The sequence below is a fragment of the Theobroma cacao genome, chromosome 2, assembly GCF_000208745.1.
Source record: "Theobroma cacao cultivar B97-61/B2 chromosome 2, Criollo_cocoa_genome_V2, whole genome shotgun sequence".
Taxonomy (NCBI): domain Eukaryota; kingdom Viridiplantae; phylum Streptophyta; class Magnoliopsida; order Malvales; family Malvaceae; genus Theobroma; species Theobroma cacao.
Genome location: NC_030851.1, coordinates 31,085,006 through 31,148,635, shown reverse-complemented (window position 1 = coordinate 31,148,635; position 63,630 = coordinate 31,085,006). Strand labels below are relative to the sequence as shown.

The 63,630-nt window shown below is 32.8% G+C and overlaps 5 protein-coding genes, 1 long non-coding RNA gene and 1 pseudogene across 6 annotated transcripts; 5 read left to right on the top strand and 2 right to left on the bottom strand.

The window, feature by feature from the left end:
- On the top strand, nucleotides 11,172-12,286 carry LOC18609396 (annotated as a pseudogene).
- LOC18609395 (U-box domain-containing protein 18) lies at nucleotides 15,052-17,975 on the top strand. The gene has a single exon (XM_007044484.2). The coding sequence runs from the start codon at nucleotides 15,524-15,526 to the stop codon at nucleotides 17,576-17,578; it is 2,055 nt and encodes a 684-aa protein (XP_007044546.2). The 5' UTR covers nucleotides 15,052-15,523; the 3' UTR covers nucleotides 17,579-17,975.
- LOC18609394 (probable receptor-like protein kinase At2g42960) lies at nucleotides 17,988-20,026 on the bottom strand. The gene is made up of 5 exons (XM_018115357.1): nucleotides 19,728-20,026; nucleotides 18,844-19,062; nucleotides 18,660-18,775; nucleotides 18,311-18,571; nucleotides 17,988-18,222 (listed from the first exon to the last, which is right to left on the bottom strand). The coding sequence occupies exons 1-5, from the start codon at nucleotides 19,999-20,001 to the stop codon at nucleotides 17,995-17,997; spliced, it is 1,098 nt and encodes a 365-aa protein (XP_017970846.1). The 5' UTR covers nucleotides 20,002-20,026; the 3' UTR covers nucleotides 17,988-17,994.
- On the bottom strand, nucleotides 20,037-21,803 carry LOC108660926. Its single transcript, XM_018115359.1, has one exon. The coding sequence runs from the start codon at nucleotides 21,043-21,045 to the stop codon at nucleotides 20,263-20,265; it is 783 nt and encodes a 260-aa protein (XP_017970848.1). The 5' UTR covers nucleotides 21,046-21,803; the 3' UTR covers nucleotides 20,037-20,262.
- LOC18609393 (equilibrative nucleotide transporter 1) lies at nucleotides 28,348-30,719 on the top strand. The gene is made up of 2 exons (XM_007044482.2): nucleotides 28,348-28,975; nucleotides 29,728-30,719. The coding sequence occupies exons 1-2, from the start codon at nucleotides 28,435-28,437 to the stop codon at nucleotides 30,456-30,458; spliced, it is 1,272 nt and encodes a 423-aa protein (XP_007044544.2). The 5' UTR covers nucleotides 28,348-28,434; the 3' UTR covers nucleotides 30,459-30,719.
- On the top strand, nucleotides 38,102-40,042 carry LOC108660927. Its single transcript, XR_001926642.1, has 3 exons — nucleotides 38,102-38,233; nucleotides 38,911-38,983; nucleotides 39,855-40,042. It is a non-coding gene; the product is annotated as an uncharacterized LOC108660927 (long non-coding RNA).
- Nucleotides 50,964-53,429, top strand: LOC18609390 (protein LSM12 homolog). Its single transcript, XM_007044479.2, has 4 exons — nucleotides 50,964-51,354; nucleotides 51,452-51,532; nucleotides 52,905-53,028; nucleotides 53,116-53,429. Exons 1-4 carry the CDS (start codon nucleotides 51,080-51,082, stop codon nucleotides 53,161-53,163), a joined length of 528 nt encoding a protein of 175 aa, XP_007044541.1. The 5' UTR covers nucleotides 50,964-51,079; the 3' UTR covers nucleotides 53,164-53,429.

Genomic DNA, 63,630 nt, shown 5'->3' with positions numbered 1-63,630 from the left:
AAGGGAGCTATGATCGATAGATAAGGGTAGAACTTTAATGATGAGACAGTGTTCGCTGCGTTAGACCTTGAACTATAAAATATGGATATGTATCCACCTTATGAATACTCTGATGTGATAAATTTGAAAGACTTTTCACAATGAGAGAACATTAAAGCTTAAGGAGCAAATAACTATACAGTCAAGTTAGACTCATGATTGACATGTCATATAAATATTAAGTATACTTGGAAATACTTGTTTGAAGCAATGATTATCCTACTGTTTTATGGAGCCGATGAGGTTCTGGTCTCAACAAAATTGTAGACGCAAAACATAAATTATGAAATGTACTTCCCCACAAGTTTCAATTTATTTTTAAGTAATTATCAAGGCAAAGTATTTGATAATGGTAGGCAAAGGTTGAATTGTGTTTCGAATATTTAGAAAATGAGGATGATACGGTTTGATTAAATGACACTATTATGTATAAGGGAATAGAAATACGCTACGGGAACTGTAAAGATCTACTTAAAAAAAAAAGAAATGATGATTCGAAAATTCAAGTACTCATGTACAAGTAAGGGTTTGGTGATGAGATATGACATAGGGTTGAATTACTCCAATTTGAACTTTGACTATAAAAATTTGATTTATATAATACGTGTTGTTTGGGGATAATGCCAACTAATGGTTAACTCTCATACGATAATGGAATATGTGCAATCGACTTCATGTAATCGAAAGTGTGAAAATTTACCTTGATTAGCATAGCTCATGCCTCAAAATGGATGATTATGGATTTAATCTTCCTAGGTAAAAAGGGCCAAAGGAAGTTGATATCAGAAATATCTTGATAATGATACTTTGATTTTAAAGTGTACTTGAGGGGAGATAAATGTTTATTTTCATCTTCAGATTGATAAACTAATGAGGCCATGAGATCTAGTGTTTGGAGAAAAATTTGAGGAATCACAAGTTGAATATGTTTGTAGGTGACGTATAACTAACCAGTTGGTTATGACCTAGGAATTTAAGGATTGATTAAGTCCATAAGGGTACATCCAAAAGTATGTTTATTTGTTTAAATGTATTGTGAAAATAGTTGAGATCTACTTAATAAATACTTGATCATAAAAATATAAGAGTTTCTTTTTGAGAATATGGTTACTAATGGTTACCAAATTTAAATTATCTGTGATGCTAAATATATATATGCATAAATAAAGAGTGTTTGATCTTATGTATTATGAAATGTTTGAATAGGAATTGTAGTGCACACCCCTTTAGTAGAAAAATTGATTTGGAAGCAATTATAATATGGAAAAAGTATTCTAAAGTGGGAATTATTGATTGTTGACAAGTGATAAAGGTAACGTAACAATAAGAAATCCCATTAGAGGCTGAGTTGCATGGATATAAGAGACTTTGAGAGATAGTTAAGGAAATGGTATCAAGGAAATGTAATCTATAACGCGGTTAAGCCGTACATGATAGACTAATATGATTAAGAAGATTGAAGCTACATAAATGTGAGGTAAACATAAATATGAGGATATGTACAGGAATGAATAAGAGCATCCCAATGGTTCAAGTATTGTGGATGAATGCTCGAATGGAAGAGATGACATGGGAAGTTGAACATCAGATAAGAAGATAATACCCCACATTTTCTTTGAGTTCAGTAAATAAAATTTTGAGATCAAAATTTTATTTTAAGAGGGGTAGTGCTGTAAAGCCCGACCTTATAAAATCCTTGTCATGACATACATGTGATAGATAGCATGTTTGCATGCTAAGAGAGTCCCGAAGAATTTACAAAAGTCGGTATTGTACGTAGAGGTACAACAAAGTTGATTTAAGCCTCGAACTAGATCAAATAGAGATTTTAGGGTGAAATTGAAAATTTTAGAGTCCTAGAATGACTTAGAATGGTGATTCGGGGTTCGAGGATCAATTTGGAGTCAAACCGAAAATTTCACTATCTAGGGCCAAAATGGTAATTTTGCCACTCGAGGACAAGATGGGAATTTTTTTTTTGAAAGATTTTGATCATATTTGACTTATTGGAGTATGATTTGAGGTTGAGAAGTGAAAGTTTGTATTCTCGGTATTTTTCAGAGCATAGGGGTAAAATGGTAATTTTACCACCTTATGAGCAAAACAGTAATTTTCCACCACCAGGACACTTGTCCAGCACATGGATTTTACCCAATATTATCATGGATAATTGAAGAAATTTATATGGTGGAGAGAGAAAGCTTAATAGTTAAGAAATAAAAAATGGACCAATGAAATGGTGACACATGGCATATTTATAACCATTAAATATTTGGCTTATAAATTAACACAAATCAGCTCATTTTCTCTTCATATGGCCAGCCAAACTAAGAGCAAAGGAAGAACAAAGAGAGAAAAGAAAAATAAGAACCCTAGGTGGGAAAATTCAAAGGAAAATTGGTGGATTTCAAGGAATCAAGCAATCAAAGGTAAAATTTCTTGATTTTGACTTGTGATCTACCTTTCCCATGCATTTCTCCTTATTTTCCATGGTTAGATTTCATGTTTTCATGGTGAATTCATGGCTGGTCAAAATGGGTATGGAGAGAGAAAGATGTTAGATTGATTTGATTTTAAGTTATGTTAGTATTTTTAGTTAGTTTAGCATATTTAGAAACAAAACAACAAGAAAAGAATTCATTTTCCCCATCAACCATCAATGGTCGAATTTCCTAGAGAGGATATTGTGGCTAAAATTGATGATATTTCATGATATTTTGGTGATATTTGATGTTTGGTGAGGCTAGAAATTAAATGGGAAATTTTGGTGTGAAAATTTAAATTTTTACCTAATGTATAGACATGTGTGATTATTAACCCGGGACTGATAAATTGAATCTCATTCTCAGTCATTGAGGTAATTTAGGTATAATTGGAGTGTAGAAAGTGAAAGAAATTGATTTGGAGTTAAATTGAAGGTTTTAGCCAATTACATCGAGAATAGTGCGAATTAGGTCGATTACCTTATTTAAACGGCTATTTGGACATTTTGCATCACATTTCGTGCATTCATATAGATTTATAAAACCTGAAATAGTTTATGATAAATTTACATAATTTATTAAAATTCGTGTCACGTATGATGTATAGGTGGTGAGCCCTCTAACAAGGGTAAAGAAATTGTGCTCGAAGATCGAGAATAGGAGTATATCGAACTCCTAGTACTATGAGTAACCTTACTATCATTTTAATTATCTAAAGTATGTTTTTAATCGGTTTTGGTGAAATTTTATGAAAATGAGTTTAAATGGTAAATCTTTGTATTTTACAAACAAAATGTGTTTACATGAAAAGATTTTATCAATTATCTTGAAACGAAATAACAATTTTGAAAATAGAGTAATTGGAGATCACTAGTATGTTGTAAATTTTATGATTGAAAATTGATGACTTATGTTATATTGTTATTGTGTTGGCATGACTAGTTGGGCTGTGTTTTATGAATTGTATGACTTGTTTAATTTTACCCTTGCAGGCTGGGTAGTAAAATATTAGCCCTATCATGCTGTTAAAATTTTATTGTATGGTGGGTTTAGCTTACTACAGTAGGTGGGTTTTTGTGGACTAGCCTATTAGAGAGGCACGGTAAACCCCATTATATTTTATCTCGGTTGGAGAGACGAGTAGGGTAACTCCCGAGGTATAACTTTTAGAGTTCACTTCATGCCAAACTACCACGTGAGGGGGAACTCGGCCAACGCCAAGGAACGACTATATTTTCAAAATAAAACATGACTTTCTAATAGCTTTGGCGGACTCAGTTGGGATAGCCCTCGACCAAGGTATTCCAAATAACTGAGTATAATAATAATTTTTGGCATGGGCCAAGCTTTTAAGAAATTCATAAGCCATACTGATTACTTGATTTAAATAAATTGATTTCATTTGGTTGAAATAAGTTGAAAAGTGATAAATTAAAGTTTGATGAAATGTTTTAATAGTCTCATTTTACTCGCCTTTAGATATTTTAAATGATATTTGTTTACTCACTAAGATTTTATAATCTCACCACCCTCATTTCCACCCATTTCAGGCTCAGAATAGATTATAGATAACTGATATCGACGAGGACTACAGTTGGACTTGCCACATTCAAAAACTGTAGGTTCATTTTTTTTTTATACTTTTAGGCATTCGTGGGCCCACGTGTCACTGTAAATTAAATTTTATACTTTGGTTATCTGTATTACAGCATGTATGAATTTATTTTGCTTTTACGCTGTAAAAATTATTTACACAGTGTTCTAAAAATATTATTTTATTAGAAAATTGAATATTTTATTCTATATTTTTATTTTATTCTAATAGTCATAATTTCATTTTAAATGAATGTTTTAGACATCCAAAATTATTTTTGATTATGAAATATGTGTTTTCCACTTATATACTACATTTTTAACTGATTTTGAGATTTTTGGAAAAAATGACCAAAATACCACTGTGAGACAGAAATTATTATTTTATTTGTTTTAAGTTGGAAACAGCTTAAAATCTTTTAGAACACGATATTCAGCAACGATTACTCACAGGGAAAATGAGAAGCTGATATTAAAGCCTTGCGGGGTTCCGGTTGACATTCTGGGTAATGAGTGTCGATCGGGACGTCGCGACGGTTGTCACGGGCTCGATGGGAGTACCGGGTCGTGACACAAACTATGAAAAGTACAATATTCTCATCATTTAAAATCTAATCATACCTTAATCAGCACTTGTCAAACCTTGTTCTATAAAATAATTACAACGTCATTTACATGCTCAATAGAATGTTTGCATATTTAGTAAGTTCAAGAAATCGTTAAAAGACGATATTGCCCCTAATGGTACCATTAAGTCGATTAAGCCTTGAACTACTTCAAATTGGAATTTTAAGGTGAAATTAAGAGTTTCACAGTCCAAGAATGATTTAAAATGGTGATTTGGAGTTCGATGGTCAATTTGGAGTCAAACCAAAATTTTCACTATCTAGGGATAAAATGGTCATTTGCCACATGGGGACAAAATGAGAATTTTTAGAAAAGATTTTTTGGCCCCATTTGACTTATTGGAGTATGATTTGAGGTTTAGAAGTAAAAAATTTTAATTTCGGTATAATTTGGAGTATAGGGGCGAAATGATAATTTTGCCACCCCAAGGCCAAATCGGTAAATTTTCACCCCCGACACTTGTCAAGACTAAGGGGTTTTATTTATCATGGAAATGGATAAACATGAGAAATGTGTGGTGGAGAATTAAAGAATTAAAAGTCAAATATTTAAAATTTGAACCAACAAGGAAAGGTCATGTGTCATGCTTTTATTATTTTGTTATTTCTTTATAAAAAGGTAAAAAATCAGCCCATTTCTCCATTAGTGATCAGCCAAACCAGAAGAGAAGAGAAACTAAGGAAGAACAAACCCTAGGTGGGAAAAATCAAAGAGAAAGTGTTGAAATTCAAGGATTTGATCATGTAAAGGTAAAATTTCTTTGATTTTGCTAGTGATTTATCTTACCCATGCATTTTTCCTTAATTTTCATGGTTAAATTACATGTTTTCATAATGAATTCATGACTGGTCAAAATGGGTAAGGAGAGAGAGAGATGTTGGATTGAATTGATTTTAAGATATGTTAGTGTTTTTAGTTAGTTTAGCATATTTAGAAGCAAAACAATAAGAAAAAAATTCATTTTTCCCATGAATCTTCATTGGCCGAATCTTCCTTGATGTGTGTGGGTGATGGATTGTTATTATTTCAAGAGAAATGGCTTAGAAAATGATGAATAATGATGAGAAAATTAAGTAGGAAAAATCACGGTATTAGTGCACAGTAATGGCTGAATTTTTTCATGAAGAAATGGGAAGGTTTTGATGCTGAAATTGGTGTTATTTGACTAATGTTTGGTGAATTGAGGTATTAGAAATGAAATGGAGCAATTTGGAGCCAAATCGGACACAATTGTCATTTAATCGGGTAATAGGTCAAATTAGGTCAGCACCGCATTTAAGCAGTAGTCAGATAAGTTGCATATCATATTATGCATATACACCGAGCCTGAATTGATTTTATAATGATCAAGCATTAATGTGGTGAATTATGTATTGTACATTGTGGCTAGGTGGTGAGTAAATTACACTGGTAAAAGTACAGAGATTGTGCTTGAAGACTGGGATTAGGAGTACATCGACTCCTAGAACTGTGAGTAAACTTATTATCATCTTAATTATCTAGAGTACTTTTATACAATTGTGTGATTTTATAGAAAATGGGTTTAAATGGTAAATTGCTACGTTTTAGGAGAAATTATGATTTTATAAAATGATTTTATAAATTTTCTAGAAAATTGAATACTGGTTTTGAAAATAGAGTAATTGGAGACTGCCTGCTTGTGTTATAAATTGTGTTTTAAATTATATGGCTTATAGCAATAGGTGAGCATGAATGGCAAAGTCGGTATTTGTATCAAAATTATATATACTATGTATTCAGCCTTGAGAGATTAGATTGCGATAAATTACTATGTCATGCAGATAAGGATTTTATAAATCATGTGGTAGATAAAATAATCTATAGTCACTATAGTGGTGGGGGTTTCCGTGGACTGCCTATGAGAGGGGTACGGTAACTCAGTTATATATTTACCTACGAGGGGAGATGTTGGATGAAGTATCTCCTAAGATAAAGATTTGAATGCACTTCAGGTGGACCACCGCGTGAGAGTGAGACTCAGCCAACGCCAAGGAATGGCTATGTGTCAGATGCGAAAACATGTTTATGGGTATGGGACATTTAACAGTCTTGGCGGTCTCAGTGGGATACCTTGACGAAGGTACCTGTGAGAATGATTTTGGCAGGAGTCAAGTTTTGTGAGATATATAAGCCATGTTGATTAATTGAGTAAACTGAATATTCATGTTATGAAACATATATTGGAAAAGAATATTTTAATTCGTCTCTATTTACTCGTCTTTAGATAGTTTAGATGGTGTCTGTTTACTCACTGGGATTTTATAATCTCACCACCCTCATTTCCTCACATTTCAGGCTCAGGAAATTCCATAGTTAGCTGACTTTGACAAGGACCTTCATTTGGACTTGAATCAGCAAAAGCTGTAGGTTTTCAGCTTCCGATGCATTTTTGTTAGTTGGGGGCCCATGTGTCACTGTAAAAGTAATTTTATACTTCAGTTATCTTATTTAAAGTATGTATGAACATATTTAGCTTTTACACCATATTTTTTACGGGTTTCAATTTTTTCAAAAAAAAATAACGAAAATATCCCGGTGAGCCAAAAAATAATATTTTATTATTTTGATTTGAAAACGGCTTATGATTTCTTGAAATACGAGATTTAATAACTGTCGCTCACCGGGGAGATGCGAAGCTGATGCTAAGCTTTGCGGGGTTTCGATCGGCATTCGGGGTAATGAGTGCCTATGGGGACGTCACGGCGGTTGTCATGGGCCCGATGAAAGTTTCGAGTCGTGATAGCACTTCCCTGAGTATATTTCCATTTTCTTTATCTTTCTTCTTCTTCTCTAAGACTAACTTGTTCTGATTGCCTTTCTTTTAAGCCTAATGATATAAAACTAACGTTAAAAATAAAACTACCCTATTTTGCTAAAAAGTTCCTTTTTCTATTCTCTCTTTATTAATAAACCCTAAAGTCATAATTGCAATTATAAAAAATAAAATGATATTTTATGTATTTATTTTTATAAAGACTATAACTTAGTAAATATAAATGTTTTTATAACATAATTCAATAAGTATAATATTTTTAAGGGGTATTAAAATAAATATAATTTTTTGAACAAACAAAATTGTTTAAACAGACATAACTGTATGAATAAACATAACTGTTCAAAAGACTTTGCTCTTTTCTTCTTTTTTTTCAATATAGGATTTTGGCTCATACTATTAAAATGTCTAATAATCTCCCATTATTTTGAAAATAATCTAAATTTTTTAAAATCTTGAAAATCAACTGTATAAACGAAGGTATCATTTGATTAAATCTTCACTTAGTGAAAATTGCATGGTAAACTATGCTTTGAACTAAATATTTCATTTGACACATAATGAATGCATAGTATCCGATGATACTTTTAGGATCATTGGTGATCTACATCCTCTTTTCATGAGTGCTATTAAAGCTAACTCTTGACCTCTTAGAAACAGCTACACTTTTACACTCAATATGTAAATCTAAAAAAAAAAATGCTCTCGTAACTAAAACACTCTAACTATACAAGTACTTAAGAGTATATTACTCATATTTTTCATATCAATACAAGTACCTAGTACTTAAGATGGGATATTATATTTCATATTCATAATGCTAACAACCACATTCAGATTATGTACTTTGTTTCTTCAAATTCAAGATTTGAAATTATACCAAGCATTGAGCCAATGATCCACCATAGATGGCTTTAATTTATGAACTTGAGCCCCATCCCTTTTAAGGTTTTATTTACAATACCTCTAGCAAGACTTTTTGTCAAAAAAATTGCCAAGTTTTCACATGACTTCACAAACATTATAGTAGTCACTTCATCTAAATTAATTGTTGGATCTCAACCCAACATGTCTAGACTTTCTGTTATACACTTGGTTATATTGTCACAGGCGTGGAACTTTAGCTAAGATCCATGTAGCACTTAACCCCCGTGTGTGAAGGCTAAGTAAACCTAACTATAAAAGTAATGCGAAAAAGTGAACTAAAGAAGAAGTTATGTGAGAAATAAAGTATATTATTCCCCATGGTCTAATAGACTTATGCTAACTATTGGTTTGTTTTTCCCTTATGCTTACAATGAAATTAAAAATGGTTATTTATAGTAATAATAACTTACTAAGCCTAAACCTACTTGTAATGCAAGTAAAATAAATAACATAAAAAAATAGCTTAATCCTAGACTTACTTGTAGTGCAAGTAAAGCAAAGAACAAGTAAGGAAACATAAATAAGAAAAATGCATATTCTTATTAGAATACGTTTAATCTAACCCTAAACTACTTTAGTTGCCATTCTCTAGCAACATTACACAAAAAATCCAACCCTAGTAAACAACCCGTATGTGCGTGGCCCACAATTGTATGGGCCTTATGTGCCAAGCCCGTTAATCCACACCGTTCCACACAGCCCATCAATTTGTTCCTCGTGCAGCCCAATCTTGATAGCGTCTTGTGCACATGGCAACCCCCATACACTGCTAGCTCGATGATTGCTTAGGTTGAACTTGTCACAGATTTGCAAGCCATGACAATACGCCCTTGCTAGAGTTGCTTTACTATCACAATGAATAGAAATTGAAAAAATTGGTGCAAGCCACAAAGACAGACCATATAGTAAGTTTTGTAGCCATTTGACTTCTTTGGTGACAACAATCATGCAATAAATTTGACCACCATGGTGGAATCCATTGTACATTTTTGTTTCTTAAAATCTCAAGAAATAAAATCCCCACGATGCATAAAGATCCATCCACTTGTAGAAATATGATCATCCATACTTGTAATCCAACAAGCATGCAAATATCGTTCTAATATTGATAGGTATCCATTATAACAAAGATCATAATTGATTGTTATCTTTAACTACCTAAATCTCTATTTACGACTTGTTAATACAAGTTATTTGGATTCCTTATGTACCTATTAATTTTCTAACAACAAATGCTATATACGATCTTGTACACGTTATTGCATACGTTAAACAACCAATTATTTTTACATATTACAAGTAATTTACCATCCCACCACCATTAGGCATAAATTTTATTTGAAGATCTATAGATATAGATATTGAATATAATAAATAAGATCAAACTTGTTAAGTTCTTTTTTATATGAAATTGTGACAAAGTTAGATCATTTTTTATCTTGAAATATTTTAATTCTTAAAATAACATCCACTGCACTCATATTATTCTTTGCAAAATTATTTGATAAAAGTTTCTTTGTCTCTTCAATTTGTGCCAAATATTAGCATGTTATCTACATATAAGAAAATTATAACTCTTTTACCACTTTGAAATTTGCTATATATGCACTTATCAAACTCATTTATTTTATAGCAATTGGCTAAAATCGTTTTGTCAATTTTTTTTATGTTATTGTTTTGGTGCTTGTATAAGTCTATATAATGGTTTTACAAGTTTAGAAACCTTATGCTTCTGCCTCGAAACAATGAACCAACTGTTGCACGTACCTCTTTTAATACATTGTTTAAAAACGTTATCTTTCCATTTTACATGGTGAATTACCAATTATAAATTGATGCAAGTGAAATTAAAAATCTAATTGTAGCAATTCTAAATACTAAAACATGAATATTAAAACAGTCAATTTTTTGCTTTTATTTAATCTTTCGTTACCACCTACTTTAAACTTGTCAATGGTTCGATCACCTTTTTTTTTTAATAAAATAAACTATGCCTAGCAAACCACTATAAATAAAATATCAAATATTTAACATTTTTATTGCATAGCAAACCATCTACAAATTATTCTTAGTAAATAAAATTGTGTCAAAATATTATCAACTAAAAACTAACAAAAGTCTTGAAAAAATAGATAACTTGATGGTGTTTCTTTGTTTGAAAGGTGATGAAAGAATATTGGAAGGGCTAGGGGTGTGCAAACGGTTATTTCGGTTAGTTCGATTTTAGATAGATTAGTTCAGTTTTAGATATCTAATAACCGAACTAACCAAATTCATATTTAAAAGTAATCGAAACCGAACCGAACTATACAAATGACTGAGCTAACCAAAATCGAACTAATTCAATTAGTTCTGTTCGGTTTTCAAAAACCGAACTTGACAAATTTTTTATTTTTTCGTTTGTATATATTTATTTATGTTGTATTTTTTTTAATAAATCAATACTACAAAAATATTAAAAATGATAATAAAAAATTTTAATAAATAAGATGGATACTCATATAATTAAAGAGGAAATAAATAGGAGAAGAGATTAGGTTTAGGATTTATTTTTCATGCAAAATCCTCATAATACCCTTACTTAAATTCAATTAGTTCAATTAGTTCGATTAGAAATTTTCCTAACTGAAACCGAATCGAATTAATTTTAATAACCGAATTATCCTAACTGAACTATCCAAAGAACTAAACTAATTTAACCAAAAAAATCGAACTCATTTCGATTCGATTCAGTTGTTCGGTTTAGTTTACATTTACTCACCCCTAAAAAGGGCCAGGCCAAAACCACAAAGAATATTAAAAAAATAGATAACTTGTTGGTGTTTTTGGTGATGGCTCGGCGTTGGTCGTCACTGAAAAGGGATGATGATCACGAAGGCCATTATGTTTCTAATGTCAACGAAAATCTCACTCCAAAATATAAAATTCTTAGTAAGATGAGTAAAGGCACATTTGGCCGAGTTTTGGAATGTTGGGATCGTCAATATGTTGCGATTAAAGTTGATATACTTCAACATCTTGCTAAGATGATAAAGGAACTTCACGTTATGTGCAGATTCGAAATTGGTTTGATTACCGTAATCACATTTGTATTGTGTTTGAGAAGCTTGGGCCAAGTTAATTTGGTTTTCTAAAGAGAAATAAAGACTGTTCATTTCCTGTGGATCTTGTTCAGGACTTTGGACATCAACTTTTGAAATCTATAGCATTTATGCATGATTTACGCTTAATCCACACTGACTTGAAGGTAGAAAATATTCTTCTTGTATCTTCTGAATATGAAAAGCTTCTTGGCGAGTTCTTCAGATGAAACGCATTTCAGGTTCTTGTCAAAGTCAAGTGCCATTAAGCTGATTGGCTTGGTAGTACTACACTTGATAATCAAAATCATAGCTACATTGTTTCTACAAGGTATTATAGAGCCCTGATGTTATTCTAGGTCTGGGCTGGAGTTTTCCATGTGATCTATGGAGTGTGGGTTGTATACTTATTGAACTCTGCATGAGTGAAGCATTATTTCAAACCCATGAGAATTTGAAGCATTTGGCGATGATGGAAAGGGTATTAAGACCTGGGTGCTGAAAAATAATTTCAGAGAGGCTCCAGACTAAATTGGAGCTTGATCGTCTGAAGAATATGGCATCACAACATGTAGAGAGCTCAAGATATTCACTCGCAGACCTATTGGAAGGTTTAATGAACATAATCCATTTAAATGTCTCACAGCACATCAAGCTCTAAATCATTTTTTTAAGAATCCAACTTAAGTGGAAAGAGTAGATCAATGATTTCATAGTGCTTGGATATCCAAGATAAAAATGGCAAAGGCCTCAAATTTTGAGATTGCTGTGTATGTATGCTGATGTTCGTTTTGGTGAAATATACAATTTGCATCTTTTGCTGTGAAGTACTTGTATCGATAACTCCTTTTTATTGAATAACCATTTAGTTATTTAGTTAGAACACACATTTGTGGAAGTAAAGATCTTTTTAGTCTGTTTGGCTGATAATTTTATTTTTTATTTTTTGTTTTTTTTTCAAAATTATTATAATATAAAGTAAAAGGTAAAAAGTAATATCATAATTAATTTTAAATAAATAAATAATTAAACGTAATATCAATAATAACATAATTAGTCTATATAGAAGTATAATGCATCACTTTGTTATCTAAAACTTACCTATTTTGTATATGATTTTTCAAACATTATATTTCTTTTTGTATCTAAACGTGCCTTTTACTTTTTTTTTTTGGTTTATGATTTTGAAGACAAAAGTCAAATAGTAAAAATGTAAAAAGTTAAATGTTTCATACTTAACGTTGGTTTAAGGCGAGTAATCAAATTTTATTCATAAAAGACTTATGCAAAATTGCATACATATTTTTAATTGACTTTTAAATAATAATTATATGTAAATATAAATTTTTGATATAAGAAAGTTTGATGTATTAATAATCAAAATTTTATAATATTAATCTATAATTTTTTTTACATCATTAAAATTAAATACCTTTATATTTTAATGAAAGTCATTAAATGCAGTCGGAATTCTTATTTACAAATTGGATTAATCTTATTAATTAATATTTATAATACAAATTATTAATTGAAAATTTAGAAATTTAATGAATAAAAATGCTTGTTTTCGTCAATAACAAGTTTTTACCGATATCTATGTTTGTATATATACTAATATTTGTTGTCACGTGAATAACAAATGAATACTTATTTTTTATGTACTAATAAATTACGTATAAATGAAAATATTATAAATTACAAAATTGTTTTTTATTTATTTTAAAAAATAATTATATATAAATAAAATTGTTTTTAAGTTATATTTTTTGAAATATAAACCATTGAATTGTGCAATATTAGTTTATAAATTATTCAATCTATTAGGATTAAACAATATTTTTTTAATAAAAATTATTCAATGCAATTAAAATACTTATTTGCATATTGGATAGAGTTTACAAATTGAATAACCTTTATTAATATTTATAACTAAAAAATATTTAAAATGACAATTTAGTAGTAAATAACAAATATCTTTATTTTCGTCAATCAAAAGTTTTAGCAACATCTTACTTTTATATATATTACACATTATATATAAATATATAGCAAAATAGATAAAATATAACTGAGAAAAAAAAGGATAAATAGATTATAGATATAGATATAGATGAGGTGAAAAAACAACAGAAAGGTATATAACCACTCAAACTTAAAATTTTAATCGAAATCTCACTCTAAAATTACTACTTAAAGTTTTAATATAAGTGAAAAATAAAATACTTTTTTACAAGTGACAATTATCATGTGAAAGTGACATATTATTGTCACATACAAACACAGATGTAATTATCCAAATCTTAGTGCTCGTGTTTGTCCCAATTCCCAAGTCCTAAGTGCCGAATTCTAACCCAATGGGCTGCAATTCTTTGTAATTTTCTGGGTGTTGAGTCCTTCTTAGACACAAATCTTTTTGAAACAAAACCAATTTCTATTAAAACCCACTCAAGCTTAATTGTTGAGCTTAGCGAACAAGCTCAAACTTGATCATCAGACTCCTTCAACAAACAACAATTATATATATATATATATATAAAAGCATAATATCTAAAAAAACCTTTAAAGTCTTTAAAATAATTAAAATAAATTTTTATTCTTTTATTATCTTCAATTAAGATTTTATATTTTTATTTAAAACTAAATAAACTCTTATTCTTTTATTTTGAGTTAAATAAATTTTTATAATTAATAGCTGAATTGATCAAAATATCATTTATCATTTTATATTATATGACGATAACGTAATATGTGGACATATCATAATTAATGATGACATAACATGCTAACATATTATAATCAATGATAGCATGACATGTTAAATGTAACGTAATAATATAATCATGTAACATTTTTCATATTCTACGTTAGTGACATGTCAACTTCGTATAAGTATAAAATGATAAATAACATTTTAACTAAAGTTAATTAATTAACTATTATTAAAAAGAATTTATTTGACTCAAAATAAAAATATGAAGATTTAATTGAATATAATTAAAAAATAAAAATGTATTTAAATTTTTTTAAATTAATAAATAAATATATATTTAATCAATAAAATTTCCTAACTTGAAAATATTTAATTAATAAACAAGAATTTATTCGGTATAAAATCAATATATAATTTTATATATTATGAATGAATCAAAACTTAATTACTATATCATTGAGACTAAGGTTTATTAACAAATTTAATTATATGATGTATGATTATACTAGAGTATGTGTGTATCTTATCTTAAATCAAATACTATAAACTTTAAATAAACAAAAGCTTTTTAGGTTGGGAATGCTCCTACAGGCTTCAGTCATTTGCAATATAATTATAATCTAAGTTGATCCTTTGGTCAATTGGACAAGCCAATCCAAATAGGCATAGCTCTATATGTCAAAGCCAATCTAAATTCATAATGGAAACCAATAGAAGTCGGCCCTCGAATCCAACTTCTAACTATATCTACACGAATGGGTCGCCATTTCGCAATAAATGAACATTTGTAAATATCTATATACTTACTAAAACTGAATTATTAGCTTGATAATAATATCAATTATTATCAATAAATTAAAATTCTAACTTTTTTTAAAAGGAATCTCCCAGCCCATGTCGACTGCCGCTCTCCGCGTACCTTCGGCCACGAGCCTTTCCATAATTCACGGCCACGTGTCGGATCGCTATTAGCTCACCCACTGCTCGAAACTATCTATGAAGCAGCCTTTCCCCCATCTCCAACACCCCCACGTGCCCATCCGTCAAGGTCTGGCAGCCAAAACCCTTCCCATCTACTGATCTTCTTACACGTGTTCAAGTCAAATCGCCTTTCTCCTCCTCTTTTATATATACCTGGCGCCTACCTGCCTAAAAACAGAAACTCAAATCGAAAAAGTATATCCATTCACTAAAGTCAAAACCAAGCTTTTTGTTTCCATCTCCTTCGCTTTTTAGATTTCTTTTTTCTTTTTGGTTTAATTTCTATTACATGATCCAAAAATTAAACGGGTCGTGTCGCCGGATTCTCGCGTACCCGGCGGTACATCCTTGCCAATCCATTTCTCCACTTACTCTTCTAAACTCTCTAATCGACCTTGGTCGAGACATTTGTAGTTACAAATCCAAGTTTTTACCCACCAACAAGAGAAATGCGCGCGAAACGTTTCGTCAAATCACGAACCTTCTTCTTATCCTCGAGGAGATCCGAAATTCCACGTCGGATCCACCTGACCCGGTCATCCTTAGGTTGCCGGAGCTCCATCTGACTTTCCAGAAGTTCCGATACCTACTGGAAGACTGCACTTGCGACCGGTCTCGAGTATGGATGCTGGTTAACTCGGATCGGGTAGCGAATCACTTCCGGATCCTGATCCGGGCCATGGCAACGGGTCTGGATGTTTTCCCTCTTCCAACCGTTGACTTGTCAAACGAAGCCAAGGAGTTGGTTGAGTTAATAATAAGGCACGCTAGGAAGGGAACTTTCGAATCTGATCCGGAAGATAAGAAAGCCGTGAAAGATCTCATGCGGATCCTGAACCGCTTCGAGGAAGGAAGCTCGCCCGACCCGATTGAAATCAAACGGATCTTGGATCATCTCGGGATTAAAAAATGGAGCGATTGTAATAAGGAGGTGAAATTCTTGAATTCAGAAATTGAAATCGAAGTTTCCAATAGAGAAAATAAAAAAGAATTAGAGCTTTTGAGTAGCTTAATGGGATTCGTGAGCTATTGCAGATGTGTAATGTTCGACTCCATTGACTTTCACAGTCAACATCTTGATGGCCAATTTAACAGCAGCGAAGCTCTTAAAGGGATCAACGGTGATGATCTCAAGTGTCCGATCTCGTTGGAGATGATGTCAGATCCAGTGACTTTGTTAACGGGACACACCTATGATCGTTGTTCGATTTTAAAATGGTTCAGTTCAGGGAACGCCACGTGTCCCAAGACGGGCGAGAAGCTTACCAGCACGGAACTGGTTCCGAATCTTGTCTTGAAAGGGGTGATCCAACGGTATTGTGCTGAAAACGGCGTCGTGGTTGCCGAATCCAGCCGGAAGAATCGGGATATTTCTAGGTCGATCATGGCGGGGAGTTGGGCGGGAGAAGGAGCTGTGAAGATGTTGGGGGGTTTTCTGGTTAACAAACTTGTAAACGGAAGTGTTGAAGAGAAGAACAAGGCGGCTTTTGAGATTCGGGTTCTTACGAAAACAAGCATTTTTAACAGGTCTTGTTTGGTTGAAGCCGGCGCGGTCCCACATTTATTGAAGCTGTTGTTGTCTAACAATTCGAACACCGAAGAAAACTCCATTGCTGCGCTCTTGAATCTTTCCAAGCATTCGAAAAGCAAGGGTGTTATAGTGGAGAAAGAAGGGTTGGATTTGATCGTTCATGTTTTAAGAAAAGGACATAAGGTTGAAGCTCAACAACATGCTGCTGCTACCTTGTTTTATCTTGCTTCGGTTGAGGAGAATAGGATTTTGATTGGTGAAATCCCTGAGGCTATTCCAGGTTTAGTGGAGTTGATTAAGAAGGGAAATGATCGTTGCAAAAGGAATGCATTGGTTGCGGTTTTTGGGCTTCTGGTGCACTCCGGGAATCACTGGAGGGTTCTTGCAGCTGGGGTTGTTCCTTTGTTGCTGAATCTTTTGAAAGATTCGGAAAGGCAGGATCTTGTAACGGATTCTCTAGCAGTTTTGGCTACTCTAGCAGAGAAAGTTGATGGGACGGTTGCAATTTTACGCCGCGGGGCCTTGCAATTGTTAGTGGGGACTTTAAATACCTCCACTTCAAGGACAGGGAAGGAGTATTGCGTTTCCTTACTGTTGGCCCTATGTGTAAATGGCGGTCTAGATGTGGTTGCTCGTTTGGTCAAGAATCCTTCTCTTCTGGGATCCTTGTATTCCCAACTTAGTGAAGGTACATCTCGAGCTAGCAAAAAGGCCAGTGCACTCATCAGGATCCTGCATGAGTTTTATGAAAGGAGCTCCTCAACTTCGTTGACTCCACGTCATCCACGAGAACGATTCGTTCACGTAAGGTAATTGGTAACCCAAATTTTTAAGGGTTTTCATTTATTGATTCTTTTTTTGGTCCATTTCTGCAATCTTTTCCTTGTAAATACACGCAATGTGTATATTGCTTGCTTTCTTTATTAGCTCGGTTTTTTTCAAGAGCTTAACCACTCAGCTTCTGCCTTTTTTATGAAGCTGCGTGAAAAAAATAAAATAAAAGTATTGTTGCATTGTAACTTTATTTGCAGATTGTTGATAATAATGTCATCGAAGTATAATACAAAGTGATGTAAAACTCATTCTTTATGAGTATCATGTGTAAACAGCTTCTGCTGTGTTGTGCAATTGTCTTCATGTTAGTAATAAGATTGTGATACAGTTTGTCTAAAACAATTTCTATAAACATGAAAGATTTTGGTCCATTGTATATTCCCCTTTTAAGAACTTTAATATATGATTATTCCACGGGATGCAACTGGCTTTGCTTGTATTCTGATATTAAGTGCTTTTTGTAGTATTAATACCACTTGCTCCATGGTTGGCCTTTCCTGCTTTATCCCTGTGCATGACAAAGCTAGCTTGAGTATGAGGTCAAAAGCTTCTAATGGGTATTCCCCGTTAAGTTTAGGGTCTGCAAATTTGGTAATGTCACCCCCTCTAGTGAGATTTTTTGCCTGAGAAGTAATAGGAAAATGCATTAGGGGTCTTAGTAATCAAAAGGATGGAAATGTATTAAATTTCGGAGTGGATATTGTCGGTTACCATTTTACTTAGAGGCAATGGTCTGTCCAGGTTCAGATTAAGCACCCTCTGCCCTGACAAAAGTTGTAGAAGTACAATACCAAAACTGTAAACATCACCAGAGGCATTCACTCGGTTGTTTTGACGGTACTCAGGGTCAACATAACCAATTGTTCCTCTCACTTCTGAGCTCACATGGGATTGACCTAGGTCCATAACTTTTGACAATCCGAAATCTGCAAGTTTTGCTTGAAATTTATCATTGATAAGGATATTTGTTGGCTGCCAAAACAACATCATATACCAAAATTAGAAAAGACTAACTATAGAAAGAGACAAGGAATAGTGGATTCCTCGATCTTGAATCTACCTTGATATCACGATGAACAATGCAGCCTTCTGGATAAGTGTGGAGAAACCAGAGGCCCCTTGCACTGTCCATTGCAACCTTGAGTCTCTGAATCCATGACAGAACTTTATCCTTTCCTGCTCAATATCTTTGTGTGAGTGCTTGTTCATGCAACAAAAACAGTATATACTGTAAGTCCACATACCATATAGCCACTCTGAGAGGTTCCCATTGTGGCACAGTTCATAGACTAGGAAGCATTCATCTTCACTCTCACAATAGCCAAGCAAAGCTACAAGGTTTGGATGCCTGATATGAGATAGGCTTCTAACTTCCCTGACAAAAGTTTCTATTTGTCCATCATTGATTATGTGCTTAACCGCAACATGCAGACCATTTGAGAGAAGACCCTTATACACCTTTCCTGGTCATAACAGAATAATAGTCAGGATATGAGATCTCCATCTGAAGGAAGGAAAAAAAAATTGCTTAATTCAAGCGTTCCTGTGCTTATTTGCTGTGTCAAACATTAGGATTGCATGAATTTGTCCTAGAACCTCATACATCAACCATAAACCAGTATTCTATAGGTCCAAGAAACAATGATTTCTCAATGTTAATCAGCATCTACTCTGTTTTACAGACAGTGTCTATGACTCAAGTATTACCTCTCTTAGGATTTCCTACAGCATAAGTAAAAGACTTGATTAACACGATGGCAATACAGATCTTCATCAATCCTTCTGCATCTTGCAGATGGCATTTCAGCCAGGAAATATTTTGCAGCACTCACCTTTATGTTTATCACAATATTGCAATTAAATATTTATGAAAACATGCATGCGCAAGCCGTGGTGTGTATACAATAAATAAACATAGTTCCATGCATTGTTGCTTATCCTTCGAAAACATTGTCTAGCCTTTTAAGTGGTGGCTGCATCTGCTGCAACCCATTTCTTATCTCCTTGTATTGTTAGTTTGTTAGGACCTAAATATTTTCTAGCACATTCCCAATTCATTTTTTTCATTAAGCCATCAATCTTGAATTAGAAATAGATCCTAGACTCTGAATTGTAGGTAGGTTCTAACCAGCTATGCCTTGGCCAATGAAGTTTGAAGGATTGAAGTAGTTTGTTGCTGAATAAAGTTCTTTCACCGAAATCTTCTGCGATCCAGACTGCTCAGAGAATGAATCATCTGATTCTGTCAAAAGAAGAAGACAATGATGAGAAATTTCTATTAGTAATCTGTTTTTAGCCTGTTGAACTAATTTTGCAAGAAAACTACCATCTTTCCGAGCAGGGAGCCTTTCTTCTTTCCTTTTTCTGAAGAAGATCCACGTAGCAATGGCTACTATTACCATAGCTCCCACTAACCCACCAATTAGAATCCACAAACCTATTATGATGAATTAAATTATAAATGTGTCAATGAATAATAAAATTGTACATATTTAAGACATCAAGAATTGGAACTCAGATGGAGTGGTGATGATTGTTGTTGAAGAGACTACCTGCCTTGTCGATACCTAGGCCATCTCTGCCTCCATGTTCGTCTGCAAGGTAGAAAGAAGAAGTTATCCAGTCACAACAAGAACTGAATCATGAAGCAGTCATATGCATGGTTATAATGTGTCCATGTTATTGCAAATTACATTGAAGAATTGAAAAAAAGAAAGAAAAGATATGGGATTGAGAAGTATCTGGCAGTTAAATTGTGCACTACCTAGGGAAAAAGCCCGCTCTCTGAGGCATTGAAATACTGCATAGACCCAGTTCTCATCAATTCTGTTGCTTATCATGGACACCAGTACTGCAAATCTACACACATCAGCAGACTCCTGTTTGTAGTCTGATGATCCACCAATCTCTTCCCATCTTCTCAAACATGTGCCGCAGGATTGATCCAGTCTGCCATCTGTGCCTAAGATCTTACAGTCTTCTTGTAAATTTTTTAATCTAGCTCCTAGCTTATCAACAACATCCGTGACAGTATAATCAGAACAGCCACTGGCACCACTTGTTAGCTTCTGAATACCACAGCCAAATATACCTTTCTCAAATCTTTCCATTACTGTTAAGCAGTTGTTTTGTTCTGTGGAATTTAAGTAAATGGCTTTCGTAAGGTTTGCCTGCCGCCCCAGTGCATAAAGGTACTCTTCGAAGGCTCCTCCACAACAACTGTCGTTGATGAAACCACCCCAGTTGCCCAATTCACAATTTGATTCTTTTGTGGAGGAAGAGTTTTTAATGTCAAGAATGCAATTACTTACTGAAGTCTGAGAAAACACAAAATCTAGGGTGGCAAACAAAAGAAAGAGATACACAATGGAGGAAAATGATTCATGTTTCAGCCTCATAGATAAATCTACAGCAGCCTTACCCATGTGAACCTGAGCCACAGTCATTGAAGGACGGACTAAAGGTGAGATATACCATTAAAGGAACAGAGGGTACGGACGATTGATCTTATATAAACATGCTTTAACCAGGGAGACCTACTCTGTTGTGTCTGCCTTTTGCTTCGAAGGAATGTTCTCTGCAGGTGAACTTGGAATCTGGTGGTATACTACCAATCCACGAAAACCAAGAGAGAATATGGGAGTTGTAGTAATGAATTAGACAAGACAGACAATGTTATAGAATTTGCAGCAAAGAGCATTGATATAAAGCTATACTGTAGTTGAAAATTTATATGAGAGGCACGTAGAGACAGTATGGGAATTACTGGGACTCCGGATGTACACAAGGCAAATGGCTATGAGGTGCATAGCAGCTTATGTCTTTTAGTGATGGGAAAGGTTCTGGATACAAATGGAATTGTTTAATGCCATTTCCCATATGAATTTATACGCTGATTTTGAAAAGGGTAGACATACATTGTCCAAATAACTATAGTTTAACTTAACAGCGTATGATGATAAAAAGAAAGGGTAATGGCCGGCTTAAATTATCAAAGGAACAAGGCTTTCATTGTCATTTTGTGATTGAATCAGTCTCCAAACGGTCGAGAAAAATGGTGACAAACAGAAAAGATGGATAAGGACGTCGGCACTGCTGCGCGGGCGTACTGGTTAACCTTGGTACCCTAAGGAACTTCCAAGCAGTTACTGTAGACACCATATTTTTATTTATTACTTTATTTTTAATTTTGATTTTGTTATTTATTTATTTTGAATCTAATTATTATTGCCTCAGTTTTATCTTTATTTTGCTATTATTTTCAATTTTATTTATTTTTGATTATGGATCAATATCAAGTCAAAATTTGAAATTGGGTTTGCTTGCTCTTCAACAACTTTGGGCTTTACTGGGTCTACAGTGAAGATCTATTGAGGTCCAAATATTAGACTAAGTGCCTAAACCCCGTTAGCAAAACAAACCCCACTAGGCTAAGTTGATCTGAAACAGATCAAACAAGCTAAATAGAATTAAAATGATCAAATTACCTGAAAAGTCCTTGTACTAAGTTATTTTCTTCAATTTAATATTTTTACTCAAAATCGTAATATTTTAATCCCTTAATTTTGAAAATTACTTCAAGTTAGTCGTTCTAATGCTTTTTGTCCAAATTAACCGTTACAGTGCTAACTTCATCACTGACGTGTGTGCTGATGTGGTATATAAAGGGGTTTTAGGTGCTGACGTGGACTGGCAATGCCACATCACCCTATGGATATGGATTGCCACATGGCACTTCAAGAAGCTGCTACTTGGCACGCCAAGAGGCTACCACGTGGCATGCTTAGATGTTGACATATGGCAATTTATTTTTCAGAAAAAGCACTTGTTAAGATTTGAACCAGTGCTTCTAACAAATAAACCAATGCTTTTACTATCACACCTACACTCTTATATTTGATAATATCTTGCTTGAATTTCTTTTCTTTTTTTTTCTTTCTTACTTTTTTTCTTTTTTTTTTATTAAAAGTAACGTCGTTTTGGAACCTTTTTCTTTTTCTCATTTTTTTCTTTTTTTCTATAAAACTACGTTATTTGAGAAGAAGGTTCCAAAGAGTTTTAATGGTTATGGTTTTTGAAAGTATAAGAAGGCTCCAAAACGTCGTAGTTTTATGAAAAGAAAAACAAAAATAAGAAAAAAAAAAGAACGAAGAAAGAAGAGAAGAAATTCAAGTAAGATATTATTAAAAATAAGAGTTTAGGTGTTAGGGTAAAGCCATTACTTTATTTGCTAGAGGTCCGTTCAAATCTTAACAGGTACTTCTTTTGAAGAATAATTACCACACGGCAACCTCTTGGCATGACACATGATAGTCTCTTGACGTGCCACGTGGCAATCCATATCCATAAGGTGACGTGGCATTGCCACGTCATTGACCCACCTTGAAGTGTGATGTGGCACTACCATGTTAGCACCCAAAACCCCCTTTATATCTGACGTCAGCATCTGACGCCACGTCAGCGCCACGTCAGCGATGATGTCAACACCATAACGGTCAATTTGGACGGAAAACGTTAAAGAGACTAAATTGAAATAATTTCCAAAATTAGAGACTAAAATGTTACGATTTTCAATAAAAGGATTAAATTGAAGAAAATACCCTCGTACAGGGACTTCTCAGGTATTTTGACCAATTAAAATAAAAAAAATCAAGATTAAAGCTAATTAAAATGAAAAACATTCTAGAAATACAAAGAACAAATAACAAATAAAAACGAAAAACGAGAAATAAAGAAAAGGGAAAGCCATGCCTAGTACAGCAAGGGTGCATTTTGCACCCTTACCATACCAATGCCTTGCCATACTCGTGAACCCAGATATGCATAGCTTGCAAACTTTTCTATTCTACCAACCGACACAATGCCACAACCATAAAAAAAAAAAATACCAAAAACTAAAAAACAAATAGGAGGCAGCCCTTGGTGAGTGAAATCGGTTTTAAGGCTTTTGGGAAAATCGTTTTTTCAAGAAGATAGGTCATTAGGGTTTCAGTTAGTGAGAATGGGGAGTGCGGCTTTGGTGAAGAGGGAGAAGGGAGTTGTTGACGACAGTGGTTAATGTTCTAAGGGACACTAACAAAGGAAAGAGGTAGGCTTAAGTTTTGGGTTTGAAAGAGAAAGGAGGAAGTTGAGTTTAGAGAGAAGGGAGAGAAGCCGATTAGCTAGAAAGAGAAAATAGAAAGCATAAATAAAGAAGAAGTGAGAAATCAAGGTTTAAATAGTTAGGTCTTTAATCTAAACGACGCCGTTTGCGCTAGGAATTGAAATGCTCAAACGACCCCTTTTTTTTGTAGTAGGGGAAGGTTTCATTTTTCATGGTAGTTGACAGTAAGGGTGTGCAAATGCAAATTGAATCGAACAACTGAGCTGAACCGAAGTGAGTTTAATTTTTTCAGTTCGGTTAGTTTGAATTTTTGGATAGTTCGGTTATTAAAATTAATTCGATTCGATTTTGATTAGGTATTTTCCTAACATAACTTAAGTTATTTGCTCAAAACTATTTATTGTTGTTTCTATCTATCTTTTTAATTATTTGTTGTTGTTCATATGAGTATCCATCTTATTTATTATAATTTTTTAGTATTATTTTTAATATTTTTGTAGTATTGATTTATTAAAAAATAGAACATAAATAAATATATATAAACAAAAAAATTTTCTTAAGTTCGGTTTTCGAAAACTGAACTGAATTAACCGAATTAATTCAGTTTCAGTTAGTTTGGTTATTTGTAAAGTTCGGTTCAATTTCAGTTATTTTTAAATATGAGTTCGGTTAATTCGATTACTAGATATCCAAAACCGAATAACCGAAATAACCGTTTTTACACCCTTACCTAACGGCGTTTCTTGGGTTTGGGAAACTTGTGGAATGGGTTGATCTGAGCCCACACTTGAAGAGAAGCCTTGAAGTCCTTGGGCTACTCTGAGCCCAAGCTAGGTATGATCTTTCCATTGTTATGTGGACTGTTGATTTAGGCTTTATTTGTTGCAATTTTTGGACTGTTACTTTGGATATTAGTTAATGAGTTTCCTTTATGGATCTTGACATAGTTAGAGCCCAAATATTAGCTTTGGAAAATTAAAAAAAAATGAAAGAAAGCATTTTTATGAAATATAGAATATAAATATTAAAATAGTTAGTCATGAAATATATTTCAACAAAATAAAAATTAAAAAGATAAGATAGTTAGTTAGGTAAAAATAGAATTAGGAAAGTATAAAATATTTAGTTGTGAAAAAATACATATTTAAGTAAAACAAGAATTATAAAAAAAATAAAAGACAAATATGCTTAGATAGAATAAAAGGTATAAAAATTATAGAAAAATAAAAAATATCTATTTTTATGCAGTATGTTTAGGTGGAATATAAAAAATAGAAGAACTAAAAACAGCAAGTTATATAAAATAAATATAGTTAAAAGTGATGATAAAATATTTAGCTCTATAAAGCTTATATAAGTACATAAAGAGAAAACAGATGTGATGGAAAAATTAATAATAAATACTAAAACATGTTGTTTAGACTATATCGATGATGAAATATTCATTCAGAATGTGTGAAGTTGCAATCCCGAATAAAGTTTTCTAAGTAAGGAATTTTGATTAAAACCCCACCAGTATGATGGGAGGGTTTTAATTTTGAGTCCCGATATTTATAATCTTAAGTAAATGAAAAACGCATTAAACTAATTTCTAATTAAACAAAAAAAAAACATAGAAACAAAAAGAAATAATGAAGTAATAATACTACTACTACTACGACTACAACAACAACAACAACAACTACTACTACTACTACTACTACTACTACTACTAATAATAATAATAATAATAATAATAATAATAATTAGAAGAGGGAATAGATGAATTATATATAGTTTTAAAATATATGGGATTATGAAAAATAATGGTACTCATGATAGTAAAAATAAATTTTTCAAAGATAGTAAACTCATAATAATAATGGATATAACTAAAATATAAAAGGTAAATATTTAGTTATAAAAAATAGATTTATGAGAGAAGATGGAAAAATAGTTAGTCAAAAAGAAAATAGGTTAGGTTAATAAAAAGATTTAGGAAAGAGTTGAGTTATAAAAAATATATGCATAAATAATAATAATTTTAAAATAAAATATTTTGTTAAAGAAATAGCATTTAGGTAAAAGGAAAATATACATAACCAAATAGATAAATACTTAAATATATAATAAAATAAAATTAGACAAAAACAAAATATTTATTCATGATATATATATATATATATATATATATATAAAGATAAATAATTTTTAAAGAAATAACAAAAGAGTTGTGGGAAAGTTCAAAAATGAATATTGAAATTTATAGGCACATCACGCATCATCATTGCATTGTTAAATGTCATGGCATGTAAACGTGTGTATACGAGTCAAGGCCCCGATGATGGGATATTTCGAGGAAGCTTGCGAAGACGAATTCTTTCAAAAAATTTCCTAGGTGAAGGATACATTCAAATCCCACCAATATGATGGGAGGGCGCGAAAAATGTCCTAAATAAAAAACTTTTTCTCCTTAAGGATTGCATTCATGAACAATTATTTTTTTACTTACAAATAACTACCTCGATGATGGGATTCACTCATTAAACTTGCGAAGACGAGTTTCCCAAGTATTTCTCTAGGTGTGAGAATATCTCCAGATCCCATCAGTATGATGGGCGAATTTGAGAAATGTCTTCAACAAAAGGTTTTCATTTGACATTATCCAGACTTTATGCCATGCAGTTCATAATTGCATCATATGCACGTTACGCTCGTAAAATTGAATAAAATATTTTAATTTGTTAATAAAATATAAAAATAAAATAAGTAAGCAATAATTAAGGAAACATAAGAATAAAATCAATGGTTTAGGTTATAATAGGATAACATATGATTAAATGGTACCGTTCGTGGAACAGGCATCATGAGGGTGTTAATCTTTCCCCGTGCATAACCGTATTCCCGAACCCAACTCTAAAAATTCATAGTTCAGGTTATTGTTCTTTAAATGGACCTAAAATCAATTTAAGACTTTGTCGAATAGAACAAATTAATAAGTGATCAATCGCACCTAGATAAAAAAGATTAGTAACAACTCTTAATTTTTCTACATCTAACGAACGGGTTTTCAGATTCACATGTTACGACAGTTACAGACAAGAAAGAAGAATAACTTGATGGTAAGAGAAGTTAGCTAGCAGAGACACATGAGTTCAAAGCTTGATGCAACTACAGTCTTTGATATGGCCATGTGCAATAATAAAAAAGAAAAAAAATTAATGTAAACATCAAAGCCTTATGTTCAAGAACACAAAGGCCCCTTAAGGAAGGTTTCAACTTGGAACTCTCAACCACAACAATGTTGATCCCGAGGCCTCTAACTTGCTAGATGTTGTTGACTGATGCCAAATTGCCAATCTGGAAGGGAGATGAACATAGATTTCTTTTATTTATTATTTTTTTTTTTGTCTTTGGTTTGCTAAAAACAAAAGTCACTAATGAAGACATTGTTATCCGACTGTGTAAATATTCATTTTAAAAATATTTTTATATTTGGTATGGATTTTTTTTTGTAATGTTATCCTTAAGATTGTTAAGTATAATTTTTTTTTGCGTTAAATATTCAAATTGGGGATAAATCTTTGATCACTTTGTCAATTAAGGACCAAACGTTTTAATTGTAACAATTAAGAACCAAATGTTTTCGATTCTTTACAATTAAGGGTTAAGTGGACAGGTGGATGGAACGTGTATCATACGCGACAAAAAATCACATTGAAAATGCAGTTGTTATAAATCATATTGAAAATTTAGTTGTTACATGTCATGTTAAAAAATGTAGTAGTTACACGTTATATTGAAAGTTTAGTAGTTACACACTATGTTGAAGATTTAGTAGTTACACGCTTTGTTGAAAATTTAGTTGTTACATATTATGTTAAAAAATATAGTTGTTACACGTCATGTTAAAAAATATAGTTGTTACACGTCATGTTGAAGATTTAGTTGTTACACGCCATGTTAAAAATTTAATTATTACACGTCATATTGAAAATTTTAATTGTTATACACCATATTAAAAAAGTTGTTACACGTCACGTTATATTTTAAAAATTTTAATTGTTATATACTATATTAAAAAAGTTGTTACACGTCACGTTATATTTTGAATCGTTTGGACTTAACAAAAATTTTTTTTCGATAAAACTATGCTTCTGTATCTTATTCTTCCAAATCAACATTCATGTCATGCACGTGTCCTACATGCGGCCTTGGAAGTAAGTCCACACCCTATAGAGCTGGCAGTTTTCACCTATTGATTAAGCTTCAACTCAAGTGGGTGATCAAATTCCAATGTTGAGACCAAGCCCTAAGGCCCTAATCCATCTTTGAATTACCAAATTTCTGGTTTTACAGAGGGGCTCCACCTCACTTGTGCCACACCCCATAGGATATAAACTATTCCCCTCCACGAGGGTAATGTTGCTTTCGCAACATTCATCAGCATTAAGCAAAGCACGTTGATGACAAGGATCACATAAATCACATTTGCTCATGTGTAGTGGCCTACACTGCTACACATGATATGTGGGGGCCAGTTTCCTTTTTTCCAAGTATTTTGCAATAAAAAAATAATTTAGAAACAGTGCACATGTTGTAAAAATGTAGTAATTTATTAACGAGTCTAGTAGATCAACTATTGCAACAAAACGACATCGCATATCCCATCCCAAGAAAATCTCAAACAACTACACCAACCAAAAGACCAAACCAACCTCTCTCCCGAAAAAGAAACAAAGAAATATCGCAAATGGTTTTCTCCGGCGTTCCCGCAACCGACGGAGGACTCGAACCCGACTCCGAATCCGCGCCCCTCGTCCGCTCCCCTCTGAAACCCGCAAAGCCAGAAGACAAATTCCACTTGGCCTATATCATCTACTTCACATTAGGCGTCGGATTCCTCCTCCCATGGAACGCCTTCATCACCGCCGTTGACTATTTTTCCTACCTTTATCCGGAAGCCTCTGTCGACCGTGTCTTCGCCGTCGTTTACATGTTGATCGGCCTCGGCTGCCTCTTGATCATTGTGTTTTATGCTCACAAGAGTGAAGCTTACGTGCGAATCAACGTCGGGTTGGGCCTGTTCGTGGTTTCCCTGCTCGTTGTGCCCGTTATGGATGCTGTTTATATAAGGGGTCGGGTCGGGTTGTATGACGGATTTTACGTTACGGTTGTGGTTGTCGGTTTGGCGGGTGTAGCGGATGCGCTTGTTCAAGGTGGGCTCATTGGGGCGGCTGGTGAATTGCCTGAACGCTACATGCAGGCTATTGTTGCAGGAACCGCCGGTTCTGGTAATTAATTCTTTTTTTGTTGGAGTAATTGTAGATGTGGGCGTTCATTAATTTTATTGTAGAAATGAAAGCTTGCAAGTTGAGAGTTGCGTGGTTACCGTTAATCACTGCAAGGCCTTGGCCTTAGAGTTGATGCATAGTTAAAAAGTAAGTTTAAGGGACGGAGCAATTGCTCTTGTAGAGATAAAAAAAGCGAGATAGTATAAGTAATCTTTTCTTTTAAGCTGAGTTTACATTAAACTGATTCTGCTGTCATTTACTCAATTTTCAAGGACATTGTGCACTTACAGGCTCAGAAATTGAGCTGCTTAGCTTAACTATAGAAACTCAACAATTGATTTGAGTTAACCATAGGCTATAGCTTTACAGTATTTATAGTTGTTTTGAAGAAACGTTTGCTGTAAAAGGCTTGAAAGACTAAGCATCTTTCACGTTTCAAGGGCATCGGTGGGCCAATTCTTTTAACCCTGTGAATCCTGAATCTTGAGCTACTTGGAACACTTTTCTCTCTTCCCTACAGTCTATAGCTATGCTTTCCGTAAGGTATATTGAAAGTAAACTCTTATCCACTAGTGATTACTAATAATACCCATGTGCTCTATAGTTTCATTCGAATATTCATGGTTTCAAAATTCTTTGCTGATTTTTATAAAGTCCGATTATGTGCAGAATTGTGCGCTTTTTCTTGCCTAACCCGAGTTGAAAATTATAGCACCAGGTGCAATTTTAATTTCCAAAATTGTTGGCTACAGGTGTACTTGTTTCAGTGCTACGGATCCTGACCAAAGCTGTTTTTCCGCAAGATGCTGATGGCCTGAGAAAAAGTGCCAATCTTTACTTTTCTACTAGTATTGTGGTTATGGTCATATGCATTGTCTTGTACAATGTGGCACACAGACTTCCGATTATGAAGTACTACAAGGAGTTGAAAATGGAGGCTGTTAAGGAGGAGAAAGAGGAGAAAGGTCCCCTGACCGGCCCTGTTTGGAGAGCAGCCTTGTGGAATATAGTAGGGACAGTCAAGTGGTATGGATTCGGGATTATCCTCATATACGTTGTGACTTTGTCTATATTTCCAGGATATATCACAGAGGACGTGCACTCATTGATTCTCAGGGACTGGTATCCAGTCCTCCTTATTACGGGCTACAATGTGTTTGACCTTGTTGGGAAATCATTGACTGCAGTTTATCTCCTTGAAAATACAAAGGTTGCAATTGCTGCATGTGTTGTGAGGTTACTTTTCTTTCCCCTCTTCATAGGTTGCTTGCATGGTCCTCAATTCTTCCGGACTGAGATTCCTGTCTCAATACTGACTTGCCTTCTGGGGCTTACTAATGGCTACTTGACAAGTGTGTTAATGATCTTGGCTCCCAAATCTGTTCAGATACAGCATGCAGAGACTGCTGGCATTGTTATTGTATTGTTTCTAGTTATTGGTCTGGCATCAGGATCAGTCATAGCTTGGTTCTGGGTGATCTGATATTCAAGCATTGTCATTCTTATATTAAGCCAGATCCCAAAAACAGGTGATTGGCATGGATTGTCTTAGTGATGTTTTTCACCTCTGTAAAGCTGTGTAAACGTCACTTTTAGTAGCATTGTTTCTTCAGATTGTACGGTGAATCCTGTAGGGCTGTACCTATAGTGTGCAAATCGTCTATATCCTGTATCTTATCAGAAATTGTAACAAATGAAATAATTGGTTGTTATCCAGTTTCAATTCTATGATGAGTAGAGCAAATATTGTTCTGGAAATGTAGAGTCTATGCAAATTATAATGCCCTGGGCCGTATAAATAATGCAGTTTAATTCTGTGATTCTTTCTTTAAAGGTGATTTTTATGTTGAACAACAAATACAAAAGACAAAGTGGTGGGTATAACCTGGAATAAACTATTGCAGGTGTTGAACGCGTGTAATAAGACCCATATATTACTTTTTTTTTTTTTTTTGCTTTTGAAAAAAGAGGAAAACAATGATGATAGAAAGGAATAAACTTACGGACAATTTGAAGCATTGGTCAGTGACTCCGGCCATTTAAAGTATGGATTTGTCTCTCTATGGATGGCGTCCAGTTTGGTATGGGAAATCAAACTTCAGCTTCAAGTCCTTAAGCATGAGGAAAGCGCTGGTACTAAAAAAACCACAAGTTATTCTGCTGATGTTATCAGATCATCTCCAGATCCAGCAAACTCCAACGTTTATAGTAAAAAACACATACTTACATGTGAACATTACTATTGTAATGATACATGCCAGGCGACAGGCGCCTCCTGCTACAAATGTACCACCAACCAATTCAACAGTCTTTTCATATATAAAAGAAATAGTTAAAAACTAATAAAGCTCAGTGGATTTACCGGCATATCCACGACCGACGGGAGGACCGGAACCCAGGTCCCAACTCCAAAACTGCCCTTCTCCGACACTGTTCGACAAAACCCACTTTCTTTACATTAATATTGGGACGTTTGATGTCTCATGACGTGATAGCTGGAAATATGATTATAAAACATTTGATTATTGTAAAAATAATATTATAATATAAAAAATATTATATTTTAGATAAGATTATAATTTTTACTTTATAATCTGATAATATTAATTTTTAGAATTATTCTTATGTATAAATATACAAGTTTAATATATTTGAATTTCTTTTACAAAAATTTTTATATGATATCATCCTTTCAATAAATCTAGCTATTCCTCCTCTTTAATAAGTTTTTTCAGGCACTTTAATCTGTTGACTACATATATACTCTTTAATTCGTAATTTGACACTTAAATTCATATGAAGAAAAATTAAATTAATCTCATATATTTTATTTTTATTTCTTGTTATAATAACATTTTTATGTGTAAGTTTGTATTTTTTTATAATTTAAATGCTTATAATTTTATATTTGACCTAAAATATAATTTCTACCTGTTTATTTTATCATTTTTTTTAAATCTACATGTTGGTAATGAACTATGAAATTGCAACTGTTATTACATTACATAAATTACATTATGACTTTCATTTCTAATTTTTACTCAACTTAAATTTAAAATTTAAAATTGATAGTAATAATAATACCTTGAACACCTTATTAATATAAATGATAATATTGTAGGATGCATGGATAATTGATTCGAGAGTTTTGTTCAAGACATTTTAAACTACTTTTTGCAAATCTTATGAGGTGGATTAGCATCAACCTAAACTTTAGCCACCAATTATCAAGTTAAAACAAAATATCCAGAGATATTCTAGATAGCTGGTTGGGGAACAGAAGAGTTAAATGGTTAGTTTCTTATCCAATTGGCATAGCTGGTGGTTTATTGTTATGTTGGGATGATAGTTTTATTACAAAATAACAGACTTTTTTTTACGGAATTTTTTTAAGAAATAATCAAGTTTTCGTTGTAAATGCTTTTTTCTGATGGATTTTTGACGAAATTTTTTGTTGAAAATTTCGTCTCCGAAAGTATTGTTGGAAATACTTTTCGTCAGAACTTCATTGAAAAATTTCAAACGGAATTTCAGTTAGAAATATACATAAATTTGTTGAAATAGAGCTAAATTTTGATATAGTATATAATTTTATTATTAACTTTAGAGTAAACATCAATCAATTTTTTACGTACACTAATAGTTTTAGACTTATTGTCTATGAAATGATCATGATCCCCTTAAACGTCTATAGGTGTTGTTGAATACTTTCACAAAGCTAACATCTCGATTCATCTCATTTGCCTGCATTCATTTACAACTATACTCAATCATAATGCATATATTTTACATAACATGTAAAGCATATTAGAATATGGGAAGTAGTTGTATGTAAAGCATAACAAATAAATATTAATTCATACCATCCTTTTTGCATGAATAAGGAATGGAACTAAACCACTAGTGTGCTTTGTAATGCATCCTTCTTTTAGAGTTAAACAATTCCTCCTTACTTGTTCCGATTGTTTTTCTATTCTTCTGTACCCCATGCTGCATTGACAAGGGCATCCTAAACTTCATTTGTGATCCATTGCCTTGACATGCCTTTGCAGTCCATGATATTTTTTGTGTTGATTTCTTTCTTTGCTTGTGTCCTCTCTTTTAAAAGCATGTCTCTTAGTCGATCAGAACCAAAGCATGACTAAGTCTAGGTAATTTTAGCACTGTTACATTATTTTTCTTAATATTTTTTATCCTTTTACCAACCATTTTAAAGCACCTTTATAAGTTTGTCAAACACTATGCAGAATGATGGAAAAGCACCAACCATATCACTTTAATAACTTGTTATAACAGAAAATAGCTGATAACTCTATTATATAAAATTATCTTATCATATTTTGAATGATAAAATGGCTAAGTCTTTGAGTTTAGGCAAAATTATAAGTAGTTTTCTTTATTTTTCTTTAATTATTTAACTCATAATTGAGCTAGTTTACTTCAAGTTATTTTAGTTCATTTGTATGGTAAAAATACCTATTTTTAGTGATGACTGATTTAGTTCCTATATTTTTAAGGTCCTCAAAAGAGAAAGGGTCAAGTGGCAAGGAATTGTACAAGTTGGTTAGGTGCAGACTTTACCAAATATGCTGTGGTATTTCAGACATAACTCAAGTTACAGAAATCCAATCAATGTGATTCTTGGACCATTGCAAAGCTAAGAGAAAGGGTTACAACTTTTATGTCTATTACTTCGCCTATTTCTGATCAGAACATGGTCCAAATCATGTTAGAATTAGCCTGATCGCAGCAGTTCTGCACTAGGCAACTTGAAGGAACAAAGCATCGAAACAGCAAGCACAGCGCTGCAGCGCCAGGCTCCCAGCGCTGTCCCAGTCAACCAGCAAGCTCCCAAGGCAGAAGCTTAGGTGCTGCAGCGCCAACACGCAAGCTGACTAAATTTTTTAATCTTAGCAAGTCGTTTTCTTAATCCAACAATAAAATTTTTAGCTTCAAAGAAGAGATGGATTGATCCTTCCAATTCCCCTGAAGCAAAAGCAAGCAAAAGCTGGGTGTGACAATGTCACAGTCCTGCTTAATATTATTCTCCCTTTTGAACTCAATTTAAACCACCACAAAAAGAGTTTTCAACTCTTATACATAATCACAATTAATTAATTAATTTAATACTATGATGATTTGCTAAAGGGTAATCATTTTTAACTTGATTATTTCAAACTGAACTATTATGAGTTGATTGTGAAATTTGGATCACATCTATGAACAATTTAAAACTAGAAGTTAAGCATATATAGTTGTTAGTTGAAGGCATATAATAAGAAAATTTGTTATGGTTTAATATCAAATTTTAGTATATGTTGTCATTTTTGACAAGTTTGCAAGAAAATTATGCAATTTCAAGTGAATAAAGCAAGTAGCGTCATGCAGTTTGGGAAAAGAAAATTAAGGCAATTGACAATTTTTTGTGAATAAAGAATCATTGTCAGTCATTCCTATATATATATAAGTTTTATCCTCTATTAAGTTGAAAGTTTCTGGATGCTTTAATCAATGCCAGGATAAATAAGGCTTTGACTAATTGACAAGTTTTACACAAAAATTATATATATAAAATTTGAAATCGAGAATGAGTATGAAATATTGTAAAAAATTTACAAACTAAAGATTCAATTTTCATACTATAGTAATAACATTATGACAAAAATTTGACATATCTTGAACTATATTTTGATATAAGACAGATATAGATCAAAGAAAAAGTAAATCTCGAAGATTATTGGACTACTTGACCTAACAAAAAGGAAGAAAAGTAAGTAACGCTTTAAATATTCCAAATATGCTTTCTAATATGCTATCTAATATTCCAACAAAGATAATGATTCATTAATCAACTAGGAGAGAAATTCTTTCCTGGGAATCAATACAAAATAAGGGAAGACCCCCGAACAATAAAAAAAAATAAAAGAGAGAAAATAAAATAAAGACCCCGAAACAAAGTTATAGAAAACATAACACAGTGAAAGAAAGCACTATAAAAAGAAAGCCAAAACAGGGCCTTTTAAAGATGAAAGAGATCAATCAACCAATGGCAGCTCAACATCAACAGAGCATCAACGCAGTAGAGAAAAAAAAACCAAGACAGTAGCAGTAAAGCCGAGAAGTAGCAGAAACAAGAAGCAAAACAACCAAAGTCCTCCAAATCAACATCTTAAAAACAAAGAACCAAAGTAGAAAACATAACAAAAAAGCCAATGAAAAAGTGAAAGCAGTTGGAACAACAGAAACTCAATAGGAACACGGCAACAAGGAGATAAGACAGGACATGGAAAGGCTCAAGCAAATAGAACCAGAAAAAGACTTTAAGCTTTGGACCTTAAGATCAAAATTGCAGATGGAGAGTTTGGATAGAAGCTTCAATCAGCACAGTAGTAATGCAAAGCAAGCTTCAGCCTGCGAAGGAGCTTCAGCCGTCATTCAGCATGGAAAGGGTGGTAAGGGTCAAAGGCTTCCAATGGGTTTCAAATGAGAGGGGGATCTGTCTAAAAATTAAGGATTTGGGATTTGGGGATCTCCCTGGCTTTAGCAATATATTTTGTAATGTTTAATTTTGCTCAAGTGAATCAGTTATCTAGCTAAGTATAGTCTTAGAGTATAAGCAAACTCTTAAAAATGTTGAATGGGTGGTAGAGTTGATAAAGGCATACTTAATTTTTCATCACACACAACAAAATTAAGGTGATAATTAAAAAAATTAATCATTAACTGTAGTTATATAACTTGAAGTTTATTATAAGTTAAGTAATGCTTATGTATAAATTAAATATATGTATATTATAAGTTTAACCCTAAACATTACTATATATAACTATAATAATTATAACATATTAATACCTAGGATATTTGCTATCATATTAATATTAATATTAACAGTTATATCATTTAAAATATATATAACCTGTAATTTCGTATTAATATAGGTTTATAAATATATATAGTTAAATTTAAATTGCTATGATTATGATTTGTATATATAGATATAACAAACTAATTAATATATTTTAAGTATATTATTAATTAATTAGTTTACTATCATTCTTTTTAATATTTATATTAACTAATATGAGTATATCAAGTATTATTATTTTTGTATAGCTTACATATATAGTTATATATTTATAAATACCCATGATTTCAATTATTAAAATTATAATATGAAACTAATCGCAAATGATGACATATTCAAAGTAGTATTAGAATTACCCAATATGAATATATGATCAGTGTAAAGCATAATGTTATAATGTTATGTATAATTACAAAATTTGTATAATTAATAACTAATTGTAAACAATATATACGTTATAAAAACTAAGGTAATAACTTTATTGTAAAATTATTAAGTGTAATCATATAAACAAAATTTATTATAAGTTATATTAATGCTTACTTATGTATTAGATATATGTATATTACACTTAACTAATACATAAATAATTATACAGTAATATATATTTACATAATATTATTTATTACAAAATATTATTATTATATATATAGGTCTAATAATTATAACATATTAATATGTATATATATAAAATGTTAATATATTATATTACTATGATTCTAATTTATATACATATAATAAACTAATATATTTTAAATATATTATATATTAATAAGGTTACTATATATAATAGTATTCTTAATTTATATTAACTATAGTATTAGACCCTAAAGTATTATTAGTTTTTGTTTAATTATATATTAGATTTTATAATCTCTTTTTATAAAATTAAAATGTTTATTATGTTATTTTTATAAATATTTTGTAAATAACATTACTGAATTTGGAACTATTATATAATATTTATGATTCTATTATAAGTTTTCAAAATATATAAAAAATAATAACTAAAGGAAAACATATTTAAATATTTAAAGCCACCAAACTCACTATGTATAAATTTAATTTTCTTAATATAAATGATTAATAAATTTTAAAATAATTATTAATATATTTAGAATTAAAAATAAAAAAAATAGTAATACCGACAGAATTGTCCAACAGAATATTCCATTGGAAAGTTCGGCTCCTAAAACTTTCCGTAAAAAATTCCGTTGGAAAATTTGGCGGGATTAATTTTTATAGCCAAAACTATTTCCAATGGAAATTTAATTTTCGTTGAAAATTCATCGAAAATTTCATTGGAACATTTGGCGAGATTAATTTTTTTGCACCAAAACTAGTTTCAATGGTTTTGGAACGAAAATTATCCCGTTGAAAAATTTCGTCGAAAATCCATTTGTACAAGTAAAATAAACATCCATCGAAAATCTGTCAGAAATTCGATGAAATTTTTCAATGAAAAAAGTTATTTTTTTTGTAGTGTTTCTTCACTATTGAAAGTCAGTATATTGATAAAAGATATATTTTGATTGTTGGGAAGATTAACGGTAGTGACTTGAAATTGGGGCTCAGCAACATTTATGCCTCAAATAATGATGAAGATAGGTTGGCACTTTGGGGGGATTTGGTTATCAAACTTGTCAAGCCCAACTCTATGATATACTTGCCATGTCATTCATGTACTTGATAGCATGTCTACACACTTGGATCCTCGAAAAATTATTAAAAGTCGGTATCGTACCTAGTGGTATAATTAAGTTGATTAAAACCTCGAACTAGTCCAAATAGAGATTTTAGGATGTATTTGAGAGTTATTGAACCTTAGAATGTCTTAATATGGTGATTTGGGGTTTGAGGATTGATTTGGAGTCTAATCGGGAATTTTTATAACGTAAGGGCAAAATGGTCATTTTGCCACCCGAGGGAAAAATTGGAATGTTGGAAGAGATTTTTGACCAAGTTGGACTAGTTGGAACATAATTTGAATTTGAGAAGTGAAAAATTTCAATTTCTGAGTATAAGGGCAAAACGGTAATTTCACGTGTTTACGAGGACGTAATTGGAATTTTTAAAAATTTACACCACCATGACACTTGTCAAGCCCATGAATTTCACCTATTATCATTTTATACTTTGGATAATTATGAGATTATATGTGGTGGAAAGGAAAAGCCTTATTAGTTAAGTTTTAAATGTGAACCAATTATATGTTGCCATGTGTCAAGTTTTTATTATTTTATAATTTCCTTTATAAACTCAACATAAACTCTCCCATTCACTCTCTCATTGCTGTTCAAGCCAAAGAACAAAGGGGGAAAGAATAGAAAAACCCTAAGGAGGAAAAATTCAAGTGAAATTCATTGGATTTTCGAAAAACGAAGCGATCAGAGGTAAGATTTCGCGATTTAGCTTAAGATCTACCTTACCCATGTTTTCTTTTTCATTTTCTATGGTTGAAACTCAAGTTTTCATGATAGAAGCATGCTGGCCGAATCAAGGGGGGAAGGTTTTGAGGATGGGTTTTGCTAGATCTCATGTTATCTAGGTATTTTTAGTGTTTTGTGATATTCGGTATGAAAAACTAGTAAGAAAATAACATGTTCTTCATCAAACCCTAATTGGCCAAATTCTATAAGGAATATTTTGAAGATGAATTTTGTTATATTTCATGTTATCTAGCTCGTATTTGATGATTCGTGATGTCGAATATCGAAAACGGTTATCGAAAAGTATAGTTCTTTTAGTAAACGCCTTGAACGATAATGAGAAAATTATAGTAAATGGACTTAGAATTGATTTCTAATGAGGTATACAGACTTATTGGAGTACCGAAAGTGCAATGAATCTATTTGGAGTTGAATTGGATGTTTTGGCTAATTAAACAGTGTATAGTGAGAGTTAGGTCGAATACCATTTCAGTCCAACAACAATTGAATCCACGTAGAACACCATTTTTAAGTGATTATTCGACTTCTCATTCAATTTCATACATTCATAAAGAGCTTGAAATAGTTTTATAACAGTTTGGCACAAATATATTGAATTACTTGTTATGTATTATGTATAGGTGGTGAGCCCTCTAGTAAGGGTAAGGATATCGTACCCGAGGACCAAGAGTAGGAGTACTCCCGTTATTATGAGTAAACAGACAATCATCTTAACTGTCTAAAGTAGTTTATACTTATTTTTATGATTTTAAAGAATAATAAATTTAAATTGTAAACTATTATGTTTTATAACTGAAGTGTTGGTTAAATGAAATGAGATTCATAATTTGGTTTGAAATTGAATCCTGGTTTTGGAAATTGAGTAAGTGGAGACTATATACTTGTGTTATATATATGTTTTGACATATGGCTTGAATTGATGTCTTATGACAATGTGATGACATGAATGACTGGATTTGTGTTTGTGTGGAATATATGAATTATTTTGTTTTACCTTGACAGGCTGGGTAATATCATATTAGCCATGTCATGCTACTGAAATTTTATTGATTTGGTGGGGTAAGTGATTAGCTTACTGCAGTGGGCGGGTTTCTGTGGACTAGCCTAATAGAGGGGCACGGTAAACCCCATTATATTTTACCTTAATATGAAAGACGCGGAAGGTATCTCCTAAGGTAGTTTAGAGTTCACTTCACGCCGAACCACCACGTGAGGATGAAACTCAGCCAACGCCAAGGAACGACTATGTTTTTAAACGTAAAAACATGTTTTTTGTGTATATGTTAATTTAACAGCCTTAGCGGACTCGGTTGGATGCCTTGCGCAAGGTGTTACAGAGTACGAGTTTTGGCACGAGCCAAGTTTTAAGAGAGTCATAAGCCTTGTTGATTATTTTTGATGAAATGTAATTGTTTTATATGGTTGAAATTAGTTTTAATGTTATGAATCATATTATGAAGAGATGTTTTAATTGTCTCCATTTACTCAACTTTAGATGTTATAGATGAACTTTGCTTACTCACTGGGTTTATAAAAACTCACCCCATTCTTTCACCCATTTCAGGCTCAGGGCAGTTTGTAGATCGCCAATTTTGTCGAGAGTTTGCTTTTGGATTCGTATCCTTAGAAATCGTGGGTTTACAGTCGTGTTTATTTTTGTTATTTTGGGGCTCACATGTCATTGTAAAATATTTGTGTTTACCTTGGCACTGTGTGCTATTATGTATATAAATTTATTTTGTTATTACGCTACAGTAATTGGTTACGTAGAATTTTATATAAAAATGAAATATTTTATCCAATATTTTTATTTAGTTCTATTAGTTATAAATTCACTTTAAAAAGATGATTTAGATACCTAATTTATTTTTAGATACGAAATGTATATTTTTTCATTCATATACTATATTTTTAGCAGGTTTTGAATTTTTCAGGTAAAAATGACCAAAATACCCTCGTGCTGTAAAAATTACTTTTTGATTGTCTTTCATTTGAAAATTGTCTATATTCCTTTAAAACATGATATTTAGTAATTGTTGCTCACAGGGGAGGCGAAAAACTGATGCTAGAGCCTTGCGAGGTTTCAATTGACATTTCGAGTAAGGTTTGTCTATCGGGACATCGTGACGGTTGTCACGGGCTTGAAGAAAGTATCGGGTCATGACAAAATTGAATGAATTTGATGTGCCTTGGCTGGTCAGAGGTGATTTTAACGTGGTAAAGTGTCCAGAGGAGAAAATTGGTACCACTCTCAATGATGCTGCTATAAATCAGTTTGTCAATTTTATAGAAGATGTGAGTTTGATTGATCTTCTTATAAGTGGGGGAAAATTCATGTGGAGCAATAATAGAGAGGAAGCTTCATTTAGTTGCTTTGATAGATTTCTCATGGCTCTAAAGATTTTGGAAATTTGTCCAAGCTTTTAACAAGAATGTCTCCGTAGGTCAATATCTGACTATAACCTGGTTCTTCTAGTTGTGGATGATAAAAAATAGGGACCTAAGCTGTTTCGATTTTTCAACCATTGACTTGATGAAATGAGCTTCCATAATATGTTCTCTAAGCTTGGGAGAATACACAACATCTATGTCTCAAGGGGGTAGGAATCTGGCACAGACTTAAAGGAATTAAAAGTAAAATTAAAGAATGGTAGGCATTAACTTATAGGGTCGGTGATAGGAAGATTCGAACCATTGAACAAATAATTCATGACCTTGAAATTGAACTACAGCTGGATATGTCCAATCAGAATTTGAGAGACCAAATCATAAAGTTGAAAGGGGAATTATGGAAGCTCTTTATGGTAGAAGAAAGAAACTGGCACCAGAAGGCTAAAGTGAGATGGTTCCTAGAAGGAGATCATTGTACTAAGTATTTCCACGTGGTACCGTCAATGAGAAGGAGAGTTAATTGCATCAAAAAGATAATTGTTAATAGGTATGTGGTGGAGGATCCTTATGAACTATGTGAAAGGATTGCTGATCATTTTGTGAATTTGTATAGCAGAAATATTAATGTGAATTTGAAAAAGTTCAATTGTTTCTTCAGCAAGCTTAGTGATAGCATGGTTGACTTTCTTGAGAGACCTTTTTCTGAGTTTGAAATATGAGAGACGATCATGAGTTGTGATAGCAATAAAGCCCTGAAACATAATGGATTTAGTTTTAAATTCTTCAAAAAGTAGTGGATTGTTTTTAAGGATGTTATCATGCGATATATTGGGGAATTTCATCGTTTGGCTGTTAACGATGGGTATATTTAGACCTGTCAATATGGGCCTACCCCATCGGGCAAGCCCATTTTTTATGAAAAATGAGGTGAGTTGGGTCATAAATATTTATGCCCATATTAAAACTGAGCCTAAATGGGCTAGCCCCGTTTGATTAGAGGGCTAACCCGGGTTGGTGCGGGCCAACCCAATGGGCCAAAAGAAAAAAAAAATTAAACTTAAATGGTGGGCTAGTGGCTAACTGTGTAAGGACTAGCTAAGGCCCTAAACCCAAGGACCGGCTAAGTGCTAAGTGCTAAGTGCTAACCCAACCTCTAACCCATTCAGGCTTCAAAACTTCTGCCGTTCTTTCTTTCAGCCTACAGCAGCAGTCTAGTATATAGCATAGACTTGAGAAGTTGAGATTAAGAGTTGATAGTCGAGTTTTGCTTTCCCAAATCTCCATCCCCATTCGGACATCCCCATCAGCCATCGCCCATCGGCATCTCACCTTCAGCCGGTCACCACTCTATCTCCAGCACTCCTTATCTCACCTTCAAAGTCTTTGGCACTAGCTACCTGCCTACGGTTCTCACTCCCCAATCTTCATCCGACCGTCCCCATTGCCATCATCCATCGGCATCGCACTTTCAGTCGGTCACCACTCTAGCACTCCCCATCGGCCATCTCACCTTCAAAGTCTCTGGCACTACCTACCTACCTACAGTTCTCAACTTCTTACTCCCTAATTCGACAATTCCTATCTGAACATCCCCATCTACCATCGGATTTCCACCATCAGCTAGTCACCACTTCGGCACTCCTCATCAGCCATCCCACCTTCAAAGTCTCCGACACTAGCTACCCTGCCTACCTTTGCTCTGAGTCTTCTCTAGCAGCCCAATAAGCCTCCGATCTGCTTTTCTTTCTTTTTATCGATTGTTTAATTTTATTGCTATTTTATCTTTATTTTGCTGTGTGTAACGTAAGTGTGTTAGTGAAAAATGAAATCTAAAAGTATCAGTATCAATGTATCACCTTTTGTATTTTGAGATTTTGAATTGATGTTTCATAACATATTTAATTGTTTGACTTGGCACTGGCAAGATGAATAACTAAAAAGCAGAAGGGAAGGCTGGGTTTGAATGTTTGATATTATATGACCTGTCAACAGAAATTGATGTTATTATAGAGAAGGGTATTGGTGGCTGGCTTGTCGATAATTCTATAGCATCAGAAGAAATTATTTTGTTCTTCTCTTTAAGGGATGAAATCTATTGTAGCTAGGATAAACTTATAGATTAGAAGCTATCAAATGTTGGAATGAACTTGTACTTAAAAAAAAACCAAAAATGAAATTATGGATTCAATTAATTGTATTTGTAATAGATTTATATAATCAATAAATATTGTTGTTTGTTTGTGTAAATTTGTAATAATTTTTATTCATGTTTATGTTATTTGAAGGTAACGGTGATGGATCAGTCAATTGAAAATTGTATAAATTTGGATGATGACGTGAACATTTTGAATAAGGATGGAATTCCCTCCTAATCTCATATATCTGAATCTAAACAATTGAGTAAGAAGTCTAAAAAAGAAACTTTAAATGTTTGGAATTATTTTATTAAAATAGGCAAAAAGCAAGATGGAGTAGAAAAGGCAACTTGAAACGGTTGTAAAACGGAGTATAAGGTTGGCCCTAAACCTGGTGGCTCTAATTATGGCACTTCACATTTGCGTCGTCACATTGATACTTGTAAATTCATTTCATATTTTAATCCACATTAAATACTTATGGATTATGAAGGGAAAGTAAATGAGAGAAAATTCGATCCTAGGATTTCATGTGACATGCTTATTGAAGCCATAATTAAGCATGACTTGCCTTATGCTTTTATTGAATATGATAATATTAGAGCTTGGGCTAAGTATGTAAATCCAGATGTGGTGATGCCTTCTAGAAACACTGTTGTATCTAATGTCCAAAGAATTCATTTGAAAGAGAAAGACAAACTTAAACAAGCCATGGCCAAGGTACCTAATAGAATTTGTTTAACTTCTAATGTATGAACAACATCTACTTTTGAGGGCTACATTTGTTTGACTGCTCACTTTGTCAAATGAAATTTGGAAGTTATGTAGCAAGTTACTCAAATCGTATACCTCTTCCACATACTGGAGTTGAATTAGCTACTACTATATTGGATTGTTTGAAAGAATGGGGAATACATAGAAAAGTTTTCTCTTTTACTTTAGATAATGCTTTTGCTAATGATAACATGCAAGGTATCTTGAAATGCCGTCTTCGTTTGCAAAGTAGCTTGATTTGTGATGGTGAATTTTTTTCATGTGCATTGTTGTGCTTATATATTAAATCTTGTTGTTCAAGAAGGCTTGAAAATAGTCAATGAAGCATTGTTTAAAATTAGAGAGAGTGTGAAATATGAAAAGGCATCGGATGAGAAGATGAAAAAATTTCAAGAATGTGTTCAACATGTTGGTATTGATGCAGGTGTTGGGTTGTGTTTAGATGTGTCAACTAGATGGAATTCAACATATTTGATGCTTGAAAGTGCGACAAAATCAAAAAGCTTTTGCTAGCCTCCAATATGTTGATAGATTTTATAAATATGATCCATCTGATGAGGAATGAGGGAGAGCAATGATAATTTGTGAATTCTTGGAGCCCTTTTATGAGACCACAAACTTGATATCCGGTTCATCTTACCCAACTTCCAACTTGTATTTCATACAAGTTTGGAAAATTGAATCGATTTTAAATGAGAATTTGCATAATGAATATGAGGTTATCAAGGATATGTCTCAAAGGATGAAAATGAAATTTGATAAGTATTGGAAAGATTATAGTGTAGTGCTTGCATTTGGAGCTATTCTTGACCCAAGGATGAAGCTTGATTTCTTAAGATTTTGCTATTCTAAGATTGATGCTTCTATTTGTCATGAAAAGTTAGAAAATGTGAAGACAAAGTTGTACAAGCTCTTTGAAGAATATGCAAGCAACACTTGTGCATCAAGTACATCTTCTCATACAACGAGTAATTTGCCTAAGCAAGCCGGAGGGGGAACTAAACCCAAGGGATAAAAGATCTTTAGTATAAGTTTTGTGTCTTTCCTTCATCTTATTACATGAGAATTTATGTTACTTTATTTATGTTCTGATAATTATTTTTTTTGTCTATGTATTTAAAAATTGTAGGAGTTCAAAATGTTTCAAAATGAAACAATTTCTATTGCTAGAAAGTCTGAGTTGGATGTTTATTTAGATGAGGCAAAACTTGATTATGAAGTGTTTGAAGACTTGGATGTGCTTAATTATTGGAAGTATAATGCTAAGCGCTTTCCTGATCTTTCTATTATGGCACTAGATGTATTGAGCATTCCGATTACTACGGTAGCATCAGAGTCTGCTTTTAGTATTGATGGTTATGTTCTCACCAAGTTTAGAAGTTCCTTCTACCATGAAAATGTTCAAATGCTTGTTTGCACGAAAAATTGGTTGCATGGCTGTTTTTTAGCTACCGATGGTATTGTTTATTTTATATATTTCAATGTTTTTAATCTTTACTTGTTAAATTAATAATTTTAGTTAAAATTGAAACTCACTATATCTTTTTTTTTATGATAATGAATATTAGATGATAATGATTCAAACTTGGAGACATCATTGCTGTCCAAACAAGACTCAAATGTTTTGGTTAAGGATGAAGATTGAGAAGAACATAAATTAGTCTTGAAGTTTATAAATATTTGATTATGTACTTATGTAGTTATGTTAATGGGATTGTAGTTTGTGTAATTATGTTAAAGATTAAAATTTTATTTATATTTGATGTAGTGTATTTGCTTATTTATGTTTGGTGTAATTTATTTGTTTGTAATATGTTTTTATTATTCAATTTATAGATTAAATCATTGCATAATTTTATTGATAAAGAGTAAAAAAAAAATTTGAAAAAAAATGGGCTGGCCCAACTCTGCCCATGGGCTAGCAAGGGGTGGGCTGGGTTAGGGATTTGACAGCCCATATAAAATATGGGTTGGCCTTGTCCAGCCCATATTTTTTTAGCCCACAAGAGGTTGGGCCAGGCCGACCCATATTGACAAGTCTAGATATCTTAATACCTCATTATCACGTTGGTGCCTAAATATTCGTGCCCCAACTCTATTAACAAGTATTGTCCGATCAGTTTGGTTGGCAGTCTGTACAAGATCATTGCAAGGACCTTTACCAGTCAACACAAGAGCGTCATGGGTGATATTATTGGGGAGAACTAGTTTGCCTTCACTAAAGGCAGACAACTACTTGACTGCAGCCTCATCGCAAATGAGATTGTTGATCTTTTGCGGAAAGACCTCGAGAGAGGACTACTTTTCAAAATCGATATTGCAAAAGCCTTTAATTGTGTGAATCGAAGCTTCCTTGACTTGATCATGAAGAACATGGGACTTAAAGAGAAATGGAGAGCTTGGATTGGCACTTGCATTTCTACAACGTCTGTTTCAATTCTAGTTAATGGTGTTCCTTTCGCGTTAATTCCAAATGAAAAGGGGTTTAAGGCAAGGTTCCCCCTTTCCCTCTTTCTTTTTAATCTTGTGGTTGAGGGACTTGGTGTATTGTTGAGAAAGGCTGAAAATGAGCAGATTATTGAAGGAGTTATCATTGGTAGCAGTGGCCTTTCCATTACCTATCTGCAGTTTGCAAGTGACACAGTTCTTTTCTAAAAACCTGAGTTTAATTACTTATTAACTGTTAAGCATATTCTGAAATATTTTCAACCATTTTGGGACTTAATATTAACTTTAGCAAAAGTTGTTTATTTGGGGTAAGAATGGACAATGGGAAGGTTACTAATTGGGTTGCTAAAATCTCTTGCAAGGTTGGAACACTACTTTCAATGTATTTGGGGCTCTCGTTAGGTGGAAAAATGAACTCTTTAAAAATGTGGCAGCTAGTGGTTGATAAGTTCGAAGCAAAGCTTTTGGTGTGGAAGAGTAGGTACTTTTCCTTAAGAGGTAGACTTACCCTTCTTAAATATGTGGTTGGCAACTTACCCATATTTTTCATGTCCATTTTCCAAGTTCCTACAGGGTATAAAAGATAACTCAAAAAAATCCAAAGATGATTTTTTTGGGGTGACTTCGATGGTAATAGAAAACTACACCTTATTAACTAGTCAGAAATATGTTTGAGTAAGAATTTTGGTGGCCTTGGAATTATTGACCTCAACCTCAAAAATCGTGCCCTTTTGAATAAGTGGATATGGCGTTTTGGTAATGAATTAGGAAGCTTATGGTGAAGAGTCATTGTGGACAAAATCGATAACAGCAAAGAGAGTTTCTTACCTTGTATGGGCAACTCTAAAATGGTTTCGAGTATTTCGTGTAATATTGTCAAACCCCTATACCATTATGACACTACTAGTTGTGCTCTTAAAGAATGGTTTGGGCTTGTGATCTGTAACGGGCATAATATCGATTTTTGGAAGGAACAGTGGATTGATGGTGTGGTTTTTAAAAATTCTTTTTCGAGAATCTTTGCTTTGGCTAATAATAAAAGTGGCTCCGTGGATAAAGTTAGTAATTGGAATGACAAAGTGTGGCATTGGAATGTTGCTCTAAGAAAGAACCCCCTTGGATGAGAGCTTGAGCAATGGAAAACCTTCCAAGAGCTTCTGAATAACTAAATCTTGGGGAAAAACTTTAATGATAATTTGGTTTGGAAGTATACTCCTAGCAGTATTTACAGTACAAGCTCTTTTTGTAATACGATTTTAGAGCTGTCACATGAGAACGTTGACTATTGGAAAGAATAATGGAAAAGGCTCGCTCTTCTCTAAGTTGAAGTTTTTCGCTAGTTAACACTAAAAGGCAAGACTATGGTTCGTGATGTGTTTTTGAAAAGGGGACTTCTCATAACTGATTCAGCTTATTGCCTCACTTATCAATCTAATTTAGAGAAGATTAAGAACTTTGTTCTTCCTATGTCCAGGCACTTGGTCATTATGGAATAAATGGGCCAGTAATTGGGGTCTTAGTTGGGTCTTGCATAATAATCCGGTAAGCAATTTTCAAGTATGGATTGAAGTTGTAAAGGTTTTAAGACTTGGACTTATTTGGGAAATGGCATTCCTTGCTAGCATATGGACTTTTGGCTTGCTCGCAATGAACTTATCTTTAAAGCTAAGCCATGGGACACCCTTCAAGTCTATGAAATGATTAAGTTGAGAGTTGCATGGTGGGCTAACGCCAAGTGGCCAGAAGTTAATATCTCAATCATGGACCTCTTGCAATTCCCCAATGTTGCTTTTGCCCCTATTATAGCTCGAACAGTGAAACTAGCAAAGCCATGGTAAGCCCCATATGGGTGTTTTTAAATTTAATGTGGATGGTGCTTTGAAAGGCAATCTAGGGGTAACCAGGGTTGGTGGTGTGCTTCGCGACAGTAACGGTAAAGTCCTTATTACTTTTTCTACCCCGGTGGGTAACTTTGATACTAATGTTGCTGAATATAAAGCCATTTGTAAGGCATGCAATTTTATGCTGCTCCAAGATGGGTTGCTAGTAAGGTCATCTTTGAAAGTGACATTAAAATGCCGTGAAATGGGTGCTCAATTCTTGTGAAGCTCCTTGGAAACTAAGGTCAGTCACTATGCATATGGATTTTCTTAGTTCCAAGCTTGTCATCTAGTGCATTGATAAAATTCCAAGATTAGAAAATGAGCTTGCTGACTCTCTAGCAAAAGTTGAGGCTCAAAGAACCGGATGAACTTTTTTGGATTTATGGTGACCCAAATGGTGATCAACAGGCTAGGGTGTGTAGTTGCTGTGGCTTTTCATGCTAAGGTGGTTTTTTGATTGCTGAAGCATAGTCATTTTTGCTTTTTGGAAATTTTTATTGTTTGGAATTATGATGATCTCTCCCTTGATTTTTTGCATGTGTTGTGCTATTTCTCTTGATTTATGCTTACCTCATATCCCTTGGCTTGTTGGCTTTATTGGGGAGGTTTTAAGCTCTTGTTGTCATTTGATTGGTGTGGAGCTTGTGTTTTAATTTTTAGAGGATATGGGGATTGCCATGGCTTTTTTTACACATGGTTACTAATGTAAATAAGGGTGATCTTCACCCCGTTTACTTGTGAATAATACTCCAACTTTTCAAAAAAAAAGTAAAAATAAAATATCCTATATCAACTCAAACATTAGCAACCGACCATCAAGTTAAAACGGAATATGCAACATAATACCAATAATCATAATTGAAAATCATAAATGAAATTCCTTAATTCATGCTCCAAATCTAAAGTCATAAAGTTATAATAAAACCAATAATAATAATTATTATAATAATACTAAAATTCACTCTAAATTAATAACTAATTGTCCATTGCAATTACTCTACATTGAGCCACTAAGCAAAACCTTCACATAATTTTTTTTCAATTCATCTTACAATAAAAAGAGAAAATTAATCTTCCACATATCATTGGAGATAATATATAATCCAACCTTGACAACTTCTTTGAAAGTCAACCTTTCAACTCCTTTGATGATGTCAGAGAATTTCAATTTAGTTTTTGCATCACCAGCCATGTGCTGAAAACACATCCTTCAGCATGTAAGTTTCCCCAAACCAGAGAAAATTGAATCTTTAGAGTGAAACAAACCATACAACTGTAAATAGCAAATTTATATATTAGGATTTACTAGAGCCAAAATCCTGAAGATTTCCAGCATAATCATAGTTAGAATACAATTAAATATTTGCACATAATCATAATTACTATCGCTACTAATTCTAAAAATTAAAACAAAAAGACAAAAGGAGACGTGAAGCCTACCAAAAGTAATACTAGTACTAGTACATTTGTAGTGGCATCATAATGTAGTTTATAAAGTATATATTTTTATAAAGTAATAATCTTGTTGTAATGATTTAACTAATTTGTGACTAGAATTAATATTAGTTGAAAAAAATACCCATTTTAAGTTACTATTAATTGCATAATCATGATTATCATGAATGACCTCAAATTCTTGAGAAAGCTCATGCATTCCAAAATATAAAAATGTTGAAAATTAGATTATAATTTTATAACAAAATTGGCATATGTTCTTAATTCTTTTTGGATAAATGACAGGTTTTATTTATCCAAGAAAGTAGAGGAAAGTTACTATATTAGTAGTTGTTTGGTTTGACTTTTTTTAGTTTAAAAGCTATTATGAAGCTCTTATGAAAAATAATAGTTTTTAAAATAAAATTAATACTGCTTGATAAATTTACTTTTATAAACTCTTTTTTATAGATAAACTGTTTGGTAAAACAATTTATATAAGTTTTAATTTTAGTTAAAATTATTATAAAGAGTATTTCATAAACAACTTTCGAATGAGAAGGGTGTTCTTTGAGAGAGTAATGTTGAGATTATTTTTAATAAATGAGGATATTTTTGAAACAAAAAGAAAAATTCTCATGAAAAGATGACTTTTTTTAAAAGAAGAAAAAAAAAACTCCTCTTGAAGTTTTTCTTGAAATTCTTTTTCTTTAGATTTTTTTTTTAAAAATTAATTTTTTAAGAATTTTTTAAATTCTATTTGATCCCACTTCTATTTTTGAGAAGTAAATATGCTGAAAAAAAAGTTGATCCAAATAGGCACGGGTACAATTGAAAATATTTAGAGCTTGCTTGGCTTTACTTTTTTTTAATTTAAAAGGTATTATGAAGCTCTTATGAAAAATAATAACTTTTAAAATTAGGCTAAATCTATTTGGTAAATTTACTTTTATAAATTCGTTTTTATAATTAAGTTATTTGACAAAATAATTTATATAAGTTCTAATTTTGATTAAAATTACCATAAAGGGTATTTAATAAATAATTTTCTATTAATAACAAATTCATTTGTTCATAATGAAAAAAAGTTAATTTTATTTTTTTATAAAAAGTATAAAAAGTATTTTTATATAACATAAAATTTATAATTAATAATAAATGATATAAAAATGAAAATAGATAATGTTGGAATTATTTTTAATAGATGAGTACATTTTTGAAATAAAAAGAAAAATTCTCTTAAAAAAGATGCATGTTTTTAAAAAAAAGTGGAGAGAAAACTCTTCTCTAGAGCTTTTTCTTAAGCTCTTTTTTTAAAAATTTTATTCTTTAAAAAAAAGTTACTTACTTTTTAAGAGCTTTTTCAAATTTTCGTTTGACTTGACTTTTACATTTTAAAAGTGAATAACTTAAAAGAAAACTAAACCAAACGAGCACTTAGTAACCAGACTGAGATATAAATTAAGGTTTAACGAGTATGAATAAAATTTAATATAAATAAAAGGATCTAAGCCCAGCAGAATAATGTTTGAAATGGGCTAACAAATATAAAAGGTCCAGCTCCAACTCATAGAATCCAGCACAAGTTCTATCAATTGAACTCGGGCCATCACCGCTTGTTGTCTTGGTCTTCAACAAAAAAAAAAAGAAAAAAAAAGAATGCATAATAAAAAAGAAGAAAAAGGGAAGCAGAGGAAGGTAGCAGTTCGCAGCTTAAACGAGGGATGGAAGGTGAGGAATTCGCCGTGGGTTGCTTCCTTTCAATCAAGACAACTTTGGGCGACGAATTCGAAGGCCAAATCATCACTTTCGACCGTCTCTCCAACATCCTCGTACTTCAAGAGGGTCCGAAATCAGGACCCAGAAGGAACATTCGGCTGCTAAAGGCTAATTACATCAAAGAGTTCTCTTTATTGCGTCAAGATGAAGATCCACTTGATGTTAAGAAATGTTTTTTAGATCTTACTAGTCTTCAAGCTAGGGAAGATTGTGCTATTAGGTATTTATTTTTATCACTAATTTCTCAACCCCCCATGTAATTGGATTTTTTTACTGAATTTCAATGAGGTGGATTTTTTGTTTTTGGGTTTTTGCAGGCAAGCAGAGGCAGATTCTGAGAGGTTTGGAGTTGGAGTTACCAGTGAGGCACAGAGTTTATTTGATGCTTTGTCTAAAACGTATGTTCGCTTCTCCTTAGTCTTTCTTTCTTCTCCCCAGTAATCAGGATTAGTATTATCATGTCTAGTTTTTGAATTTAAGAGCAAATTCGCCTACTTTGGGGAAACGTCTAGGAGATTATTGTTATAGTAATCTCTCATAAGTATGCAGCTAGGAAGTTGACTCTATATTGTTTTAGGAATTTTGTCTTACATTTTATGAACCTTTGAAAGCATAAGATTGAGGATACTTGTTAGGTATAACGGGTATCCTGTTAAAGATAAAGGTAGGAATGAGCGGGGAGACAGGAAAATGGTTTCCTTTAGAAATTGCAGGACAGGAGTGGAGAAAGAGAATAATTCTCAAGTGAGGATAAAATCAAAGATGGAGGCTTTTTAATGCAGGATTGTTGATATGAGCGATGCTTTTGTTGTATCTCACCATGTTGTGATTCCTATGTGAACATCTGCCAAAGTATTCACTTGCTGAAATGATAAATGTTATTCTTAGGAAAAGTGTAGTGTTAACTACCTCGAGGAAGTGAGGTGAATGCTACTAGGTTATGATGTAGTGACTTCACAGTTCATATGTTGTAACTAAATGGAGTTTTTGTATTTGACATCAAAATGCATGATGTACTCAATGATAGTTAAATAAGGCTTTGTATCTTTAGTAAGTTTTGAATGTTGATGCTCCTAGTTGATGAATAACTAAGATTGTACTAAAATGTTTTAAATGTTTACTGCATTGTAGCAAATTCAGGGTCATAGTTGTTATTATTTAGGCAAAGGGAAGAAACTTTCATATGGGTTTGCTTATAATAGGGAAAAGGAAAAGAAAGGAAGATAGTGAACAAGATAAAGGGGCAGGTCTGGGATTGTTGGGGAAGAAGGCATAAGGGAAATAGAGGGGGAAAGAGCCTGGGGTAGGTGAAGAACGTCAGGATGCATGAATATTTTTGAGATCTTGTCAGAATCATAATGTATGAAATTGACTAACCCAAAGCCTTGATAGTTGTCAACTTTGATAATTACAAAACCATTGGCATTTGTTATCTATATGAACTAGGATTGTGTAAGTATCTTCTTCTTCTTCTTCTCTTCTTCCCAAGAATGTATCAAAATGAGCTGGGTTTAGGGATACCTGCTTTTATTCATTTTTTCCCAAGACATATCAGGATGATCTGGGAAGTGGAGGTATCTGCTTTTTACCCCTTTTATCCCCACAAAACTGCAATATTTAAGATTCAATCCGGATCTCTGCTTATGGGCTGAATTTCTGAGGGGCTAAAATTTGTCTCTATGGGCTTCCTTCAAGGTCTTCAGTATATTGCTCTAGTAAATTATTTTGAAAACTTACTAATTTTACATGAACACCAATGCATATGACCAGGCTTCCTGTCCGCTGGGACAAGACTGTCATTGTTGTAATGAATGAGGTGCGTGTGAGCAGTCCATATCTCCCTGAGTCTGTTAGTGGAGGAACTCCTGCAGCCAATGAACGGGTGAAGAAAGTGGTAAGACACTCAAAGGGATTCTGGCATATCTTTTTTGCTGGTAATATGATTAGTATATGATTTATTTATGTTAATTTTCTTTTTCAGCTGGAGTTTGAAAGGAAGAGGATGCAAGTTCGTGGTGCTAGTCAGTGACGAACTCACATTTGTGTTGTCCAAAGGTTGGAGAAACCAAAAAAGTGTTTTGATTGGTATATTGTGGTAGTTATCTGACCTCACATTTTCTTGCTTTATTGAAAGAACTTAAATGAATACCTGATACTGAAATTTTAGTTCTAATATTATGCTACCCCTGCCTTTTTTAGATGGATTTATTGGTAAACAAGTAGGGGCAAGTAAATTATTGTTTGGATTTATTGGCAATTTTGTTTTGATAATCTATTTCCAGCTGTTCTTAGATACATATGCCAGGCTTGTCATAAGATAATCCTCTTTGTGAAAGGGAATAGGAGGAATTTAATTTGTAGTGCATGTAAGTAAGGTCGTATTAGCAAGTGCTGTAAAGCCAGTTTGATCATTTTTAAAAGAAATATTTCCATTCAATGTGTTAGAAGTTGGTCACTAAGTCTCAAATCAAGAATCTTAGTTAGTTCCTTATTAGCATTCGCCATTAAGGGTGGACTGCAAACACATGCAGCCACATACTGAAATCTGATAAAGGATAAGCTGTGGAAAATTTTACCACATGGTTCTAGTTGTTTATTATTAAGCATATCTGCACTTCAAATGATTAATTTCACATTGCTCAAGCTTTTCGCCTTTTACTATTTTCAAATCCATACTTCTTGATCATGTTATCTTTTTTTTCCCCTTTCTTCTTAAGAAGGTGTTGGATGGGTGTTGACAAACTAATTGATTGCTGAGTGTATGAGATGGAGAGAAATAGGATAGGAATGAAATGTTATAGGAAGGAGTAAGATGAAAGTGGTAGGCGAAAGGAGATAAAAATCGATGCTTATTGCTTCTTTTTCTCTTTTCTATTGGATTGTTTGTCATTGATGGCAATCAAATGCTGCTGATGGATTATTATTAATAGTACTATCTTGTAATCTTCTTATGGTATTCAAATGTCTGCATGTCATGTCCAATATTTCATGGTTTTTTAACATCTGGGTGCAAATTCAAGGGCAATGGGTAGTGACTACTGAATAACGAATATGAATAAACCCCAGCTACAGCCTGCAAGGTACAACGCAAGTACGGTTGCATAAGAAAGCCAGTGTCTTAACAGAGACCTCTCTTCTGGAAATCCTGCTTATGGTGGCTGCGCAAGCTATACTTGAAGATAATATACACTTAGTAACATCTCATGGAGCAAGGTACCACATAGCTACACTAACATCTCACTGCTCTGCTACAGTTAACTACTGTTAGTACATATTAAAAAATTTATTTGTATACATTCGGGTCACAATTTTTTTAATTTAAAGCAATTTTAAAAAAATGCATAAAAAGAAAACAACAAAAATATGTTAAAATGTTAAATGAAAGAAGCAATAAAATTTTCCATCTCATGTTTCTTTGATCTTAAGCAAACATCTGCTCCTTTGTTGCTACGTCTATTCTCAGTCAAAGAAGTAGCTCCAGTTTTATTTATGGACACAATCTCCACTTTCGCAGGCCCAACCAAGAAAAAATCCGACCCATAATTTCTAACCAGGGTGAACAAGCAACACTGATAAACTGAATCTCTATATCGGGTTCCGTTGTACTGGAAAAGTCTGACAATTGATTTTCTGCCTCTTCACGAACCCCTTTGTTTAAACTTGTTCACCAAATTACTCACCATATTTACAGCAAAGGCACACCCGTTTTCGTCCATGAAAGTTGTTGCTTTTATAGAGCTTCCAAAACTCAAAATGCAATTGTACAATTTGGGAAACCCTGCAAAACCTATCATGATTAGCTTCGTTTTTCTGTAATTGGAGAGAATGAAGAACCCTAAACAATAAAGTGAATCGTGTAATCTGGTTTTGAAAAGATGCATCTTGGTTGGTTTTTTTTTATTTCATCGGTAGTTTAGTCATTTTTTTACATTTGTTAATGACGTTTGGGGTTTTGAGATATGGTGTTCATTTAAATACTCTTGAACCTGAAATCAATTAAGGTGAAACCTTAAGGGCTTGGGGATAATTTACTCTTTAATATATAATATATATATATATATAGTATATGCNNNTTATATATATATATATATATATATATATATATATATATATATAGGGTAGTGATTTCACAAAATCATTAAGGGCATTTTTTCTTTATTTTTTTAAACCTATTACTTGGCCTTCAGAATAGATATTATTGAGAGGCAGCCGGTAATAGCTATTCTAACCTCTCTTGGAATGGCCATCCCTCAGAACGGTCATTCCATGAACCAAACGAAGTTAAAAGGGGTAATAAGGGAGAAAGGAACCGAACATGCTTGGTATGGGTTGAGACTTGCAGCTTAAAAATCGACCTTTGAGCTTGAGAGCTGGGTCACTAGTTGGGCACTGCCATTGGGCTATGTGCGGCCCTGAGATGATCTTTTGCTGTTGCTTGAAAACCCATTTAAATAACTAAAGGCTTCAAGCTCGTTTCCATCGTAATAGATTTGGGGGGTAAAGAGTTGAGCATTAAGGCAAGGCCCATCTGGATGTTAATAACCATTTCCTTTTGCGCCTTTTATTCAAAGCTTATTTATTTGGCTTGATAGTAAATAGCGTTCGGTATGAGAAAAATGATAATATATTTTTTATAATATGTCTAATTAAATTATATTATAGTATTTATTTTACAATAAATTATTATAATATAAGATTGCAATGCAATCACATTACAGCTAATTGATGTAATGTGATTGTAACCTAAAATCAATACAATCAAATTGCATTGCACTCTGCAATGTTATTAAAAACATTTTTACCTTTCAACTTTGTTACTTTGTTAAAAATATTTTGTAATATTATAATTTATTTCTTATCTATAGATTTCAAAAAATATCTTTTTATTATTTTCAGTAGTCATGGTGATTATCAATAAAATTTATATTATCTTTTTAAAAAAATTAAAATAAAAATATAATATAGAAAATTTTATTAAGAAATGAAAATAAAATATATAAGATTATAATAAAAAATAAAAATAATATATATGACATTAAAAATATGTTTAAGAGATGATATTATATAAAAATTAATAATAAAAAATACCAGTAGATTAAACTTGCATTTTAATAAATAGGGGAAATTCGAAAAATTGACATTTTATTTCCAGCAAAGTACTTGTAAACCAAATGCTGCAATGTTATTTTCCTTACATTTTAATCATTACTTTGCTTATACCAAACACTACAATGTTATTTTTCATGCAATCACATTACTTGTAATCACATTGTATTGTAAAGTATCAAACGCCATCGTAATATTGTGGGGCTTTTCAACCCAACCTCAAAAGCCCGTGTAACATTCAGGGCCAGTGTATCATCAAGGGCTTGCATAATATCGATATCCATTAATGCTTGTGAGTCGAGTTGCATCTCACACCAAGTCAAGTGGTGGCCATGATTGGATTTGTCATGGATTGTGCTTTTAAGCGGACAACTCTCTTGGAATCCACCATAGTATCGATCAATTCCCTATTTTTAAGATACCAAGGGCAGTAATGGAATGGTCATATAAAGACATAGTATGTATAGGGGGTACCTTAGACTACAATTAAGGACCATTAACACCAAAAACCCCCTAGGCTATAGAGGAGGGGCTGGCAATGTTAGATGAGTCATTCCATGTAGACCACCCGGAGGATTCAAGCACACATTCAGGGGAGATTTCATAGATTTTAATATTGAAAGACTTGTCACCAATTATCAATAGTGCTTGCTCATGAATTATTTGTAAGTGTTCAGTGTTGATGAGCATTGAAACACGTTTAAATGGTTAAAGCTTTTGAGTTCTTCCTTATGCAAACCAAGTCACCAAAAAGACATGCTATGTTTTGGAAAGCGATTTGATTCTAGGCACGTACAAGTATACCCACTATAAAGAGTTAGCAATTCCCTTGTTTCAAGCTATGCTAGGGAGATCATTTTTCTAGCTTCAAAAACCACCCTTCAAACCATTCCCTATGTTGAAATATCGAAGCCAAGAAATCGAAGAATTGAAATAGAGCTAATGAGAGAGAATACAATGAATTCTCATTAAACTAGAAATATTTACAAGAGAACTATTTATGAAAAGTCTAACAATTAGTAAAGTAGACAACTAACCAACTAATTAATGAAAAGTTAACTAACTAAAAAATGACGACAATGGTAATGGTATAAGTAAAAGCAAAAACTAAATAATTTTACAATAAATAGTCATGTGACTCGCATGTGACTTTCTTTTTTAACAGACTTTATTCTTCTATTCAATCTTTAGTCATCAGTCTTCATTCTTCATTCACAATTTCAATCTTCATCAACATTAATTATCAACAAAGTCTAATACTCCCCCTCAAGATGAATTATGTATATTATGCACATTCATCTTGCTGAGTAGTCGATGAAAATTTTAGGTTGTAAGGCCTTTGTGAAGAGGTTTGCAAGTTGAACATCTATTGAAACATATATAGGCTCAGTCAAACTTGCAAGTATTTTCTCCCTAATAAGGTGACAATCTAATTCAATATGTTTCGTACGCTCATGAAACACAGGATCTTTACTAATATGAGTTGCAGATTGATTGTCGCAATAAAGTCTCACTGCCTTTCCATGAGAAATTCCAAAATTTGTCAACAAAGATTCTAGCCATACAATTTCACAACATGCTGCTGCCATTAAACGGTATTCAGCTTCAATTGAGCTACGAGCAACAACAGATTACTTATTAGATTTTCAACTAATCATAGAATTTTTAATAAACACACTGTATTCTATAATAGATTTCAAGTATTAGGACACCCTATCCAATCACTATCAAAATAAACATCAATTTTTAAATTTGACTTTCACTTCATCTAAATTCCTTACCTTGGTGACACTTTCAAGTATTTTGTCATTTGAAATGTTGCTTGTAGATGCTCATGTGAAGGCTTGTCCATGAACTGCGATAACATTTGGACAGCATATGATATGTTTGGTTTTGTAAATGTCAAATATAATAGCTTCCTAACCAATAGTCGATAGCTTGTAAGATTTGATAGTTTTTCTTCTTTTGTAGACTTTTGCAACTTATGGTTATAATCCATAAGAATAAACACTAGTTTGGCACTTAGCAAACCATTCTCTTCAAGCATGTCTAGCGTATACTTACGTTGGCAAATTGATATCCTTTCAAGTGATCTAGCAACTTCGAGCTAAAAAAATACTGTACTACTCCAAGATCTTTTAACTTGAAATGTGAACTCATTGAAAGCCACCTTGTTATGAAATAAAACAAGAAATGAAATATAATAAGTAAATATTAATTAAGGGAAATAGGAATTAAATTAAGAATCAAGAATTAAGGCTAACACAAGAATAACACATGATTAATTGGTATTGTTCTTTGAACAGGCGTTGCAGGGTGCTAGTACCTTCCTTGCGTGTAATCATACTCCTGAACTTGAAAACTGTTTCGTAGACCGGAGCTTATTTTTTAAAATGAACTTAGGTTAAGCTTAAAGTAATATTTTAAAGAAATAGACTCGAACAGGTGGCTAATCACACCTAGATAAAAAAGATTGGTGGTGATTCCATTTCACTTCGAATAATTAGGTTCTCAAACCTGCACGTTATGACATGGTTAACAGTCAATATGGCATCACCCTAAGCCCAAGCAAGCCTATTAATATAACCTTTTCACCATTCCATTAAAAGTTGCTAAGTCACATTTTATAACTTTGAATCAAAATAATACTAAACATTGCCATCTCATAGTGGCATACCAATCAAAGAGTACATATATTATCTAAACATAATTTAATAATTTACATCGGTTTGTCTATACACAACAAAAGAGTACTCGACTTCCACTAGAGAGCCTCAGACGAATGTATAGCTACTGAACACCGAGACACTTACCAAGGGTCGAATATACGAAGACACTTCGACCTAGTTACCAGCTGACTCGTGATCTGAAAACATGAAGTTGAAAACGGTGAGTATAAACCTAGTGAGTGAACAAGAAGGGAACAAGCACACCATAAAGAATGTTTAACGAAATCATGATGCATTCATTTTTCAAAACAATGCAATTTGTTTTAGTTCTTATTAAAACCCTTCATGTAAACCCCACATGAGTAAATCATTTTATGAAAAGGGTCTATGCTCAACAAAGGATTTGGAGAGTGAAAACTTTAATAGCATTCATGCGAATCAGGTCAAATAAACGATGGGTCCTCGCTGCAGCTGTAGCGAGAATGCCTTTCCGCTGCAACGACACTTGATTTAAATTATCAACTAACCAAGGGTTTCTTAACTGGCCGAAGGTTTCTCACCAAACCTCCTCATTTTAAACTTAATTCATTTATTCCTTAATGTTGGAAGTCCATGCTCAACTATGGTACCAAAGAAATGAAAAATAGGGTAGCAACTGAATCAAATGAGGAGCAAAACAGAAAGTTTTTTGCTGTAGCGAGATTTAATCTCGTTGTAGCAAAATTTTTGGTCTCAAAATATAAAGTTTCTCGCTACAGCGAGAAGCTACAGTAACATTCTCGCTGCAGCGAGAATGCAAGATTTCTGCCAGCACCACTCCTCCAAACCCGAGAGAATCTCGCAACAGCGAGAAACAGGGCACCAGAAAAAAAAAATCCATTCCTCTAAAGGAAAAGCCATCCTGCTGTGTTAACAAAAACAACATGAAACACATATAAATTCCCAAAATTCAACCAGTCAAATTCTCACATTTTGCATTACAACCATATATATATATATATCAATCATCATGCACACCCTCCCATCATCATCAACTCATATGTATCGACTTATGTGCACTCCCACTTGCACATAGTCGAGACAACATCAGCTTATGCGCACTCCCACTCGCACATAGCCGGGTCAGCATCGGCTTATGCACACTTTTACTCGCACATAGTCGGGTCAATATCATTACACAACATTATATATATATATCAACATAATGTAGTAATACAACAATTCATAACAGCCAAATGTCACACATAGAGACAATTTATCAAAGGTTTGTTCCCAAGGCACCCGTTTTAAGAAAGATTGAATAAATCATTCAAATTTCTAAAACTATTTTTGAAATGCAAGTTCACTCACTGGTATCTTGTTGAACCTTTTATCGACTTTACTTCTCTAATTGTCCAAATGGGGCGATGGGGCTTCGTTGGAACCTATTATCACATTAGCATCACCATTAATTCAAGCCATACACTTATAAATTCTAAAAGCTTTCTCTTAGCTAGCTTTCAAATTGCCATTTAAGTGGGTATTTAAGTTCACCATCTTAATCAGTCTAAAGTTAATGAACAACCCCAACTACCAAATCACCCCCAAGTCTAAACACTAATCATTTTCAACAGTAAAACTCAATTCTAGTGTACTACTCACCTTGGTAGCTTGTATTTGAAATTCTTCCCAAAAACTTTCAAGCTATTGTTAAAGCTTCCTCTTTCTTTCTCTAAAACATCTAACTAGTGAGAGAGAGTATGGAAACAAGATTTTTCAAAGGTTTTAAAGTGAGAGAGTGGAAGAGCACAAGGGTTTATGAAAGGGTGTACCAAAAGCATGAAAAGTGGAGCTATTTTGAGGAAGGTTGTGTAGTTTTCTTATCAAGCTTTCATGGGGGATGAAAGCAATGTGAGATGAGAGGAAGAAGAAGAAGAAAAACTATTGGAGAATGTAGAAGCTGTTGGAAGAAAGAGATATTTATAGCTCATGCTTATCCACTCCACTTAAATTACCAAAATGCCCCTCCACAAATTAACTTGTTCTCCCCTAACCCTTTATGCAATCTTTTTACTCCTTTGACAATGGGACAAGGTCCATAATGGTCTAGAAATGCTCGGATTCATGAAAACTTAAAAATTCTAATCCGAGGTAAAAAATGACCATTTTGTCCCTACCGTGAAAATCATCAAAATTTTTATTTCCTTATCATTTTACCCATATTGTCATCATTCATTTATGTCTTAGGCCTACTTAGGCCTTAATATTGTTTAAAACTTACTGTTAGGGGCTTACTAAAGAAATGACGAATTTACCCCTGATTAGGGATATCGCGTGTACTTCTATCTACGAGTCTATAAAGGTCAAGGTCTCATAAGATAAATAAATCAAACTACATATTGAGTTCAATCATAATCTTAGATTAACAATTTAGTTCTCCATGCTGTTACACATCATCTTCAAATAAAATTTGAACATTCAAATCAAACTAAGAAAAATAAGAAAATAACAAAAAGATAGAAAAACCCAAGAATTGTATTCTTGATCTCTAAATCTCCTTGAATGCTTCAAATTCTTCTTAGCTTGAATAACTTTTTAGCTTGACTCTCAGCTATCAATCTGTGTTTCTTTCTTTTCTTTTTAAAAGTCTTTCGAAAGATTGTTTTTATAGGCTTTGAAGTTAGGCTAAGTTGGGTAAATAAAGAAGTCAATTCCAATTAGGATTTCTTCATTAAACTACATGGGTTGCAGCCTTGCCTAATTAATTAACAGAAATCGTAATTGCTCTAATGCTGTTGTAGTGCGTCAACTTAGACAAGATTTTTGACCACCAAGCTGAACTGGGTGATATGGTAAACATAAAAGTTGTAGCTTTTTCTCTTAGCTTTCCAACGGTCCAAGAATCGCTTCATTTGGAGCTCTGTATAGAGAGTTATGACTGAAATACTGAAATATGTGCAATAAAAGTCTGCATCTTGAAATTCCTCTCATTCTTTCATTAAAATTCTTCCTTTATTAAACCTCTACAAAAGCACAAATAAATCAATAGCAACATATCTTAACCATATTAATACCAAATTAAGCATAAAATTAGCCAAAATTAGATTGATTCACCTGAATTAACTAATTTAAAATAATTAAATAAAATCTACTAATTTCTATGCATTACTATAAGAACTTAGCTAAATTACTATTAAAATTAGACTCAAATAACTATATATCATAAAGTTATCACACTGCAATTAGACAAAATAAAACAAGACAATGGAGCCAATTTGGTATGGTTTTGGTACAGCTAGTGAATACCTTTACACCTACTAAGGTTGCTGAAAAAAGATCCACCTCAAAGCTAAACTCTATCTAACTTGAGATCTAAAAACAAAAACATGAGATTTTTTAAAAAAGGTGAGTACATAATACTTAGTAAGAGATAAAGAAGGAAACGACGGAAGAGTATTTGATAAATCATGCTATTTTAGTTTAAAACCATGCAATTTTGTTTGAAAACATAAAACTATGAATACATGTATTCAAAATCCATAATATTTTATTTATTCAACATTGATATAATCATGTTCTAGAAAACCAAGGTCTTTATGTCTCAAATCACATGAAAAAATATTTTTTTATTGAAAACAAAGGATAAGTATCAATACACCAGAAAATAAGTCTTGGGACTTCATTCAAAATCTATATACTTTAGTGTGTTCCTCATTTCAAAACTTTATCACACTTGATCTAATAACACAACCTAGTAAATATTCAAATTTCCAGCATGTTCATACAACTTTAAAGTAATGAAAAGCTTATAACAACATAAATCAGATAGTCCAAGCATCATGATTAAAATTTAATACACTAGTGGAGCAACTTAAGAAGCAAAGAATACAAACACATTACACATGATGGGTGGCCAACCCAAATAGTCAATGTACTCTAGCTTACTGACTCCAACATCACTTGTGACATCTTTCAACCACAAGACTAACACCATTTACCCACTTCCCCTCGTTAGCTAGGGTGGTCTTATTGTGCACAATAGTTAGCAAAATTGCTGCTATCTCAAGTCCTCACTTAAGTGCTTCACATTGAAAACATTTTTCCCACAAAGTTCCATATCTAATATGAACAAAGAGAAACAAAGAGAGTATATTCATATCACACATAATATTTCATAAAGCAAATTGATCATAGCACCATATATGCTATCAACATTCAATAGCTCTCAAACAAGCTAATAATACTTCCAATATAAATATAGTTGAAGGCATAACATACAATACAAAGAGCTTGTTTCCCATGCACATTTTTTAAAGCGTTGATCATAACATAATAAAAATGTTGTATAAAAAAAATTTAAATGCATATCCCTTACCTTTTATACTACCTTGTCAAAGTCAATACCAACTACCTTAGTTCCCTTAACTTGAAACTTAGAGCTTTAAGAGAGCCTAAACAATTTAACATATAAAATCAACTCTGAATCAACAGTTTTAAACCATAACTCTAATTAATAATCCAACACCGCTAAGACCTCAATCCAAGTTGAGTCTTGTAGTACCAATTGATCATATAATTGCCAATAAATAATAATAACCCCAAATATATCATAGAAAGTCAAAATTTATAATTCTAATAATTATACACTAGCTAAATTACATCTTAACTTAACATTTAATCTAGAATCCTACTCTAATTCACAAACCCATTAAATTGATTACTCAAATTTAAGATTTCCTTGA

Bases quoted from the DNA above. Each gene is read 5' to 3' on its own strand.
- LOC18609394 (XM_018115357.1), bottom strand. From the start codon at position 20,001: ATGGTAATAGTAGCCATTGCTACGTGGATCTTCTTCAGAAAAAGGAAA. The intron at 18,776-18,843 runs GTATGTGGACTT...GATATTGAGCAG, and splicing joins CCTCTCAGAGTGGCTATATG to GAAAGGATAAAGTTCTGTCA. The intron at 18,572-18,659 runs GTAGATTCAAGA...TTGTTTTGGCAG, and splicing joins TTGTTCATCGTGATATCAAG to CCAACAAATATCCTTATCAA.
- LOC108660926 (XM_018115359.1), bottom strand. From the start codon at position 21,045: ATGACTGTGGCTCAGGTTCACATGGGTAAGGCTGCTGTAGATTTATCT.
- LOC18609393 (XM_007044482.2), top strand. From the start codon at position 28,435: ATGGTTTTCTCCGGCGTTCCCGCAACCGACGGAGGACTCGAACCCGAC. The intron at 28,976-29,727 runs GTAATTAATTCT...TGTTGGCTACAG, and splicing joins TGCAGGAACCGCCGGTTCTG to GTGTACTTGTTTCAGTGCTA.
- LOC18609395 (XM_007044484.2), top strand. From the start codon at position 15,524: ATGATCCAAAAATTAAACGGGTCGTGTCGCCGGATTCTCGCGTACCCG.
- LOC18609390 (XM_007044479.2), top strand. From the start codon at position 51,080: ATGGAAGGTGAGGAATTCGCCGTGGGTTGCTTCCTTTCAATCAAGACA. The intron at 51,355-51,451 runs GTATTTATTTTT...GGGTTTTTGCAG, and splicing joins AGGGAAGATTGTGCTATTAG to GCAAGCAGAGGCAGATTCTG. The intron at 51,533-52,904 runs GTATGTTCGCTT...GCATATGACCAG, and splicing joins TTTGATGCTTTGTCTAAAAC to GCTTCCTGTCCGCTGGGACA.